The sequence below is a fragment of the Sceloporus occidentalis genome, unplaced genomic scaffold (genome assembly GCF_023333645.1).
Source record: "Sceloporus occidentalis isolate IW3139 unplaced genomic scaffold, rSceOcc1.0.p SCAF_24, whole genome shotgun sequence".
In the NCBI taxonomy this organism is placed as follows: domain Eukaryota; kingdom Metazoa; phylum Chordata; class Lepidosauria; order Squamata; family Phrynosomatidae; genus Sceloporus; species Sceloporus occidentalis.
This window is the reverse complement of record NW_028317004.1, coordinates 8,334,021-8,399,852: the sequence shown is the minus strand read 5'-3', so window position 1 is coordinate 8,399,852 and position 65,832 is coordinate 8,334,021. Positions and strand designations below refer to the sequence as shown.

Below are 65,832 nucleotides of genomic sequence, written 5' to 3'. Positions count from 1 at the left end.
ATGGTGACATCCATGGGAATAATAGCCCTCACTGGCAAAGCCCGACACACAGGCAGGGGCTGGCGGCAGCAGGCACTGGGTGTAACGTGTTTTCTTCCTTCCGAATGTCCCTTAGCAATGAGCGTGAGCTCCCCTGCAGACCCTACTGTAACGCTAACAGGCTCATCAGCTCGCACCCTTCCCCCCTCTCACACATTTTTTTCCCTCCTCTCCTCTTGATTTTCCTCAGAGATCCTTCCAAACTGCCAGCCTTCAGACCCCTTCTCTCCCTCCTTCCTTTATTTGATATTTGCAATGGCTTCGCTGTCTGCATCCAGTCGTCTTCTAGTCACAAGCTGTGTCTGCTTGCAATCATTCCCACAGCCAGCCCTTTTTTTTTCCCCCTTCTCTCTCCTTTCCTTTCAATGGCTCTGCTCCCCGGGCGTGGTAAGGAAGAATATGGCGGACGTTCTCAGAGCAGGCAGGAATAGACAGTTATATAGAGGAGTGCAAATCCCAGGGAATAAACGGCAAATGTTTCACTCGCTGTGCGTTTCCCTCATTCCCGCTAAATAAATCACAGCAGCTCGTCTCTATGTTCGGCCAGCGCTGGCTTCCATTGCATCCCCTTAGTATTGCGCCTCATAGAAACGTCTATACCCCATATACAATTTCTTTTGGTTCCCTCTCTAGTCCGTGTATGTTATTTTATTACAGCCAATTCACTATTGGATCATATGACGTCGTAAAACGGGGGGAGGAGATAGCGGCACCTCCACAAAAAAAAGGAATTACAGTAACCGCATTACAATGTATTCAATATGTATAGCTAGCAGGAGACAAACATTTAAATGCATTATACATTTTCAAAACGGTTAAAGGGATTTGGGGAAGTTTATTTCAAACAGAAATGCCAGAGTAAGAGGCTGTAATCTAAAACCAGAGGTTTAGATGTAATATAAGGAAAGTTTTTATAAGGAACGGTGGTAGATAACTGGAACAGCCTGCCAGCAGACATGGTAGAGGCTAATACAGCCAGGGAATTTAAACACGAATGCGTCTAAAACGAGGATTGATTAAGGTCCGAGTCTCAAAATGGACAGAGTAGATGAGGCGATGGGTTGATCATGATTTTGGAATATTAGTCAATTATGTTCTAATACGCAAGAATGAAGAGATTCTCATTTAAAGGACCGTTTGATTTTGTAGCTAAAATATGGAATGTTAGAGAGCGTGTTCAATATATCACCCGTCTTCCAGTTTGCCTTTTCATTTATGTCATCAAGCTGTTTGTCTTTATAGTGTATATTTTAGCTCTTTTTAATGGTGAATATTTTCTTTTGATCGGTGTGATTCACTCCGCCAAGATGTTTCGTCACATTTCAACTGCATGCAAATAGGGGAACCTCTGGCATTCCCGCCGCAACTCCAAATCTCAGAATGCCCAGCCGCTGGAATACCGCCAGTCGCTTATTATTGCACTACAGGTTAGATAAATGTAACGAGGAAATAAACACGTTTATTTGAAAGAGAGAAAAAACATCGCTGTTGGTATTTTCGTCACCTTAAACTATGCCTTTAGGGCACTTTTGACAGTAAAGGAAGGAAATCGTTTGTATCTGTCTGGATAGCAAACAGCCACCTGCGCAGGTTCTCTAGGAAGTCTAGTAAATTGAATGAAAGGTTCCATTTTAGGACAACAAATCTGCCTACTAAGCATCCCCTATGGATATTTTAAAGCTGTTGGTAAAGCAAGACTCATTAGAATCCTTGCTATAGATGATGCAGCATAAACTGACCCATCCATTTAGTTATGAGCATTTGGTAGCAGAAAGCCTTCAGTTATGGATTACCAGTATGTAGCGCTCCAGCTTGTGTGGGACTACAAGTACCAAATAGGTTGATCATTGACTAGCGTGATCATTGTGGGAGCTATAGTTCAACAAAAGCAGGATGGTTGCTTGTTAGTAAACCTTATGTCTAGATCCTAATTTATAATTATAGCCTTAAAAAGCTGAAGGAATTGTATAAGTGTTTCGGTTGGCCTATATTAGGGGAACTTTACATGTCAAAAATCAGTTAATGAAGTCTCTTGGACATTAAACCGTACATTTACGTCAGTTTATCATTAATGCCACGTAACAAATAACTAGTGATTGCCTTCTGCTAAATATTTACTGAAAGAACAGGAGACCGCTACTATAGCTTAATATGAAATAAGTGAATGATATTCAGTAGTTAAAGTAGTATGCCACATGCACCCACTATGACCCACGAGGAGAAAGAAATGTCTCACAGAAAACACATAGATAATGAGCCTATCAACAGAAGCTAGAGGACAGTTTGGGGGCCTCAGCTTTCCATTATGGATGTTGAGTTTGATCAAGCAAAAGAACAGTAAAGTATTTTTAAAAATACATTTCAGTTCCAGATTGTAAGCCTGTTTAAGCATAGCCCTCCTCAACTGTTGTTTCTGTAAGTCAAATTGTTATACTATATACTACTTGTTATGTCCTGTCTGCCCATTGTACAGCGCTACGGAATATGATGACACTATAGAAAACAATAAGTAATAATAATAATCATCTGCTTATTTGGGTTTAATGGAGATTCACCATACAAAAGTTTCCTTTCGAGAACTATCAGCATTTGTGAGCTACTTTTTTATGGCTCCATGTTTTGGTAAATTAGGTTTATGCAAATACAGTATATAATCCCTTTAAGCATTAAAATGTTTCTGTCATATCTTCCCTCTGTCTTCTTTCCTATAAGCTATACATATTGATATACCTTTGTCTTTCCTGATAATTTTTATCCTGCAAACCATCTACCATTTTTGTAGCCCTCCTCTGAACCCCCTCCCAAGGGCGTACCAAGAGTATTTGGCACCCGTGGCGGATCCTGTATGTGCTCCCCCCTCTAAAAAAAAAAAGAATGTTGGCAAGAATATTTATTTCACAAATTTTTAACTGTATGTCAACTGGAAAAAAATTGAAATCTGGAAAAAGAAATTATTAATTTAAATAAATAACATTTACTGAACAGATATGGTACAGCGTAATTCCCACCACTATACACTGAGCCAGACATTGACGGTAGTGCAGCATAACCTCTATTACTATATATACTAAGCAGACATTGACGTGGGGGGCCTCTGCGCCTAAAACAGCCTGCCTGTGCCACCGCTGCCAATTTAGCATCCTAACTGTGCCACAGCTGCCCATTTAGCAGCCTGTCTGTGCCACTGCTGCCCCTTTAGCAGCTTGCCTGTGCCACCACTGCCCCTGAAGCAGCCTGCCTGTGCCACTGCTGCCCCTTTAGCAGCTTGCCTGTGCCACCGCTACCCCTGAAGCAGCCTGCCTGTGCCACCGCTGCCCCTGAAGAAGCCTGCTTGTGCCACCGCTGCACAGAAGCAACCTGCTTGTGCCACGTCTGCCCAGAAGCAACCTGCCTCTGCCAACTCTGCCCTTGAAACAGCCTGCCTGTGCCATTTCTGCCCCTAAACACTAACTTATTAACTTAATTCAATCACCCACTAACTAACCTTCATTCACCCATTCACTCTCCTGCACTGGTCTGGGGCCCGGCTGAGCATCACCAGGGGGCTGTGCAAACGTCTATGCGGCCCGATGCCCGCCTAATGTTGGCCCGCAACTTACTGCTGTGGCGCCTGTATGAGGAAACTCTTGCCCACAATCCTGCTCCCCCTTGCGCAGATAAAGTTTTCCCATACAGTACGCGAGCGCCACAGCAGTAAGCTTCGGGCTTGTGTTAGACGGCCACCGGGCACCCCACCTGATGAGTGGCACCCCGGGTGGATGGCCCCCTTCGCCCCCTTTTAGGTACACTACTGCTCCTTCCAATATGCCAATATCCTACTGGATGTGTGGTCTTCACAACGTTACACAAATACTATAGGTGAATCCTGAACAGAGATCTGTAAAGTGGCAGAACCACCTCTCTTTTTCTACTACTTAAGCCTCTTGCTATACAACCCAGCACCCTGCCTTCTTTTTTTCAATGCTTTATTGCACTTCCTCCTTACCTTTAAGTCCTAAGAAATAATTACTCCAAAGTCTCTCTATTCTGTTGTCACTGACAGAACAGTGCCCCAATGGTTTATTCTGATTTGGGATTTACAAAATGTATTTTACACTTATCAACCTTAAACTACAGTTGCTGCACTTTTGACCATTCTTTTTTACTTAAATCACTTGCTATTTGGGTTTCTCCACCACGAATGTCTGCCCTGTTGTTGACCTTTGTTGCGACTTAAAAAATACATGCCTTACCATTAAGACCTTTTGTAATATTGCTAACAAAAATGTTAAAAAAGAGTGGATCTCAATATTGATCCCTGAGGTACCCCACTAATAACAAGTCCTTCATCTGAAACACCATTAACTACAATCATCTATCTCCTATCACTCAACCGTTGTCTTATCCATTCAACTATTTAGCATTTAAATCCAAACACTACAATTTATGTAAAAGTCTTCTATGAGGGACAAATGCCTTCCTGAAATCTAGATATACCGGTAGTATATATATATATATATATATATATATATATCTATACTGCCCCTCCTTGGTCTATTATTTTAGTTACCCAGTCAAAAAAATAAACTTAATTTGACAAGATCTGTTTCTGATCTTACCAAACATTTGCATCCATATATTTACTAATCTGATGCCTTAGCATGGTTTCCATAAATGCTACCTTTTTGTAAAGTGGTACTACAACTGTTATTGTTATTATTATTAATAATATTATATTTTATTTATATAGTTGCAACAATGAATGCAGCGCTAATCGTAATACATACATTCAAATAGTATGACAAAACTAGAACTGACAGACTAAGTCAATCCCGATACATTAGGTAACGAGGACCCAGTAATTGTAATGCAAAATGAACAAGCTTCCCGTGACGTCCTATCCCTGATCCTCCAGTCTTCTAGAACTACACCTGTCAATATCAACTGGTTAAATAATTCTGCTAACGGTTTTACCAGGACACTCTAAAGCTCTATAAATAACTTTGGCCATATCCCATTGCATTTCTAACAATTTGTGAATTAACCAAAAAAAAAATTAAAAATACACAGAACCACATTGTAATATACAAACCTAGTACTCTTTTTAGAAATACTATGTCTATATTGGCTTCTGTCTTATCTATTTGGGTTTTAATACCCCAGCCCTCCTTACATTTGTTTAACACTTTCAAACTCATTTCTTAAGTACATTGTGCTTCATATCTTACTCATCCACATCTTCAGTATGTTGGATCACTTATGGGATAAATACATTGTGTTTCAGGGTTGCCCCCTGAGTTTTGGTTGAAAGCTATTTACATGACAAGGAGACCCTCAGCACAGTGATAAGCAAATGTTTCAATTGCTGGTGGGATAGCTTCACAGCTGGTGAGATAGCTTATTCTTCTCTAAGAGCAACTGAGAAACAATCTATTATGTGATTTGAACATTTAAACACAGATGACTGTAAGTATTTCAGAATGTTTAAGTTTTAAGTATACTTGCTCCAACAAAAAAACCTTTTAAAATGTATGTTATGTATTATACTCAGTAAATATAGATTTTATAGAATGAAATTTGTGTGGTTCAGGCAGGGCTGCATACAGGGGTACATGTTATATGCCCCACAGAAGTAGGCTAGTAACAGTGCAACTGCTCCCTAACATTGTGTTAGTGTGTGTGAAAGTATATATGGTGTTAGCATCTGTGTGAACATATAGTTAAAATATGTTTGTATATGGTGTTAGCATGTGTGTGTTATTGTATGGTGTTAGAGAATGTGTTAGTATTAAGTGTTCATGATGTGTATGTAGGTAGGTGTTAGTGTATGTTGTAAGAATAATTGTGTGTGTCAGCATATGATGTTAGAGTGTGTGTAGGTGTTAGTGTATCATGTTGGCGTGAGTGTGTGTCGGCATACGGGTTTTGGGTGAGCGTGTATGGTGTTACAGTAAGTTTGCTTGTTAGTATCTGCCCGTGTTTTAGTAACAGAGGAGGGCAAAGAAATATTGCACCCTGGACTTACTCCTGGCTGTATAATAGGAAATTAGTAGTGTTTTGCAGTGTGTATGTTTTTGAACCTCTTGCGCTACTCTTGATGAGTTTACATTAATAATAAGTCTATATGTTAGTTACATTTGAATGGGCATGGATGAATATGTGGTGTTTGTTGCCTTAGGCCTGGTTTATTGTAGCATCCACTGGTGATCCTTCTGTAAAAAATAAAAATGTAACCAATAAATGCCAAAGAGGCACATATCTCTGCTCCCTTATGGGAGGAGTATACATTATATGGACAAAAGTATTGGGACAGCTAACCATTAAACCAAGGGACATTGCATTCTAAATATATTGACATTAATACGTAGTTGGTCTCCTCTTTGCAGCTATAACAGCATCCACTCTCCTGATGAAGGCTTTCCACAAGACTTTGGAATGTTTTTGAGAGCATTTGTAAGGTCAGACACTTATGTTTGATAGGAAGGTCTGGCTTTCAATCTACATAACAGTTCATCCCAAAGGTGTTGGATGGGGTTGAGGTCAGGGCTCTGCGCATGGCAGTCAAGTTGTTCCAAACCAAACTCATCCAACCATGTCTTTATGGACTTTGCTTTGTGTACTGGGGGACAACCGTGCTGGAATAGAAAAGGACCTTCTCCAAACAAAGTTGGAAGCATAACATTGTCCAAAATGTCTTGGTATGTCCCCTTCAGAATACTATGACATTTAGGACAATATCATGCTTCCAACTTTGGATGAATTGGCTAAAATTCCCACAGAAACACTGGAGTGTTTCTCCAAGACCCTTCCCAGAATAGTGGAAGCTGTTATAGCTGCAAAGGGGGGCCACTACATATGTATTTAGAATACAATGTCTTAAAAGTTCCTGTTGGTGTAATGGTCAGAAACACAGCCAAGTTGACCATAGCAAAACCCTAGCCAACTCAGTTCATCTAGACCTCTGAGGGTAACAGTAGTAAAATTGTCAATTTTTAAATAAAGAGGTTAAAATATTGCATTTTATAGACAATTTGCACAATAAGGGAATGTTTTGATGGAAAGATGGAAAAAACAAAAAAATCACAGAAATATAGAAACTAGACAAATAACGAGGCTGCTATAGAATGCACAAGAACATAAATATTAATGAGTTAAGCCTAATATTTGGAGCTTTCAATTACAATGACAATAGCAAATAATGTTATCAACTCTAAAGGAGTAAGGAAATTTAAAGCGGGAAGATAAAAGATGTGATTTGGAGAAATTCTGTAATAAACAGGAAACACTTGAGCAGGAAGTCAACTGTTTTAGGAAACAGCTAGGGGACTAATAAAGTACAGAACTCTTATCCCCAATGTGCACTGTCATTATAGATTTAACTCTCTGTGTATTCAGTTCAATATCATGTCTTTCTTATTAAATGGAAACATACTTTTCCAAATATTTTGTCATTTTATGAATAAAAAATATATGTCAACTATCAAGCAGACAGAGTAAACACCTCTAGGGTTGTAAATGGTGGCATTTGCGTGGGGACAAAATTATATTTTTAATGAGACACAAAGCTATGATATGCATATTAGTGCATACAATGGCTGGAGTGTCCCTTTAATAATAAGACATAGCAGATGGCTTCTGGCCCAGAGGACATGTAAACCATGTGGCTCTCTGCCCCCACAACTAACACACACTTATACACAGAGACGCACACTCAAACAGACAGACGTTTAATCCCCTTTCATGGAGCCTGAGCTTGTCTTCAGGGCAGCGCACACACAGTGAGAGCTATCACTCTGCTAATGTGGGGTCACATAATGCTGTGGTACTTTACCCCGTTGAACCTCTACTTCTGCGTGCGGGCTGGCATCAACCGGGCTTCAGAGCAGGCTTGTTTGGAGATGGGGGATAATAACGAGGCATAATCATGCAAATCCTGATTAAAAAGCATTTACCTATCATATGCACTTTAGGCACATTTTGTATATAAATATATTGGTTATTTTAATATGTAAACAATTATATAGGCTTGTTTGCTGAATGGGACTGTATAATTTAGGATCTTTTCAAAAAGTGACAGATCCACTTTAACTGATATTATGTAACGCAATAAAAGTTTAGAATGTCCTCTGAAAGAGAGATCCTAAACGGTGTTGCTGAAATGCCTCAACAGTGAGGCATTCAGCGACACCACAAACCCACCCCAGGACGAAGTATGACTACTCCGGAGAGCCATCACAAGTGCCATTCAACCATGCAAGTCAATGGAGTCCAGCTTTCTAATCACAATGTCCACCATCAGAGCTCTCAAACAAGGATGGAGGCCTGTAGAGGAATACATTTCTGAATTCCAAGGAGTGGCGTTTGAAACCCAATGGAATGAACCTGCTCTGGTGAACCAGTTCCGCCTGGGTCTTTCTGAAATCCTTAAAGATGAACTGGCTAGAGTTGGCGTACCAGAGGCTCTTGTAGGTCTAATCCAACTGGTAACCCAGATGGACAGACGATTTAGAGAACGGCGCCTAGAACGCTCCAGTACTTCAGGTCATCCTCCTTGCTCTATTCCTGTTAGCCACTCCACTCCAGCATCCGCTCCGGAAACAACCGAAGAACCTATGTTAATAGGTATGGCTCGTGGTCCACTGTCATCGGCTGAAAAGGAAAGAAGGAGGAACTCTAATCTCTGCTTCTACTGTGGGGGTCCGGGTCACACAGCATACAATTGCCCCACACTAGCCTCCAGAGGTAAGTGTATTCCACCTCCGTCTCCTGCGTTTTTTGGGGGTCTGGCTTCTCATTTGTCTATCCCTGTCTTCTTACAGTGGGAAGGAAAAAAGATACAGCATAATGCTGTAATTGATTCTGGAGCAAGTGAAAGCTTCATGGATCTCACACTGGCCATTCCAACCAAAACCAAGAAACTGTCGTGCCTACCCCGTCAGCCGGAGTCCCGCGTCGGCCTGCCGCTGGTGGGCGGTCCGTCCGCTGTGCCGCTCGCTGGTCCTCTCCGCGTACTGACGTGCGAGTGGCACGTTTAAGGAGGGGCGTGTGCACTGGAGGGGTACGCCCACCGCCTGGTAACAGCTCTGTTCGACACGCTCGCGGCACACGAACATTAAGTCCTCTGCCTGTGTGACAGACAGAGTTTGTTTATCGTCATCTGTCATCTGTCCTGCCATTGGCCCCTCTCCCCGCCTTTGGGCTCTATTTAAACTTCCTAGTCCCATTCTATAGTGCCCGTTCTACGAGTCTCATTAGTAGTACTCTGGGTGTTTTGTGCCTTCTGTGTTCCTGTTTCCCTTTTGCTTGATTCACGTGTACCAGACCTAGGCTTGTTTATTGACTCTGATCCTGTGCTGCCTGACCCGACCTCGGCTTTGTATCCTGACCCTGCACCTGCGCTGACTACCCCGACCTCGGCTTGTCCCTGTTAACGCTTCTCTGCCTCTGGCCCCGATCTGCCTATCTGCTGCACTACTACCTGGCGTGTACGTCACCATACCTGCTTAGTGGGTCCAAATCTGCGTTGCCTGCGTCAGCATAACAGAAACAACCACTAACCATCCGTCTAGTAGACGGAAGCTCCATACAGTCGGGTCCGGTCACCAAGGAAACCATACCCATCTCCCTCACGGTTGGGACCGTAGATCAAGAGACACTTTGTTTCAATCTAGCACAATTACCCAATGTTTTTTGGGTTACCCTGGCTTCGTTGTCACAACCCCTACATCGATTGGACTACAGGTGCATTTTCTTCTGTTTATCGTAGACGTCATTGCCTTCTCTCCACACGGCTGCCATAATTTCATACGGTTTCCTCCACTGTATCCTCGCCATCTACCGACACCCCTGGTATACCTGTTCCATACCAGCACTTCACTAAAGTCTTCGATAAGAAAGAGGCTGAACTATTACCACCCCACAGATCATATGGTTGCCCAATTGATTTATTACCAGGTGCGGCAATTCCGTTTGGTAGGATATTTCCTCTATCGGAACCAGAGCTGAAAGTCCTAAAGGACTATATAGAAGATCACCTACTGTCAGGAACTGGGTCCATACAGACGACTGTAATGACCCAGGGCGCAAGAAACATAACCAGACAAGACATACACAATACAGGGCACAACAGGGAACAAGACAAGGAATACTCAAGATCCGACATGAACAGGACAGGACACCCCTCTACCGGGGATACAGGACACCCCTGTACTGGGGATACTAGACAGGACACCCCTCTACTGGGGATACTAGACAGGACACCCCTCTACCGGGGATACAGGACACCCCTCTACCGGGGATACAGGACACCCCTCTACTGGGGATACAGGACACCCCTCTACCGGGGATACAAGACAGGACACCCCTCTACTGAGGATACTAGACAGGACACCCCTATACCGGGGATACTAGACAGGACACCCCTCTACCGGGGGTGCTGCAAGAAAGTCAGGATGTACATGTACGTCCTAAAGGTCTTTACTGAATGCCTTCTTAGGACGTACGTGTATGTCCACAAGGGACTGAAGGGGTTAAAAGGTTAAATAAAATAATAGTCATGCAGGAGCAACATCAACTTACAGACACAGATAAACTACATATACTGGTACAAGGTATAGAATCCACCACCCAAGGTGCCTGACACACCAAGCTTGTGGTTAAGAGACATTACGTGACAGCATTGCAGACAGAGTCGGATCCAGAGGCGGACATGGGGAGGGGCATTCACAGGAAAAACACACCCATCACTGACACACACAGACACCCATACTTATACACCCATGCACACTAACATACCCACAAACTCAAACACTTGAAATAACATACCCAGACAAACACACACAATAACATACCCAGACACATACAAACATGACAAGAAAAAGACATGACCACGATAACATACAGAGACACACATGCTCTCATACCAGTCACACGTTCAAACACACCTACCCTGCCTCAGCCTAGTCTTCAATGTAGCCATTTCAACTTCATTTTACACCAAGTTGCACGTCATGCAAGAATATTCTCTTGCACCCATATTCTTTTAAATAGATGGGCATATTTTAAGCCTAGCAGGATGGAGCAAAGTTTGCATGAAGCCCCTAGCAATGAGGGAGGAGATGAGTCACAAGTGAGCCAGGCACATAATTGGGTGACGGTTAGAAGTGGTTGCAGTGGGGAGGGATGAGGGAAGCCAGTCCTGGGTTTTTCCATCCTAAAAAAATTGCCCATTAAAGCGGGCAGATATGGGATTGGTGGGAAAAAACTATTTCCCCTAAAAGCCAGGAGAACAGCTCATCTAGCATAGAGGGGGTCCAAAAGCAAGGGAAGCCCAGGCAGGTTGTGGTGGTAGGGGATTCTATTATTTAGAGAACAGACAGGGTACTCTGTGGCTCTGATTGCAGCAACTGAATGGTTTGTCTGACTCCTGGCTGCCTGGGTTCAACATATCGAGTGGATAGATTGTTGGGAGAGGTTGGATCCTGTCGTGGTGCACACTGGTACAAATTGCATAGTAAAAGGAAGATGGAGAATCCTAAAAGGACATTTTAGGGATTTAGGTAGTAAGATTAGGAAAATGACCTCCAAGGTAGTTTTCTCGGAGATACTACCTGTGCCCTGCACTACACCAGAAAGGCAGCAGGATATTAGGCAGCTTAATGCATGGTTGAAGTTTTGTTGTAAGAAATAGTCCTTTGGGTTTTTAGAGCACTGAGTAGAATCTCTATAGTCGTGGTGGAAAGGATGGCTAGACGGAGGATTTTAAACTAGGTATGAGGGGGAATAATATACACTAGACAGTATAGAAAGGGAATGTGTTTTAGTTAGTACCCAGCTGGATTGATCTGGGGGCTTGGATTGTACAGATAATAGGAGAAACATATATTTTGGCCTCCAAGAAAAGGACATAAAATGCCTGCAGCATGTGTGTTAAATTACAAACTTAAGGTCATGTCTACAAATGCTTAGAGTTTAGGGAATAAGATCTATGAACTTGTGACAGTAGTGGCAACTGAGAATATTGATTTAGTGGCTGTTACTGAGACATGGTACAACGAGCAAAATGACTGGGAAAGGGGAGGGGTGGCCCTATATGTGATAACATAAATCTAACCCAACACAAGCTAGCAATGAGAACATAGTCAGTTTGGGTTACATTACAATTTGGTAAAAGTACAGTAACTTGTGTAGGTGTGATTTATAGACCGCCTGGACAAGTAGATGAGTTAGATAATCTACTAATTGAGGAAATATCTAAAATGACATTGAATGAGAAAGTTTTAATCATGGCCAATTTTAATCTTCCGAATGTGAACTGGAAAACTATAGTATTCTAAATTCCCTACTGGGATTAGCTTTAAAACAAGTAGTTGAGGAGCCAACACGTGAGGAGGTCATATTAGATTTACTGTTCACAAATGGAGATTTGGAGACATTAGGCTTGTCCGCTGTGGTGAGCTTCTGGGCATAGGCATTCCGTGGGTATGGGGGTACTGGGGGATAAGGATTGCGGATTTAGGGGATCTGTGAGGTGCTCATGGGAAAAGAGGGCTTGGTCCGGGTCATCCGCAACACTGGTCAGGTTTGTTTCCAGATCGCGTGCGGAGGAAAGGAATTTTTGGACTCCAGTGGAGCAGCTCAAGATAATCCATGAGTGGAGCAGCCTAAGCCAACACAAGCCAAATGTGCTTTATTTTTCAGATGCATCATGGGAATTGTAGTCCACAGCAGCTGAAGTGCCAAAGGCTGTGAGGTCCTGACTCAGACCTAACACTGTCACCGAATAACACAGCATACTGTAAAACATATTAATCATTTACGTTTCCTTCTAGAAACATGTGTCACAGTTAACGAAACGTAACATTGTTAGATGACATTATAGACTTTGCTCATTTTGCACTGTTAAAAAGAGACATCGCTTCACGTGTTCTGGCACTACCCGTTTACACAGGCTATGTTGGGAGTCTTGGAGCTTGAACTCAAGGACTCTATCGAGTAAAACCATTCTGTCTGACCATTCTGTACTTTTTCCAGGAACGTACACACAGGGTACCATCGCTGATGCCTGGCGCCTAATGTGCCGTGTAAAGGACACTTTATGGTGGGCCAGGAACTGCCTCTTGATGAGAAGGAAGCGTGTCTCAGTTCAAGATGGCCACGGGCTAGTCCACAGCCTAAGGGAGTACTCTATTAAGGACAGTCTAGAGGAAGAGGAGTATTCCTACTCCACTCCTGGCCCACCCGCCTCTTAAACCCTTTATTTACTTCACCTCGCCGGGTGTGGTTCCAATGTGCAAAACCATATTTGATGCACTGTATCTTAAAATGTAATTGTTCTCTGCTATTACTGTATTTCTGTGTTTAATATAAAAATGTAAGTTTATAGAGCATGTGAACTGCCCCATGCCACCTCACGGTATTTACCAATGTACACAAATATTTTGTCTTATTGATCATGGAATGTCTTTTGATATGATTCGTTTTGTTGTAATAAAAAATTACTACCAATAATTATTACCAACAATAATCCTAAAATAGTACTATGTTTTTTGTTTCATGTGGATGAATAGCAATAGATTTTTAGCAATGACATAACACTAATATTTCCGCAACCCAAACAAGCCCATCAATGTGATGATGTTATGATGATGTGATATTAGATCAGCAAAGGTATGAACGCTTGTGTGAATATGGGTTATATTCACTGGCTGTGGTTCTGGGAAGAGTTTTATAGAGCAATCACCATAGCAACCATTGAGTCAGACCCAGCAATACACATTTACACACACACACATATATATATATACACATACATATTTATATACAGATATATATCTAGATATATATATCTATATAGATATATATCTCTATATATATCTATATATATAGATATAGATATATAGCGATATATATAAGGAGGAGGAGGGGACCAGGAAGAAAGATATGAGGAGGTCAGGAGGAGGAGAAAGGCGAGAGGAAGGGAAAGGAAAGGTTGGTGGGAGGAGAGCAGGAAACAGAGGAGGGGAAGTGTCCGGAGGACAGTTAAGAAACCAAGGGAACGAGCCGACGCTTCAGGAAGCCAGAGGGAGCTGCCATCATGGAGGTGTAACGCGGGCTGTCTGGGACCCTTAGACATTTTACCGGACCGGGCATTGGACAGGACGTCTCAGGCGCAGCAGCTCCAGGTTACTGTCATGGTGGTTATACAGCTTGCCTGATTGCTTTAATCTTAATGCCCCCACTGGTGCATTAACTAATACATCACTATATAGTAATGCGCTAACTAATCGCGCAGCCCTCTGTATTCTGTATTTATCTGTGTTACGGGTACACCTGTCATATGGTTCGGCGCCCGAAAATGCGTATTAACTATTTGCAGTGTTACTAACGTCAGGCTGTAAAATGATCACTTATGCCATTGTTTTTGGAAAAGTTATATCTTAGTATTTATATATATATATAGTGGATTCACCCTTAAATAAATGGCTATATTTGTTGTTTGGTTTCAGAGACGTCTGTATAAATATTCTCTGTTCGTAGTGAGTGTTTTATTATTTGCATACAGTTCTAACTGGCGCACTAAGTTACCCCGATGGCTTTCATGAACGTAAAGTGCTACCAAAATGTTTTGCTAGGGCACTGCTTTTTGTGTTGCTGCTTGCATAATATGCTAATCAAACATAAATATCGATATAAGAGCAGGCTCCCACTTTAAACCCTAGTATCCCGATATCTACTGAGAATCGAGGGTGAGATTTACTGATTGCATCTTCCGTCCATTCACTTATTCTGATTTGATGGGTGCACTTTGATTGTTTTGCATCATTTCTTTTACTGGGTCTTTTAAAGAAGGAGATTATATGTGCTTAGCCAGGAAGAATACTCTATTTTCAAGTATGTCCTGGAACAATATATATATATATATATATATATATATATATATATATATATATATATATATATATATATATAATAGTCTTAGTATTAATATGTATTTTTTTTCCCAGTTAGGAGGAAGAAAAACAATGATCAACTCTGTTCGAGTACGTCACCAAGGGCCTATGGACTTCCAGTCCCACTATGAGTACCTGTGTGCTCTTCAAGACTCTGTCCCAGTGCCAGCCATAAGATCCAGCTTTGGACAGGACGTTCTTAGTTTTAATGCCGATCGAATCAAAGTCTCTGATTGGCCACCTATTCTAAATACACTAAAAGTTAATAAGAGTTTGACAAGCGTGTCAATAAAAAGTTGTCATCAGCCAGGATATGAAGATTCAGGTTTGTGGAAATTCAGAAATGTGATCAATCGTTGTATAATGGCATAAGCAGCCTTGATCTCCCTTTTTTTTAAAAAAAAAACCAAAAAAACCCCATTTTTTTTTATTTAGGAAACGTAATAAACGTTTTGATCCATCTGTTCCTTTAAAACGGCTGTTCCACTTACTTTGTTCAGTTTAACACTTTTGGAACTAAATGCCATATTAGACACTTCAATCCCAATACCAGAAATAATTGTTTAATCACACAAAGCATTAACCCATTCATATTTTTTCTTGGAACACTTAATTGTCACATGGCCAAAAGCAGACACTGACTGTGAGGAATAATTGCCATGCATAGAGTGCAGTTAATATTTTCTGTGAGTGGAACAACATCTTTAATTGGTGTAATTAGCGTGCAGTATTCTTTTAGGTTATATATTTTTTTTAGTTGGCATGATTTCCCTAGCTTTTGAATGTTATTGTGTTTTTGTACATATTGAAAGGTGTATCGTTTCGATGACAGGTGCCGAGAAACTTGGAATTCATTTTAAAAGACGTCTTCCACCGATCCGATCGAAGGACATGACCTTTCAGTTATGCACGTGCCTCGCAAGCTGTTTAAGTGTGTCAAAGTCTTTGAAACACTTGGAGCTCCATGGATTGCCTTTACGTGAGAGAGATTTAAAAGCTTTATCAAAGGTAAATATTCTCCATAAAACATTTTGTTTTTTTATCTTTACATGACTCTTAGCCACATACAGTTATATAAATTTAAATTCTATTATGGCATAGATACCGCATTTTAAGCGCTGCCATGCAATCGCTTGTAGAGCAGTGATTAGGGTACCACTGATGAGATTTAATGTGAATTTCCTATTTATGGGTAGCATACTTTGTAGTACCTTCTTTTTAACTTTTTTTTTTTTTTTTTAATCTCATTAACAGCATTTGGTAAATTCAACCCTATGTCTTAATCTGAATAATACCATGAAGAGCCTAGATGCATAACAGCTAAGCAAATTATATGTTACTCTTATGGATTATTTTTCTTGTTGATGTTAGTGGTTTGCTTCTAAAAGGATCCATTCTGCCCTTTTCGCCCCTTGTCAGCGTCCATCAAAGACGACAGTCATGTTAAACTACACAGTGTAAGAAGATTTTAAGCAAAGTGATGTAGGTATAGATTGTTGTAGTAACTAAGGCTAATCTAAAAATATTTATTTTAACGTTATGGTAGACAATGTAAGAGAGAGCCCTATGAAGGGATCTACGATAGTAAGACGAAATGTGTAGGTCTTCAGTAGAGTCAAGGAATTCCACTTGATGAAGCAGTGTGTACTAAAAAGATATCAAATGGAGCATTGGTACCAAATGTGGATATTGTTTGATGTATAGAGAATGATTTTAATGATTTTCTGATAAGAGCACGCATATTGCCTTATTGGTCCAAGAGAAAACCGAGTCTTTAGACAAAGCTGATACCTTCTATTGGGCCAACATTAAAAAGCTATGTAATGTTACATTATAACATAATGTTACTCGGAGGTCTTGTTAGCTGGAATGGTCAAATAAGGGTTTCAGCTTCTGAGCTGGGCAAGTGTACGGTTATGCCATGGGATTATGTTATTGATCATCTTGGAGTGTCTACTTAACCCCTTAATGACAATTGCCGGTTCTGGCACGACACGGAAAAACAAGTCGTTTACGACAAATGACGTGCCAGAACCGGCACTACGATCTACGATCGCTTTCTGCACCCGAACAGCGTTGCTGTAATGCCTCGACCATGTCTGGCCCCTCCCCGGGGTGTCAGCAACCGCCATACATTGGGGGGGGGGGAAAATAATAAAGATGAAAAAGTTCGCTAGACGGTCTCCAGACCCTCTAGAGAACTCTGGCTCCACTTGCAGGTTGAATACAGGTACTGCATTCAACCATGCAAGTCAGTGGAGCCCAGCTTTCTAATCACAGTGTGATTAGTAAAAATAAATAAAAAAATAAAATAAAATTAATAATAATTTAGAAAAAAATAGTAAAAAAAAAAACGTAAAATGTTAAAATAATTTCCTACTGATGTCACTATCAGGGGAGCCTTCAAGTTGAAATTTTTTTTTTTAATTTTTTTAAAAAAAGGCAAAAAAAATAAAATATATATATAAAAAATATATTTTTGTGAGCAAGTCCTAAAATTAGCACATTAGCTTAAAACAATTCTCGCATGGAAAGAGTTAAAATATTGGCATATTAAATGCCCATGGTTGTATGCCCATGATTTGATGGGGTAAATTGAATTGGCCGGGTTCAACAATGTCCCAATTAACACGGGGGGGGGAAGGATGGCCACACATCTAATTTCCAATTAGAAAAATGCACACGTACCAAATGTGTCCTTTTAGTTCCCCCAAAAAATGACAAACCCATGCATGTGGGGTATCACTGTACTCAGGAGATGTTGCTGAACACATATTGGGGTGTCGTGTGACAGCGGCATATACCAGGAGCTGTAAATTCATACATTACATAGGTGTGTGGGGGAAAAATACACACAAACACAAAAAATACTGCAAACTTTGAAAAAATTCTGGTCGTAAAATGTGTGCATGCAAAGAGTTAAAATACCAGTATTTAAAATACCCTGGTGTGTCTAGTTTTCAAAAAATATATGGTTTTGTTGGGCATACTGAAATGGCCCGGCTCAAAGATGTACCAAATATGGCATGGGCAGTGGATCCCCAAATGCCAAAGTTCAACATTGAAAAATGCGCATGTCCCAAATGTGGCCCTTTTGCCCCCAAACAGCCAGGCAAAATCATTCATGTGAGGTATCGCTGTACTCAGGAGATGTTGCCGAACACATATTGGGGTGTTTTGTGATAGTGGCATATACGAGAACCTTTTAATTCATACCTGAAGTAAAATGTGTGTGACAAAACAAATACAAAAAAATGACTACCACAAAGTTTGACAAAGACTGGTGGTAGATATGGTGCATGGAAAGAGTTAAAATACTAGCATTTGAAATACCCTGGGGTGTCTAGTTTTCAAAAATATATGGCTTTATTGGGCATACTGAAATGGCCCGGCTCAAAGATGTACCGAATAGGGCATGGGCAGTTGATCGCCAAACGCCAAAGTTCAACATTGAAAATGCGCATGCCCCAAATGTGGCCCTTTTGCCCCCAAACAGCCAGGCAAAATCATTCATGTGAGGTATCGCTGTACTCAGGAGATGTTGCTAAACACATATTGGGGTGTTTTTTGATAGTGACATATACCAGAACCTGTTTATTCATACCTAAAGTAAAATGTGTGTGAAAAAACAAATGCAAAAAAAATTACTACCATAAAGTTTGACAAAGGCTGATGGTAGAATTAGTGATTGGAAAGGGTTAAAATACTAGCATTTGGAATACCCTGGGCTGTCTAGTTTTCAAAAATGTATGACTTGATGGGGTAAATTGCATTGGCCGGCTTCAAAGATACCCGAAATGGCACATGGGGGGAAGAATTACCAGATTTTGAAAAAATGGCTTTGAAATAGCAAAACGCTACCTGTACTTATTGCCCCATAATGTGTAGAAAAAAGCAAAAAAACATAAAAACATTGGGTATTTCTAAACTCAGGACAAATAGTAGAATCTATTTAGCAGGTTTTTTCATTACCTTTTATAGATGAGTAAAAGATTTTTCAACTAAAAGTTAGAAACAGTCATTTTTTTCTAAATTTTTCACCATATTTTATACTTTTTTTAATAGTAAATAATATGATACAATCAAAACAATGTCATCTAAAGAAAGCCCTTCTTGTCCTGAAAAAAACAATATCTAATGTGTGTGGGTTCAGTAAACGGGAAAGAAGAAAATTACAGCTAAACACGAGCAGCGCAGATATGTTAAAACGGCCATTGTCACGAAGGGTACAAAAAGTAAAATCAGCCTTTGTCACGAAGGGGTTAAAGGTTGTTGATTTAACCCTTTAATACTACTATATTTAGTGTGCTGCATCTGCATCATGTACATAATTGCAACCATAGTCCTCATGGTCTCCGAAATCTGTTGTTTTCTGTACTCCTGCTAGGCTACATACAATGTTAGAACTGTGTGGGTTACATGATTAGCCACGTTTGATGCCTCATCTCTATGACTATGAAGTAGCCACATGTTGTGTTTCTTGTTACAGGGCTTGGCTGCCTCCTCCTCCTTGGAAAGCTTGTCCCTACCCTACTGTTCTTGTGGCGATGAAGGACTCGAAAGTAAGATCCTCACAAATTATCCAAATCTTTACTTATTTTCTTTCCTTACGTAAAAGATGGTCACAACAACATGTGACATATTTTGTTTATTTTGTAACGGAGTGTATTTTCTTACTTTTTTAGTTATAATAATCCAATTTATGTACACGCTAGTGAATTTCAGACTCTAGGTATAGTGTAGATTTGGACTGAAGTGGCTGAGCTACAAGCATAACAACACAAACACACAATACTTTTCTAGATGAAAGGTGATGGTTTGTAGGTTCTATTCACAAATGACTAGTTAGGCCCAAGAATCAAAGCTCCACTTGGTGAGAACATACAATACAACAGCCCTAAGGTCTGCCAAGGCAACATATGCAAGCTGCCTTAAGTTCCTCAGACAGTTTTTTTGTAGAAAGTAGATGACTGACAAGTCCCCTGGTATTCCGCAAGTATTATTTTGTAAAGCTTAGTGCTGTGCAAATAAATACCGTTTATATAAAGTCGTTATCTGAATATTTTCATGTATTGCTATTTTTTGATGATCAATTGAAATGAGATTGTAAACCTGTGTCGATTTATCCAAAGGCTGGAGATAGTGACTCATTTCCCAGCAGTATTTCCCCCAGTGACTTGCTGCATTTATTTTGAGTGTTCCTTTCTTCTGTTTCCCTGGTTTCCATGGCAATTAGAAGAGTATAAATTTAAAATTGTATTTTTGATTCTAAAATGCCTCCCACAGTCAGCTGTTCCATGTATTCTCCTTTTTTCAAGCTTCAGCTTGTGAATTAACTTCTGAAGGAGACATCCGACTAAAAGAGAGCCATGCGTTCGCATCTGATATATATCTATATATTTCATATAGCATTTGTCTTTATTTACTAAACTGCGAAGAATATTTACGAGACCTGTTGATTTGGTCCTGGTTCAACTCAACATTGTTTGTTATGTTATAATTATCATTTCTATTACAGTTTCATTGTTGTGGTTATTGTGTCATAATTTTATTATTATTAAGCCGGGACTATTCTGTGCTCATTTTTAGTAATTTCTAAAAGTGTGAGGAATTCACCAACGTTAAAGACACTCGACTTCACTGGATGCGGCTTGACTTGGCGTGGCGCTGAATGTATTGCTAATATTATCAAGGTATGTTTCCAGTTGTGCGAGTGGTACACATCATTCTATTTACCTTGAGTAGCGTGTACAGATTGAAATGCCTGAATTAGGTAATGCTGTCGCTTAAAATGTTTACCACTCTGGAGGAGTAATCCGAATGGCTGGAGTGTAAATTATGCCAAACGCAGACGGGTTTGGTCCATGTATATAACCATCGTCATATCCATAGGCACTAAATTACAAATGATTTACTCATTGTGGAGCAGTGTTAATCCTGAATGTAGTCCTTCTGTCACTTCTTTGCAGCTTTGCTAATATGCAGTAGCTTCAGAATCTGATCCCTCCTAGATGGCTTTTTCTACTTGTAGAGATCCTTTAGCTGGCCACTTTTGTATGGTTGCCTGGAAAGCTCTGTGTACTATGGTTTGAGTTCCATCTCGTGGACACTTGTATACCGTTAAACGGAGAGCTCCCTCCACTGGACACATATATACTTTAACTTAAGTGCAAGTGCAGTTGATATCACTACAATGTTATAGTGTGGATGAAAACGGCAACTGCAGAATTAGACATGTTAATTTGTCACATTTTGTCTCGGCTACATAGATAGCTGGCAATGCGTTCCCTCTGTGAAATAACATTTTATGTTACTTGTTACTTTGTTTATGTTACTTTGAGTGGATCAATGTTTTGGTTTTTTTTTGTTTTTTTTTATATCCCATCATATTAAGAGGCAGCTCAATTGAAAACTCATTAAACTGCTTGTTTTCAGGCAATTATACACAGATACGGCCTATTTGTGGCCCTTAATGTTACCCCTGGAGCAGACCAATACCAATACAGAATAGATGCATCCTTGGCAAGTGTGTGGGGAAAACGACTTTTATTTTATAACCAAACCAATTACTTCTTGATCAATGAGTAAACAATAAAAAGTCTATTTCTTTTTATTTTTTTTTTTTAAATAGCTAGCCACATTGTCTATGCTATTTTGCAATAAATATTCGTTCTATATAAATCTCAGTGGTAGTTTCTCACAGTCATTTGGACATAGTCTGATGGTTTTAATGCATATTTTGTGATTTTATTTTTTATTTTATTTTTTTTGTTTTTTTAAGTGTTTTTTTTTTTTTTTTAATTTCCTCAGCATCAGGCCACCAGGAGGCACAGCGAGACGTGGGCTGAGAGCCTGAGATATAGAAGACCCGATCTTGACTGTATGGCTGGACTGAGACGTATCACTCTGAACTGCAACGCGCTCCTCGGTGACCATGGGGCTATGGCTTTAGCAGAAGTGCTTGCTGAGGATCTCTGGCTGAAAGGTATGTTCAAACACCAACAGAACAATTAAAACCACAACAACAAAACACTATCTTTATTTGTTTATGGATTACTACTGTATGATAATATTGCCTGGTTGACGGCATTTAAAAATAAAATCTAAATTGATCTTAAAATATGGAAATAACACTATTCGCATTAGACAATTTTCTTTAATCAAACCATTTGTGTCGATGTGTTTATGGTATTCACAGGAGAGATACAAAAAAAACACTTTACAAGGTCCATTGCAGTTAAGGGGCAGATTTAAGTTCTGTGAATGGCATCTGGACCATAACTGGTTTATTGCCCTATTTGTACATCATCATATTGGTGTTGGAATAAATGCCATTAACCTATTAATAGATTCCATTCTTGACCTTGAGCACTCCCCACCCTACCTCTGGATTCTGTAGACTAAGCAGCAAAGATGAATGGAGGTTTTGTGTACTTAATTGAATTGAATAGATCCTAGAAACAGCTTTAGAGCTCTAATTGTGACATGTAGACAATTTATGTTTAAAATATTTGGTTGATTTAGAGGAATGTAAAGATACGCTTGAATTGCTTCTTGCATTTAGCACTCCTGGATGCCCTGTGCAGTCTAGCACGTCCATAATGGCTAATACATTTCTGAGAATTATTGTTCCATGTGCTCATCGCATAAAACACAATTTTCATTTTTGCCCTGCTTCTTATATCTGATTCGTGTTAATTACATTGGCCATTTCCTCTTTTTATAGGACATGGGAAAACAATAATCTATATTACCATGCTGGTTGTTTTGCAATAACATCACTGAAATAAATAGTTCCTATGTATGGTTTATTTACAACATTGGTGTAATTGTACATTTTGTTTCCTCTATTACTCTATTTATAGCCCTAGATCTGCGCCAATGTGGCATTTCCAGCGATGGTGCTCAATCTTTGCTTAATGCTTTCCGTACAAACACGACTCTCGTGATACTGGATGTGAGAAGGAACCCTTTCATTGGTATGGAATGTTTTCTGTGTTAACAATGCGTTTACAAGGATTCTGTCGCTATACAGTTGTGTTATATAATAAACATATATATATACATGCATTTATTTTTAGGTTTCTTATAGAATAAAAATATCCTATTTGGTTCCTAAATGCTGCTCCTTTTGTCGGTTGCTCAGATATTTCTGATGGCCAAACTGGAATGTTTTCCAGGTCTGACGATGCTTTGTAGCCTAGAGTGTAGACTATAGCGTTAAGCAAAAAAGTTTTAATAATGTCTTTGGTGATCATATTTCGTAGTCTGGGATCATGGACAGTGGAGCTGCGGCTGCAGCCTATGTATCTCCAAAGGCTTTACAAAAAATGCGGGGGCCCCATTATTACTCCATACACACACACATAAAGCATGTTTTACAGTTTTTTACTTTACTGAGTGGGTGGTAGATAAATGGAACAGCTTCCCAGCAGAAGTCCTTGAGGCTAATACAGTGCAGGAATTTAAACATGCATGGGTTAGGCATATGGCTATGCTGATTCTAAGAAAAGACCAACGAGTGATTAAGGTCTGAGTCTCTACATCAGGAAAAATGGGCAGACTAGATGTTCTGAATGGTTCTTATCTGCTGTCAAATTGTATGATTTCAGTTGGACAGCAGGATTCTTATGTCCCAAACTGGTGCAAACTGGTGGTCTTTATCAAATGTAAATAACTATATCATCCTAAAGCCCTTGGAACTGGCACAGACATCATCACACACAATATGCAGTGCAATCTGTGTTTCCTTGATTTAATTTTGCAACTCCCAGCGGTCCTGTGTTAGTTGGTAAGGTTGCCCTGGACCTGGGATAGATCCTGAGATTCATGAGGTGTCCTTGGGAATCTGCTAAAAAATCTTACTTTATGGCCCTACTTCTAATACTTATACACAGAGGTCATTCAGTTGGGTGGTCCATTTTAAACACTTTATCTGGGAAGAGGGATAGATTGGTGAGAAAGTACCTAATAATCCAAACCCAAACATTTTTTTAACAACATTCAGAAAATGAACAATTTCATGACAATGCACATTTTTACTGCCATGTTTCTACTTAATGTTAAATTAAACAGACTTTCAAGACTGGCTACCTTTTCTTGCTCCATCGCAGACATGCTTGCATTGAGTGAAATGTAGAACTGTTGGAAGTTACAGTCTATTGCTGACCTTTGGTGGGGAGACTACATCATGTCTGCATTTTTACCAAATGTAGGTTAAAACCAATGTAGACTTGTCACTCTGGGCTTTGTGCTGCTTTACTTTCCCCCCTCGGTGTATGTTTTTGTTTTGATTAACCCCTTAACGTCCATTGCCGGGTCAGGCACGTCATGCAAAACGGTCACTTAATGACCTATGACGTGCCTGATACGTCATGAGACTTAAACAAGCTTAGAAAGTGATCAACGATCACTTTCTAAGCTTAACCGGTGTTGCTGTAATGCCTCGATGTCGAGGCATTCAGCAAAACTGAGATCGGCATGATGGGCCATGTCTGGCCCCTCCCCGGGGCGTCAACATCCGCCATACATTGTATGGCGGCGGACTCCCGTTTTAAAAGCGTTTAGGAGGCGATCAACGATCACCTCCTAAACTTCAATGGTGTCGCTGGAATGCCTCGATCAGGAGGCATCCAGCGACACCAAATACTTACCCCAGGGCGGGCTGTGACCGCTCCGGAGAGCGGCCGCAGCTGCACGCAGTCTTCGCCATCCGCAAGATGGCGGCAGCCTGGGAAAAAAAATAATAAAGTTGAAAAAGTTCGCTAGACGGTCTCCAGATATTGCATTCAACCATACAAGTCAATGGAGCCCAGCTTTCTAATCACTATGTGATTAGTAAAAATATTTAAAAAAAAAAAGAAAAAGCTTAAAAAAAACATGGTAACATTTAAAAATTATTATGCTTTAGAGGAACTATCCAGTTCCAGCAAAATGTAAAAAAAAAAGTCCAAAAAGAGTAAAATAAAAAAATAAAGTTTATTATTATGAGCAAGTGCTAAATTAGCGCTGTATCTTCCCAAAAATCCTGACATGGAAAAATTTAAATAAAAGCATTTCAAATACCCAAGGGGTGTCTAATTTAAAAAAATGAATGGTTTGATGGGGTAAATTGGAGTGGCCGGGCTCAAAGATAGGGCATAGGCACAGACTGACCGAAATGGGGGAAAAAAGCGCACTTCCAAAATGTGGCATTTTAACCCCAAACACCAGACAAACCCATACATGTGGGGTATGACTGAACTCGGGAGATGTTCCTGAACACATATTAGGGTGTTGTTTGATAGTGACATATAAAAAAAGTGACATAAAAAAAAAATACCAAAAAAACCAGTGTGGCAAAGGCTGGTGGTAGAATCTCATGCATGGAAAGGGTTAAAATACTAGCATTTGAAATACCTTGGGGTGTCTTGTTTTCAAAAATATATGGTTTGATGGGGTAAATTGAATTAGCCGGCTTCAAACATGGTCCTATTAGGACATTCTTGTAAAAGTTCCAAGTTAAAAAATGTGCACTTCCTAAATGTGGCGTTTTACCTCCCAAACAACCCGACAAACCCATGCATGGGGGGTATGACTGTACTCAGGAGATGTTGCTGAACACATATTGGGGTTGTCGTTAGAAAGTGATGTATACCAGGAGCTGTAAATCCATACCTGAAGAGCAATTTTAGCGATACAAAACACAAAATAATTTACTACCACAAAGTTTGACAAAGACTAGTGGTAGAATTAGTGCATGGAAAGAGTTAAAATTCTAGCATTTGAAATACCTTGGGGTGTCTAGTTTTCAAAAATATATGATTTGATGGGGTAAATTGCATTGGTCGGCTTCAAAGATACCCGAAATGGCACATGGGGGGAAGAATTTCCAGATTTGGAAAAAATGGTTTTGAAATAGCAAAACGCTACTTGTACTTAATGCTCCATAACGTGCAGAAAAATGCAAAAAAACATAAAAACATTGGGTATTTCTAAACTCAGGACAAATAGTAGAATATATTTAGTAGGTTTTTTCATTAGCTTTTTTGGATGAGTAAAAGATTTTTGGGGTAAAAGTCAGAAAAAAGGGTTGTTTTTTTTTTGTTTTTTTTTTTATTTTTTTATTTTTACATTTTTCATAATTTTTTATTTTTTTTTTATGGGAAATTAATATGATTAAAACAATGGTATCTGAAGAAAGCCCTTCTTGTCCTGAAAAAACAACATATTTGTGTGGGTTCACTAAATGAGTGAAGAGAAAATTACATCTAAACACGAACAGCGCAAAAGTGTTAAAACAGCCTCGGTCCCAATGGTACAAAAGGTAAAACAGCCTGGTCCTTAAGGGGTTAAAGAAAAACTAATTTTTGAGTCTTTGTTTTCCTCAGATCATTCACTGCTCAAGACTATTACTGAGAGAGTGCTCATGAATTCCCATGATGTACATTCAGAGGTATGCTTTCCAGCTTCTTTATATAATAAAATGAATGGACCTGTGACACAGGTCCAGCTATTGACTGCATTAGAAAGGAAAAATAGAACATAATTGCCAATTTGAAACAATTATCTTGTTTATAACCAAGCTTTTAATACCTAAGGCAGGGGCGTCCAACCTGTGGCCCTCCAGCTGCTGCAAGACTAAATCTCCCATACTCCTTAGCCAGCCCCTTAGCTGAAAGAGCATTATGGGAGAGTTTTTGGAATCTCTACCTTTTGTCTCTATCACATCAGCCGAAACATAACTTCAGGGCCCTGGTGCCATTTCTGTTAACTGCTACTGGGTTTATTCACTAATGTACGTTCAAGGCCGACCCTCGGATAACTTCTCCTGCAGTAGAGTCGGACCCGCATAATGTTATAGTAATAAGTAATAATCTTCTTGCCTACGAACCACTGTTTAGAGAATAAATCCCAAAATGCCACGCTCAGAATTCAAATGAGCCTCTAAGCTCTAGAGCCCCCAACACAATAATCAACTTTGTTAAAACTTTTAATCGAAGACTTACAAAGTGACTATGGATATCAGATTTACGGTATTAACATGTGTATGTTTAATTCCATTATCACATGGATCACTATTTCGTCGTAAACAACTTTATCACTATTGATGGCGCTATATAAATCAACAAATAATGATAATGTTCGTCTCTCTTTTTCTCACTTTGCATTTTGATAAATAAGAATAAACTATTAGCATTTCTATATCGTTTTTTTTCACACCTGCCTAAAACTTTAGCATGGTACTTTATATAGATCTTCATATGCAGAAACAAATGCACATGCTTCTGAAGACATTCATGTATTTAATATAAAATTAGATTTTTTTTTTAATTTGTATATTATAACAAAAAAAAACGGTAAAGTAAAAGTAATTGGTGTTTAAAAACACAATGTTTCCTTAAAAGTATGTGTGCATGTATGTACCATTTTTTTTATTTTATTAAAATTAAAAAAAAATATTATGATGTTCTAAGACAGTTTGGAACACAATATTACCAAAACTGAAAAAGTATGTTTTCTTTGGATTTCATCTTGCTCTTTGATTTCTAGCTTTTTGGATCTCGGCTTCAAAAGTCAGAGCAAAATATGTTTTTTGTACTTCTTTTGAGCAAAATGATTGTTACAATTATTAGATGTTCTCATGTAACAAGGGGAAAGGGTGAACTGTGTTTTTACAGAGATTATATTCAGAAACCTGATCTGTGGGGATTAGTAAAGGTTTTGGCCAAGGTTTCGTGTTCTCGGGCATGTCGCTTTCATAATACTATAAAAGGAAGAATGCGTGCGAGCAGGAGATGGACAGGATGCTTTGGTGAACTGGTGCTTGTACGTTCCTGGCAATATACCTACAGTCATATGCAATATACAAACATAGAATTTGACGGCAGATAAGGAGTGTTCGGCCCATCTAGTACGCCGACTTGTTCCTGATATAGAGACTCAGATCTTAATCAGTCTGCGGTTTTGTCTTTGATTAAGGATAACTTTATACCTATCCCATTCGTGTTTAAATTCCCTCACTGTATTAACCTCTAAGACTTATGATGGGAGGCTGTTCCAGTGATCTACCAAGCTCTCAGTACACTTGCTTTGTGCCATTACAAGCCCTTCACACATTGGATTTTAATTTCCTCTATTTGCCATTTATATTTAGCTCCTCTACCAAGTCTGCATTCAAAAAGGTCTCAATTTGAAATTCTATTTTACCATTGTTTAGGAAGTTTTTTGAAAGGTGTTCCCCCCCCCCCCCCCATAAAACAATTTTATTATAACATGGGACTTTAAGATAGATCTGTCATATTCTCATATCATACATTTTACAGCTCTATACACTGTATGAACACATGGTTTAAACCAAACAGGATGTGGGGATTATAAACCCAATTTAGGTATTACACACATTTTAACTTCCTGATTTTGTAATCTGCGGGATTATTTTTCCCCTAATGTATTATCAAATATCCTATATAAAGTTGTTTTATCGCTGTTGATTGGTTCATGCAGCCTTTGTAAGGGTGAAGTGAGGAGAAGATGACGACTTCAGGGCAGATCCACCGATCCCAGCTTTTGTGACGTCGACTTTTAGTCTATACTAAACTAATCGCCAAAACCATTACAGTGATTTACAAAAATCTATAGCTACTGGAAGTTTTAATTAAAAAAACAAAACAGGGCTACTTTGTTTAGCAAACATTTTAATAATTTGTTTAACCCCTTGACGACAATTGCCGGTCCGGGCACGTCACGGAAATTCATGTCGATAACGACAAATGACGTGCCAGGACCGGCACGTCATTAAACGGGTGCAGAAAGCGATCTATTTTTGCTTTCTGCACCGAAACGGCGTTGCTGTAATGCCTCGACCTCGAGGCATTCAGCAACGCCATTATCGGCACAAAGGGGCCATCTCTGGCCCCTCCCCGGGGCCTCAACATCCGCCATACTTTGTAAAAGTAAAAGCGTTTGTAACGATCGCCTCCTAAACTTAAATGGTGTCGCTGGAATGCCTCGATCAGGAGGCATCCAGCGACACCAAACACTTACCTGGGGATGGACTGTGACCGCTCCGGAGAGCGGTCACAGCCGCAGCTGCCGGTGATCTTCGCCATCTGCAAGATGGCGGCGGTCCGGGAAAATTCAATAAAGAAAAACAAAGTCTAAAAAGTTCGCTAGACGGTCTCCAGACCCTCTAGAGAACTCTGGCTCCACTTGCAGGTTGAATATAGGTACTGCATTCAACCATGCAAGTCAATGGAGCTCAGCTTTCTAATCAGTGTGATTAGAAAAAATAAATTAAAAATAAAATAAAATTAATAATAATTAGAAAAAAAATAGTAAAAAACCAGTAAAATGTAAAAATAATTTCCCACTGATGTCACTATCAGGGGAACCTTCAAGTTGAAAAAAAATGTTAAAAAAATTAAAAAAAAGGCAAAAAAAATATATATATATATATATATAAAAAATATATTTTTGTGAGCAAGTCCTAAAATTAGCATATTATCTTAAAACAATTCTCGCATGGAAAGAGTTAAAATACTGGCATATTAAATGCCCATGGGGTGTCTACTTTTAAAAAATGTATGATTTGATGGGGTAAATTGAATTGGCCGGGTTCAACAAGGTCCCAATTAACACGGGGGGAAGGATGGCCACACATCTAATTTCCAATTAGAAAAATGCACACGTACCAAATGTGGCCTTTTAGTTTCCCCCAAAAATGACAAACCCATGCATGTGGGGTATCACTGTACTCAGGAGATGTTGCTGAACACATATTGGGGTGTCGTGTGACAGCGGCATATACCAGGAGCTGTAAATTCATACATAAAGTAGGTGTGTGTGGGAAAAATACACACACAAAAATACTACTGCAAACTTTGAAAAAATGCTGGTGGTAAAATGTGTGCATGCAAAGAGTTAAAATACCAGCATTTAAAATACCCTGGGGTGTCTAGTTTTCAAAAATATATGGCTTTATTGGGCACACTGAAATGGCCCGGCTCAAAGATGTACCAAATAGGGCATGGGCAGTGGATCCCCAAATGCCAAAGTTCAACATTGAAAAATGTGCATGCCCCAAATGTGGCCCTTTTGCCCCCAAACAGCCAGGCAAAATCATTCATGTGAGGTATCGCTGTACTCAGGAGATGTTGCTAAACACATATTGGGGTGTTTTTTGATAGTGACATATACCAGAACCTGTTTATTCATACCTAAAGTAAAATGTGTATGAAAAAACAAATGCAAAAAAATTACTACCATAAAGTTTGACAAAGGCTGATGGTAGAATAAGTGCTTGGAAAGGGTTAAAATACCAGCATTTGGAATACCCTGGGCTGTCTAGTTTTCAAAAATATATGATTTGATGGGGTAAATTGCATTGACCGGCTTCAAAGATACCCGAAATGGCACATGGGGGGAAGAATTACCAGATTTGGAAAAAATGGCTTTGAAATAGCAAAACGCTACCTGTACTTTTTGCCCCATAATGTGTAGAAAAAAGCAAAAAAACATAAAAACATTGGGTATTTCTAAACTCAGGACAAATAGTAGAATCTATTTAGCAGGTTTTTTTATTACCTTTTATAGATGAGTAAAAGATTTTTCAACTAAAAGTTAGAAACAGTCATTTTTTTCAAAATTTTTCACCATATTTTATACTTTTTTTAATAGTAAATAATATGATACAATCAAAACAATGTCATCTAAAGAAAGCCCTTCTTGTCCTGAAAAAAACAATATCTAATGTGTGTGGGTTCAGTAAACGGGAAAGAAGAAAATTACAGCTAAACACGAGCAGCGCAGAAATGTTAAAACGGCCATTGTCACAAAGGGTACAAAAAGTAAAATCAGCCTTTGTCACGAAGGGGTTAAAGGAGCAACTATTGCCAGTTCAAGTTTTTTGAAATGTGGAATAATTAATGCACTTTTATTTTTTTTCACCAATTGGTTAGTTTTGTAAATCACTTTTGCTAATCCCTCACCAGTATGCCTTTACGGTATACGAAGTTATATGAGCACAAACATGCCCAACTAAATGCAGTGGAAACACCCAAAAATGATTTGTTTCAAATTAGGAATTTGGTGAATGGGGGGCGGGGGTTAACCATGATCCAGACACCATCAATAACATTTAGTAAGCAGTAAAATATGGCAATGTTGCCACAATAAGTGTAAATATTTGATGCTCTCCCATCACTCTACCAGATTGGACATAGATCTTTACGTTATGCAGCTATTTGATTCCTTCTCTTGAATTGTGATTGTTGTGACACATGCTTTTTTTTTTTTTTACTTTAAAGACTTTTATTTTTTGTTTTATTCATTAGGAGTTTTTGTTTTTTTGTTTTGTTTACCAGTACAAATGGTTTTCATCCCCATCTCCAAAGGATGGATCTAACGTGAGACGTAAATGTAGGTCGGTCAGTCTGCGGCATGGACGCAAAGGAAGAAACACGCTCCGCATTGGTAGGGCAGTATTTTAACTATTTAGCATATTATTCATTCTTATTGCCAATGGGCTTTATACAATGTATTGTATATTTATGCTCTGTAATCACTATGTATGTATTAAAATAACATGCAAACTCTCTGAAAATGCCACATTGTTCCCAAAGTAGGAACCATAAACCCAACAGTTGTCATTCGTTTAGTAAGTAGCCCTTGCTGACGGGGGTATTCTTTGAAGAGCTGCTGGTTTGGGGTGACCACTGTAAATTTTTCTTTCTGCTTCTGTGTCTGTTTCCAAGGGGTAACAGACATGAATTACAAAATACTGTCCCACAGCCCCAGTATTAACATGTCTCCTTTCTTAAATATAAATACAACTAAACCCCTGGTTTGGCATTTTTTATTTTGTCTTTTTGTTAAAATATGAAATCAAAATTCATTAGTTTCTAGATTATTACACTTATGTGCTGTATGGACAAATCTGTAGAGATCTCCTACTTTTCCTGACAATGCAGTATTCTGTATTATAAGGAATATGTATGTATATCTAACAAATATATACGTAAAGTGTTATCTGACTTTGTTTCCATTGAAGTGCAGTTCTGTAAATGTTTTATTTTTTTTATTTGCAATGTTGCTACAGTAATTTGGCGATACTCGGGTAAGTGGAGTATGTTGCTTAATCCTGTTAAAACTGAATTCTAAAATGCTCCTGATTGTTTAAGGGTCTACGCATTACAATTTTATTTAGGGTATTTTGAACTTTTGATCTTAAGGTTGGGTTAGTGGTGTATAGCATAGTGCAATTTAAGTACGCAGCTAGTTGCAGCCCTCAGTGCTACTGGCCTTGACCACTCGATTCTGAGACCACCTCTCCCATCTTCTCTAGAGAGGTACCGAGAGACCTCCTGCATACATGGGATGTCTCCCTCAACTAGGTTTTGGGAAAGTGACAGATTGTCTCCAGGACAAATATAAAATGGACATGTTTTCCATTTACTTGATGTGGACATGAAATCCCACATAAGAAAAAAACAAGCCAAAGTGTTTGTGTAATTTACTGAGATTTTGATGTGGGATCTTCAGACTTTCTGTCTGTTCTCAATGTACTTTCATCCCTCAGTTTATGCTGTGTTTTGATCTTTTTAAAACAGCTGTGTAATCCCAAAATTACAAATAAGTATCAGGGGATTTTTTATTTTTTTTTTCCTTTAAAATATACAAAAACACCACTATTGTTATGTTGTAGAAACCAGGATAGAACTAGTTGTAAGGGTTTTGAGGTTAAATGATTTTACCATGCATTTGTAATCATCTTCCTATTAAGTAATAGTCACTAAATATAACCCGTTCATTATAATTTTTTTCTTTATAGCCGTGTGATATGTTGTTTGTTTTAAAATTTTAACAAACCTCTTTGCAGGGCTTCCAAATAAAAGACACTTGGTGTCTGCAGGACAAGGAGCATCCAAGGAGCTGTATGCCCCAGAACCAAAGCCTCCTGGAAGTAAAGGTTTCCTCCCATGGAGAACGGCAGAGAGGGCAAGCAGACACAGGTAGAGCATGTGGCCTCCTTACGTCAGCCACAAGAGGGTCTCTAGCCCTATATAATGTTTTGCGTTGTCCAATGATTCATTGCACTTAAATGTCAAAATTAGTAAACTAATTTTTGTTTTCCTTCCTAGGGAAAATTCTCCAGAAAAGAATCTATATTCTCCATCACAGGTAAAAATTGACATGCAGTACTGATAATATTACTTAAATCAAATTAAAAATAAGTTTTCAAGAATATTATCCTGTTTTCATTTTGCATAATATCATGTTTTCAGACGGCTGCATATTGGCCATTTGTATGTGTTCTAACATGATTGTCTATGCAAAATCTATTACACAAGCACATTGGGTCTTTATCATACTGCCTGTGCTAAACAATAGAATGGCACTGTCCTAATCACTCAGACAGACACTCTGATTAATTAAAGTTTGTTGAGGAGAAGTCTTAATTAGCATTGACAAAATGAAATATAGATTTACAGTACAGTCAAAGTGGAAAATGTTTGGACTCCCTATAAAACATCAGTAAAGATACAATTTAACTTTTAATTGTCTCGCTAAAAAGAAAGCTTACAAAAATTCATCAATGCGTAATTTACAAAATGTAATGACCACTGTAATACATTGATATCCAAAAAGATAAATTAAAACCACACTTATACAAACTGGATAAATATCCAACAATAAGGTTGCCATCGTCATCTAGTGACTTGCATACATGTACACAATAATGGGATTTCTACACTCGCTATTGCCATAAATAAGGTGGTAACCAGATCTTAAATTAATTATATGACCAATCCAGTGAACCTAAAATGTCAAAATTCCTGGGAGCATTGGAGACAGATCTTTATATTGTCATAGAGTGTTGCTTTTCTTTTTTGGGAACTATGGCAGGCACAACATCTAATAGTAGGGGGTCAGAACAAGTGGTAGATAAGTGGAACAGCCTTCCAGCACAAGTGGTAGAGTTTTTTGCACAGTAAGGGAATTGAAACATGCATGGGATAGGGATAGGGCTGTGTGGAATCTGATGAAACAAAAAAAAAATGGGCAGACTAGATGGGCTGAATAGCTATTGTCTGTTGTCAAATTCTATTTCAAAGATGCCCTAGAACAGGGGTGTCTATGGGGGATGTAGTCAGCCAGCCCCTTAGCTGAAAGAGCATTATGGGAGATGTAGTCCTGCCGCAGCTGGAGGGCCACAGGTTGGACACCCCTGCCCTAGAACAAAAATGTACTGCGGTTGAACAGTTTATGTCAAGGCAAAGGTGTCTGCCATGTTTTATTTTGATATATAACTTCTTGCATATAGAACTCTGATCGGGGTGTAATATATTAAGGCAGCATCACATTTTTAAGACTTCTGTTAGCATTCAAAAATGAATAAGAGAGGCTAGATAGCGCTAAACATACATTGGACTTGTAGTTAATATGTGGCTAGTTGACATGCACATTAGTTAATGTAATAACTTTAAAACGCTAAGGTCTAATGTATTCTTAGAAGAGAGGGCTGTGGGCCCCAGTAGGCAGGCCCGGACTGGGACAAAAAATAGGCCCGGGCATTTAAGCCTGAGCAGCCCATTTTTATTTATTTATTTATTGTTAAAGCCCACCCTTCATGTACCATCTTTGCATTTACTCACTCATTCACACAAATCATTAACACATTCATTAATGCTGTCTCACAAATCATTCAAGCAATTCATCCACACATGAATTCATTAATTGTCATACGCATTCACACAATTCATCCACACATTTATTCATTCATTCTCATACGCATTCACACTACCCCGTCTCCCCATCTTATCTGCCCCTTCTCACTATGTTCCCCCTTTTCACTATGTACCCCCTTCCCCACTTCTCAATATGTACCCCTATCTCCCTATCTATCCCCTCTCCCCATTTCTCACTATCTAACCCCCCTCTGCCCCTTCTCACTGCACCCCCCTCCCTCACCCTACTTACCTTGTTGCCGGAGCAAGCAGCAACTGCGACCGGGCCCGCGGCAGGGCCGGACTGACTTAGGGGCTGATGGAGCTGCAGCTCCGGGCCCCTACCTTTAAAATAGGCCCAGTCAGGACCGGCCCGCATAGGCCCAGTCAGTTCGGTCCTGACTGGGCCTATTTTAAGGTAGGGGCCTGGAGCTGCAGCTCCATCAGCCCCTAAGTCAATCCGGCCAGTCCGGGCCTGCCAGTAGGTGTCCACTTTATCATTTTATTTTTATATAGCCGGTGTTGTAGGAAAGAAAAATGATTAATTAAAATAGATTTGTAGTAGGAAAGGAAATATAATTTTGGCGAGGCTGAAACACCCAATCAAAAGTAACTGGCAGAAAAGCTAATGTAGGTCTGAGCGTTTCCAGTCTTTGGATTTCAGCGTCCAAGTTAAAGACTCTTTAAGAATGTATTATGAAGGGCCAACGTCTTACAGTTAAAACTCTCGGGTCTATGAAGTTTAATTGTCAATCTAATTAAGGGTTAACACAATTTACTAAACTTGACTGAGATTGCATGTCTTTACATGCTAAGCCCTGCAAAGCGACTTGTATCGTCACTAATATGCAGGTTGTTTGTGAGGGCCTGAGGCTTAATATTTGCGAGTTTCAGGCAAGGGCATGTGAGTGAAATGAAAACTTGCAGGCTTTCTCCTGAAACTTTAGTTAATGTATTTTATCTCCAGCTCGCATGAAGTTGACTTTCTTGTAGTCAGGTGTAAATGCATTGTGTGTGATTTATTTTCAACTTCAAATGTGTGTTGGCTTTAGTGAATTTTCTAGCTGGCCTTTGGAAAACTTGTGTGAATTTGCTGCAAGCTCACTGATTTAGCGAATCGATCCCTGGGTTGGATAGTCCCTCATAATACATTGTCGACGTGGCCCTTTTCACAGATAAAAGTGAATGATTGGCTCTCCTAATGTATAGCTAATGCATTGATATAATGCTTCTCACTTCATCCCCAATAAACCCTATAAAAGATGTAGTTGATGAAGGTCCTAAGTAAATGTCATAATGACAGACCAGCTGCTTTGAATTACGTGATAAACGTGTCCATATACTGAATCAGGTTTTAAAAACCAGGAGTAGAGAGGCAAAAGATAAAACTATTGTAAATATTTTTTTTCGTTTAAAAAAGATACAATTTAATACTCCAGCATTAAAGCTTTTCAAAACTAATGTCTGTGTTGTTATATTTAGAAACCATTCTAGGGAAGGGGTGTTAATTTGATTCACTGTACTCAGAACAAATCTAAACTATATTGATTATGATATCATCATACAATTGTATAAAGCTTAAAAATACTTCCCAATAGATTGCTACACGACTGATTAAATAGCCAATCATGTACTCTAGCTTTCATATAGCCCATTACCAACTAGCAATGTGACCCTAGCGAATCGCATAGTGAATCCCATACATAGCTAAATCGGATACATGTTTTGAAAGCTAATAAAAAATTCAACTTTTTTCAGGAGCGATCAGGTGACAGACATATCTTGTTTGGGGTGATATGGTAACCATACTTAATGACTATTAATGTGGTCTGCACAGCATGGACCTAGCCCTTATTGTAAAGAATTTCCAAATGATATTTCCACTGGAGGGCAGTACTGCTTGTCGAGACACACATCGGGGTGAAGGAACATTTGTTTTCATGTAGCATGCGACTTCTTTAACCCCAGTAGATAATAGTTCCTTATCGGAGCTTTTATTTCCTATCGGTGTCTGTATCTCGTGGTGTTTCCTCTCTTTTTCTTATGTTGTAGCTCCTTTTAGTCTATTCTATAGAATAAATAGTTACTTTTTAGTATTTAGCTTAAATCTTTTTTTTAAATATATATATTTTTTATTTTTTTAACCATTTCCTTCTTTTACACACCATTATATTGTAGCTATTTCCAATCCTTTAGAATAAATCCATGCCCTTGTATTCTTATATTAATGTATTAACATATAACATCTTTAATTGTTTTCATGTAATCACACTTCCAATGGAGTCTAGTGCAGGTACCATAAAAAGGGTTAAACAAATTCCCTTTTACACCTATGTACCTTGCTTTAGCTATGCATGTTTTGTCATCTAGTGTTATCAGTAGTAAATATGCTTGGGTTGTGCTTTTTAAAAGTTGCATTAATCAGGAATTATCCTGCAGACGGAGTTCTGTCACCCAGCGATACATTTCGCAGCCGGCGCACGCTTACCTTTACCCCTTACACATCAGCAGCCTTTGACTTTATTACAGTTACAGTACAAGTTCACAGGAGGCAAAGGTTTTCTTTACTTTCCCAAAAACGGACCTGAACCCATCGTGTGCAGTTCAGAAGGTTAATTAGCATTCTTGGAAAATCCGAAAATAAATAATAAATGGAAATGATTAGAGAGAGATGTGTGTAGAGATAAGCGTGTAACTGTTTGATGTTTGCACCAAGACAGGCACCTCTGTAAAGATTGTGATGGACAGTGAAACCTCGGAAAGTGAAGAAACTGATAGCTCTTTGGGTGGCTTAAATAAAGAGCTTGGTGAATCCCTTCATAAAAGCTTTCCCCAAAACTACAGACTTTTACAGGTATATAATACAGATCTAATAAAACATGATTTACAGGGAATGTGGCATTTGAGTGAATATATAATATATTATTATTCACACTGCTAATGTGATCCCATTTTGAAATCCAGCAAATATATTGAATTTTTGTTGCTATGAACTAAACAAAATATACACTATATCTGCAGTTCTTGGCACCGGATAATAGTGTTTTCCATGCATATTTGTTAACATAGTTACTAACATTTTACCTGTCAATATACATTTTAATAATATTCCAAAAGATCTGGATCAGGGCTCTCTTCAATGTATCAGTTTGTCTTAGTCTGTCAATTCTCGTCTTGTCATACCCCTTGAATATATGTATTGGATTAAGCGCTGTGTAAGTTGTTGGCGCTATATAAATAAAAGATAATAATAATGAAAGGCTTAAGGGCTTTAAAGCATTCTGAATACTGAAGTGTAGTTTGAGAATGTGAAATGCTTTATTGGAGATGCAAAATTATTGCAGATGCCTTCCTATTCTATGTTCAGTCACCCTTTGGGTGCTTTATGTGTCTGCAGCACATAGACATTATCAAGAACACACAAATTCCACTAATTCTGAGAAAAAGGAGATACTTTATTAGCCACTAGGTTAGACAAGAGTTAGTCGTTAAAAGGTGGTAATGTTAACAGTTCCATAATGACATCTAACAATGAAACCATAGCCATAGAATGATATTCTCTCCTTTATATTATTATTAACCTTGACTCCATTTAAGGGATGTTCCGTATCTTAAACTGTGTGCCCTTTAGAGGTTCTGTTGGACCTACTCCGTATGTACCAGTTTTGTAAGTAAACGCACCACTAGAAACCAAGTACTGCCAGGTGCCCAAACCCTTCCACAAATGTATTCTTTAATTGTGCAAAATTGTATCTTATTTAAAATACTTAATTGCGATAGGACACAGAGGCAGGCACTAATAGACCATTGGCATAGAACCTGAAAAAGACTCCTCGAAGGTCCTGTGTTTTTATGTGGTGATGTTTTCAGAGGAAAGAATAAAATGACAGATGGTGCAGCACTTAACTTTGCGTCTTTGCAACTTTTTATCATTATTGGTCTGGTTTCTGGCAGGTGGAATTGAAAGAATGCCAACTAAGGTTGAATGAGGAGATAAAAACAAGATTGAAAGCTGATGAGAGAATAATGGAGGTGATCTATTTTTTATTATTACTATTATTACTTTTCTTTTTATGCTTTTGGAGATAAATGATATTAGCATAATGATGTTTGTGTAGAGCAGTTGATTATTTCCTGTCTGTGTCAGACACAGAATTACTGCCAGAAGTCTTAAAATTCGATTACCAGGCAATAGAGTGAAAAAATTGATTATTACGGGAAATTTTATATGTAGTAACAAAACTACTTAAACAATATAGCTTTACATTGGAGACTATTTCATGTATGTTTTGGGTCTATAATATGAGATACAGCTTTCTTCTGCTCTAAAGTTGTCCAGAACACTATATTTACCAAATTTGAAATCTTCAAAGTGACATTTTTAAAAATTTTCATTTATTAATATGTTGTTTTAGTTGGAATTAGAAAACACTCGATTAAGGCAGATTAATCAGACTCTTTCTGATGCCCTTCAAACACGGCCGCCAACACCTACGCTCTTGGAAGATGAAGGTGTCCTGGACAGCATTGAGAAGTCCTTCAATAAGTTCCATGCTTTCCTTGACCTTTTGAGAGATGCAGGGTAAGTTGTGTTATATTTATATTAGTAAGGTTACAGCTTAGAATCTTAAGTCTAGAATGTATTTTTTTTTAAAAGAAAAGTTTCAATATTTTTTACGTAAATTAATAATCGTAACAAGAATGTAATGATAAGCATACATTACGTTGTGAAGTAGGAAACAGCGCATCATTCTAAAGGGTCATTGTCCTGTGAATTATTCTTTTATTATTATTAATTTTGAAGAAATGCCAACAGTCAATTGTTTTTCCACCTGCTAAAAGAATAGAAAGCATGTTAGTGAATTGTTGAACTTTCAGTTAATAAAGGGCCCTGTTCCAGATTACTCTTGGCTGCACTACCCACATGAGATAGAACTGTTTGATGCAGGTAACCTTCTGCTGCTTTATTGTTTTTCTCCCAGCCTAATTAAGGTATTCATTAACTCTGATAGATAACAATCCTTTCGGCCATCTTAGAGTGCAAATCAGGTCTTCTGTGTAATCCGTTTAGACTGATATTTGATCTGTGCAGTGGAAAGTGCTGTGACTACAAACTGTAATCCATTAGGTGACCTGGAAAATCTCACTCATCAGTGCGCCAGTTTTCAAATGTATTACTTCTTTAAAACCTGAAACGTATTTATTTGTCTTTGTGTTGTGTATGGTTTTATAAGCCAGTGTGAACAACAAGTTTTTTATTTTCATGTGCAGTGCATATACAAAAACAATTTTTTTTTTCTATAATACTAGCAGACAATACAGTATAATGCAGATGTATAAACCTGGTACCACCCCCCCCCCCCCCCCCAATAGCAGATGACTTATTTGTTACATGGTTTACTTCATGGCAAAGTGTTTTTGAGCCATCTTAGGTGTTCAACCAGTGCTTGTTTATGGGGCCTGATCTAGCAGGGCAAGCATTGACCCACTCTGCCCGCTAGCCAGGACTAGGTCCTCATGGCTGGCTACCCATGTATGACCCCTTTCTGGGCACTGGAGAGCATGTTGTGCATGGGGTAGGATGGTGGGAGAGGGCAAGGTAGCCCTGTCTTTAGGTTTGTACTGGGTCTAGGGTTGCCACGTTTTCCTCCAAAAAGTACCAGCCATCATTCGGATCGGTGAGGGCTGAAACACTCAATGTAGCATGACCCTACAAGATTGAGCTTCAGGCACAGTAGTATCCCAAACAGTGATTTTGAGGAAGTGCTGTGGGAGACCTGGTCAACAGAGCTGATACGAGAAAGAGCAGGTGAAGAAAGAAGACAGAAGGATAAAAAGAGGCAAGAGAAGAAGTGGAGCTACATGAATGGAGACAGGTCAGCATTATCAGTTGGCGGAGAAGTTAGGAAGACACAGACGTCGCAAAAGACTTTACCCCTCATGCTCCCCTCCTGATGCACGCCTGCTATTCAGCCAAGGCTCAATCCTTCACCACACTGAATAATCAAAGCAAATAATGTGGAATACATGATCACTGAAATATTGAAGACTTGAACCTGTATGTTGAAACAAGTGATAGAGATGCACATTTAACTATTATTCTTTCTCTTGAAAATTGGGCTATTGTCCTCTGTTAGACATGGAAGATGACCAGTTTTCATTAGGGCATTTAACTAATCGAGATCTAGATCCCTGAAACTGAATGCTTTCTTTCCCTTATTGTTGTTTAGCAAGTAGTTGTACAAATAACTTGTGCCTTTTCATATGCTATGTTTTGTGCAAGCCATGCAGTTTTGCTAATTTTGTGAGAAGCACAATTCTTTTGATCTAAGTTGTCATCTTCCTATATGCCACTACCTAAGCATGTCAAGCCCCAGTGCAAGAAATAAATGCTTTCCAAATGTTTGTGTGTGTGATGTCAAGAGGCAATCATGGTGATTAGGAACTCACCAAATGTTTACAGTAATCGATTCCAAATAAGAAAATGGTGCAGTTTTCTTCTTCTTCTTTTAAAGGTAGGAATACATTTTTAAAGCGGTGCATCTGGTGGAGCCTCCACCACAATCTAAGGTGGCCATCAACCCAGCCATTCTCATTCTGGGACTGTGTAGAGTTCTAGAATGAAACAAGAGATAGAGGTTGATGTGTGTGTATTAAGACACAATGTGGCTGTGGCCCTTTTCATGAACTGTAACAATGAAAAATGTCTCCTTATTTAGTACTTGTCTAGTTTGTCCTTTTCTTTATATTTCATGGTATCATGTACACATTTTATTGCAGCTTGGGGCAACTTGCCACCCTTGCTGGCATAAATCAGTCGGATTTTGCATTGCCAGGGGATCCTCAGATGACTTCCACTAGTAGATCTCACCAACCATATACCGAGACACGCCAAAACCTGCATGGAACCTACATGATTCCTCAGGTAGGAGACAGCATTTCAGGATTAGGACCTGAGAAATGTTTAACTTTTTGAAGACAGATCTTTTTTTAGACAGTGCAAACCGGTTAACCACGCTTAATGTTTTCTTCAATGACCAGGTGCAGGTTATACTGCCTGCGTGGAAAAAAATTAAATGGTTATTATATTAACAATACAAAAAACTTCCATAGCTTTATTTATTTATGCATTCTAACTTCAGACACGTCTATATGAAATTGTGAAACATTTTAATTTGAACATATGAAACTCATATGCTCTGCTTTAATGCTTTATTAACCCCTTCGCGACCTTTGCCGGTTCAGGACCGTCATGACATGAAGGTCACTAAATGACCTTTGACAGTCCTGAACCGTCAAAAAGTAAAATAAGCTTAGAAAGTGATCAACGATCACTTTCTTCGCTTAAACGGCGTTGCTGTAATGTCGAGGCATTCAGTAACGCCGAGATCGGCATCGGGGGCCATGTCTGGCCCCTCCCCGAGGCGTCAACAACCGCCATACATTGTATGGCGGCGGACGCCCGTTTTAAAAGCGTTTAGGAGGCGATCAACGATCGCCTCCTAAACTTAAATGGTGTCGCTGGAATGCCTCGATCAGGAGGCATCCAGCGACACCAAACACTTACCTCTGGGTGGGCTGTGACCGCTCCGGAGAGCGGTCACAGCCGCAGCTGCCGGTGTTCTTCGCCATCAACAAGATGGCGGCCGCCCTGTAAAAGCAACAAACAAGTTTTTAAAGTTCGCTAGATGGTCTAGAGAACTCTGGCTCCACTTGAAGGTTGAATACAGGTACTGCATTCAACCATGCAAGTCAATGGAGCCCAGCTTTCTAATCACAATGTGATTAGTAAAATATTAAAAAAAAAAAAAAAATATGGAAAAAATTAAAAGTGCTAACATTTAAAAATAATTATGCAGTGATGTCACTAGATGAACCATCCAGCAAAATGTGTAAAAAAAAAAAATATAAAAAAAAAAAAGTATTAAAAAAATAAAATAAAAAAATAAAGTTTATTATTTTAAGCAAGTGCTAAAATTTCTAAAAAATCTCAACAAAGAGTTAAAATAAAAGCACTTCAAATACCCAAGGGGTGTCTAATATAAAAAAAAATGGCTGATGGGGTAAATTGGAGTGGCTGAGCTCAAAGATAGGGCACAGGTACAGACTTTCCAAAATGGACAAAAAAAGCGCACTTCCCAAATGTGGCATTTTAAATCTCAAACAACACGACAAATCCATGCATGTCGGGTATCACTGCACTCAGGAGATGTTCCTGAACACACATTGGGGTGTTGTTTGACAGTGGCATATACCAGGACCTGTATATCTATAACTAAAGTACAATTTGTGTGAAAAAAAATTACTATTAAAAAGTTTGACAAAGTGTAGTTGTATAATTGGTGCATGGAAAGGGTTAAAATAACAGCATTTGGAATACCCTGGGGTGTCTAGTTTTCAAAAATATATGGTTTGAATGGGTTAAATTGAGTTAACCGGCTTCAAAGATGTTCCAAAGAGGAGATGGAGGCAGAATGACCAGATTTGTTAAAAAAGATTTGGAAATCATAAAACGCTGCTTGTACTTATTGCCCTATAACTTACAAAAAACAGCAAAAAAACATAAAAACATTGGGTATTCCTAAACTCAGGACAATTAGTAGAATCTATTTAGCTAGTTTTTTTACTTGCTTTTTTAGGTGAGTAAAAGATTTTTCAAATAAAAGTCATAAAATGTGTTTTTTTTCAATTTTTCACCATGTTTTTTTAATTTTTTTTTATAGTAAATAAGATGATACGATCAAAATAATGGTATCTGAAGAAAGCGACCTTTGCCGGTTCAGGACCGTCATAACAAGAAGGTCACTAAATGACCTTTGACGGTCCTGAACCGTCAAAAAATTAAATAAGCTTAGAAAGTGATCAAGGATCACTTTCTTCGCTTAAATGGCCTTGCTGCAATGCCTCGATGTCGAGGCATTCAGCAAGGCCGAGATCGGCATCGGGGGCCATGCCTGGCCCCTCCCCGGGGCGTCAACAGCCGCCATACATTGTATGGCGGCGGACGCCCGTTTTAAAAGCGTTTAGGAGGCGATCAACGATCGCCTCCTAAACTTAAATGGTGTCGCTGGAATGCCTCGATCAGGAGGCATCCAGCGACACCAAACACTTACCTCTGGGTGGGCTGTGACCGCTCCGGAGAGCGGTCACAGCCGCCGCTGCCGGTGATCTTCGCCATCAAGCAAGATGGCGGCGGCCCGGGAAATAAAACAATAAAGACGAAAAAGTTCGCTAGAGGGTCTCCAGACCCTCTAGAGAACTGGCTCCACTTGCTGGTTGAATACAGGTACTGCATTCAACCATGCAAGTCAATGGAGCCCAGCTTTCTAATCACTATGTGATTAGTAAAATATTCAAAAAAAATAAAAATAAATAAAAAATGGAAAAAAAAATTTAAAAAAAATGTGCTAACATTTAAAAATAATTATGCAGTGATGTCACTAGATGAACCATCCAGTACCAGCAAAATGTGTAAAAAAAAATATAAAAAAAGTATTAAAAAAATAAAATTAAATTAAAAAATAAAGTTTATTATTTTGAGCAAGTGCTAAAATTTCTCAAAAATCTCAACAAAGAGTTAAAATAAAAGCACTTCAAATACCCACTTCCCAAATGTGGCATTTTAAATCTGAAACAACCCGACAAACCCATGCATGTCGGGTATCACTGCACTCAGGAGATGTTCCTGAACACACATTGGCGTGTTGTTTGACAGTGACATATACCAGCACCTGTATATCTATAACTAAAGTACAATTTGTGTGGAAAAAAAAATAAAAAAAATTACTATTACAAAGTTTGACAAAGTGTAGTTGTATAATTGGTGCATGGAAAGGGTTAAAATAACAGGATTTGGAATACCCTGGGGTGTCTAGTTTTCAAAAATATATGGTTTGAATGGGTTAAATTGAGTTAACCGGCTTCAAAGATGTTCCAAAGAGGAGATGGAGGCAGACTGACCAGATTTGTTAAAAAAGATTTGGAAATCATAAAACGCTGCTTGTACTTATTGCCCTATAACTTACAAAAAACAGCAAAAAAACATCAAAACATTGGGTATTTCTAAACTCAGGACAAGTAGTAGAATCTATTTAGCTAGTTTTTTTACTTGCTTTTTTAGGTGAGTAAAAGATTTTTCAAATAAAAGTCATAAAATGTGTTTTTTTTTCAATTTTGCACCATGTTTTTTTTATTTTTTTTATAGTAAATAAGATGATACGATCAAAATAATGGTATCTGAAGAAAGCCCATCTTGTCCTGAAAAAAACAATATATAACTTATGTGGGTACACTAAATGGGTGAGGAGAAAATTACAGCTGAACACAAGCACCACAAAAGTGTCAAAACATCCTCGGTCCCACAGGGTACAAAACGAAAAATGAGCCCGGTCCTTAAGGGGTTAATATAAAGTTTCTTTGCTTTATTTCTTTTTAGGTGAATAAGTTAATGTTATAATGTGTGTTTTGCCGTTTTCTGAACTGTAATACATGAATCTCTGCCTAGGACCTGATTTGCTTCAACCTTGGCGATGTAATCAGTGCCCTCTTTAGTTTGAAGACGCTTCTGTTACACTTGCTTTTTTTGATAATTTAAAAGTATTATAGTGTACTATAAACAAACAACAATTAGTTGTTTTTTTTAATGAAACCTGAACCTCATAGTCTGTATATGTATTTAGGTCTTGATAGGTACAGCTCTGTTAAACTCACTAGTTTTTGTTCAATATTAAAATATAACGGATCAATATCCCACTTTCACTGTTTCATCTTATATTTAGATTTGATCTTTTTTTTTTATATATATTTTTCTAGCAACCTGTCAGAACTCTGGAAGGTGACCCTAGAGGTCTGTCTGAATCATGTGCTTCCCCTATTCCTCTGGAGTTAGATGAATCCCATACTACCTACCAGAAGAGCAAAGAAGAAATGGGTTTTGATCTTGATATAAAGGATGGTGAGGGATACAAGAACAGCAGGGTATCATCTGTGCAGGAAAATACCAAAGATGCAGACTGTTTTAAAAAAGAAACCGATAACGAATGTTCATCTTCAGATTCCAGCAGGAGTAAAAAAAGCAGCACAAGTAAAAAGTCCACAGCATCCTCCAGTGAGACGGACAGAAAATATTCATCAAAAAGAAGCCTGTCTGCAGGGACGAATAGCGCTGATCCTCAAGTCTCTGTAGCTAGAAATCAAAATGATGTGAGAACTCCCCTCGTTTCTGATGCCAACGTATCTGAATCAGAAATCCAAGAGAATATTAATTCTTTTGGAAGCCGGAGCAGAGGCTCACAAGAGAGTATGTAGCGTGCGCCAAGTGTTTACAATTTGTTTGGTGACCGATGTAATTAGTAAGTTGCTAATACAATGGTTTTAAAAGTTACAGGAGTTGTAGTTAATGAAAACCTGACTTACTCAGGTTATTTGAAGATTTGACTTTTTATATCTTGTATGGAGCTGTTAATTTATTTTTATGTATAGATTTTTTGCCCACTTTCTTTTCAGTAGCTATTTAGTTCATGTCTAATGGTTTGTGTTTTTTTTTTTTTGTACACAATATAAGCTTTTCATATATTTTTAATAGAACCATTTTGTACATTATAAGTTTAAAATAAAAAATTGTGTTGTGATGCAGAGCTTGCTTAAAGGGAACCCATAAGATTGCAAGATAACTTAACCATTATCACTCTCCTCATCTGCACGTATTTTTCTAAAAACGAGAAACGCATGAGAATGAGACGGCTGCTGAAGTAATTAGGAAGCTGCTGCAACCACCAGCAGCATTCAGGAGACCTTCTTTTTTTTACGGTGAACTTGGCAGGTAGCTCCTGATGCGCACAGATGCCAAGTGTATTTGTTCCATTAGTCAATAACCATGATGATGATTGAAGGCACAATACAAATAACGCTTTTCACGTGTTTACGATGTTATATAAACTGGCCTCACTCACATATGTTGACATTTACAGAAGAAGATGAAAAATTGGTAGACTTGATGGGCCAAATGGATATCTGCCATCAAATTCTACGTTTCTATTTAACACGAAGACAAATTGTTATCTCTAAGTGAAATTTCTGTTTATATGAATATGCTATTCAGACACCATTTGCTTATAAAATTTCAAGACAGACATGTGAGTTGTATTTAACATTGATACACATTGAAAACCTCCACTGGTATACCCCTTATACGAATATTATTGCAGCCCTTCTAAATCCGTTGATTTTAGCTGTAAATGTATTATTGTTTTATATAGTGCCGTTATATCCCACTGCGCTGTACAATGAGTAAACGGTACATAACACAATTGCGTAACAATTCAAAACAAAGAGTAAGTAGGGCACTGCTCAAACAAGCTTACAAACTAAAAGGCGGTAGGGTGTATTACCCAAGAAGTGCCACTGTTAGGGATGGACCAACCACATTAGAATAAGTAGGAGAGGGACTAGGAAAAGTGGGCTAGGGAAGATGGGAAGGGCATCAACATGTACGTTTGTAGGTGAAGGTGAAGAAGCAGGTCTTGAGGGACTTTTTAAAGGATCAAATGTTTCTGTCCTGTCCTCTGATTTCTAGTTCTCATGCACGCTTGCAAGGTTTCTCAAAGGCTGTCCCTATTCTCTGGAATGCCCTCCCCTGCTTATCTATCTTTCCCCCTGAAAGTAAGCAAAAGCATAGTGGGAAGAAGACTGGCAGGCCTTGATGGAACTGTAGCAGTCATCGAGCATGGGACAGGCAAAACAAAAATTTCAGTGGAACACTGGAAAAACTTCTTGTTTACTGACTGTTCAAAATGTGAAATTTTTGTTTGCAATTGGTGAGTTCATACAGATGCACGCCATTTGTTCTGGCCTAAAGCTATGTGGAAGATAATTATTTTTTTCAGGAGGATAGCGTTCCTAAAGACACAATGCAACCTCTGCCAAGCATGTCTGAAGTCCAAGGCAGGACCTACCGCAATCACAAGACCTCCACCCCATTGAACATCTTTGGAAACATTTGAAAAGAAAAAAAACACACTGTAAAAATCCCTAGAGACTATCTGGGATACATTAACCCCTTGATGACAATGGCCGGTCCGGACACGTCACGGAAATTCAAGTCGATAACGACAAATGACGTGCCAGGACCGGCACGTCTTTAAACGGGTGCAGAAAGCGATCTATTTTCGCTTTCTGCACCGAAACGGCGTTGCTGTAATGCCTCGACCTCGAGGCATTCAGCAACGCCATTATCGGCACAAAGGGGCCATCTCTGGCCCCTCCCCGGGGCGTCAACATCCGCCATACTTTGTATGGCGGCGGACACCCGTTTTAAAAGCGTTTAGGAGGCGATCAACGATCGCCTCCTAAACTTAAATGATGTCGCTGGAATGCCTCGATCAGGAGGCATCCAGCGACACCAAACACTTACCTGGGTATGGACTGTGACCGCTCCGGAGCTGCCGGTGATCTTCGCCATCAGCAAGATGGCGGCGGCCCGGGAAAAAAAAACAATAAAGACTAAAAAGTTCGCTAGACGGTCTCCAGACCCTCTAGAGAACTCTGGCTCCACTTGCAGGTTGAATATAGGTACTGCATTCAACCATGCAAGTCAATGGAGCTCAGCTTTCTAATCACAGTGTGATTAGAAAAAACAAATTAAAAATAAAATAAAATTAATAATAATTAGAAAAAAAATTGTAAAAAACCAGTAAAATGTAAAAATAATTTCCCACTGATGTCACTATCAGGAGAACCTTCAAGTTGAAAAATAATGTTAAAAAATAAAAAAAAAAGGCAAAAAATAAATAAATATATATATATATATATATATATATATAAAAAATATATTTTTGTGAGCAAGTCCTAAAATTAGCATATTAGCTTAAAACAATTCTCGCATGGAAAGAGTTAAAATACTGGCATATTAAATGCCCATGGGGTGTCTACTTTAAAAAAATGTATGATTTGATGGGGTAAATTGGTCCCAATTAACACGGGGGGAAGGATGGCCACACATCTAATTTCCAATTAGAAAAATGCACACGTACCAAATGTGGCCTTTTAGTTCCCCCCAAAAATGACAAACCCATGCATGTGGGGTATCACTGTACTCAGGAGATGTTGCTGAACACATATTGGGGTGCCGTGTGACAGCGGCATATACCAGGAGCTGTAAATTCATACATAAAGTAGGTGTGTGTGGGAAAAATACACGCACAAAAATACTACTGCAAACTTTAAAAAAATGCTGGTGGTAAAATGTGTGCATGCAAAGAGTTAAAATACCAGCATTTAAAATACCCTGGGGTGTCTAGTTTTCAAAAATATATGGCTTTATTGGGCACACTGAAATGGACCGGCTCAAAGATGTACCAAATAGGGCATGGGCAGTAGATCCCCAAATGCCAAAGTTCAACATTGAAAAATGTGCATGCCCCAAATGTGGCCCTTTTGCCCCCAAACAGCCAGGCAAAATCATTCATGTGAGGTATCGCTGTACTCAGGAGATGTTGCTAAACACATATTGGGGTGTTTTATGATAGTGACATATACCAGAACCTGTTTATTCATACCTAAAGTAAAATGTGTGTGAAAAAACAAATGCAAAAAAATTACTACCATAAACTTTGACAAAGGCTGATGGTAGAATAAGTGCTTGGAAAGGGTTAAAATACCAGCATTTGGAATACCCTGGGCTGTCTAGTTTTCAAAAATATATGATTTGATGGGGTAAATTGCATTGGCCGGGTTCAAAGATACCCGAAATGGCACATGGGGGGAAGAATTACCAGATCTGGAAAAAATGGCTTTGAAATAGCAAAACGCTACCTGTACTTATTGCTCCATAACGTGCAGAAAAAAGCAAAAAAACATAAAAACATTGGGTATTTCTAAACTCAAGACAAATAATAGAATCTATTTAGCAGGTTTTTTCATTACCTTTTATAGATGAGTAAAAGATTTTTCAACTAAAAGTTAGAAACAGTCTTTTTTCTAAATTTTTCACCATATTTTATACTTTTTTAATAGTAAATAATATGATACAATCAAAACAATGTCATCTAAAGAAAGCCCTTCTTGTCCTGAAAAAAACAATATCTAATGTGTGTGGGTTCAGTAAACGGGAAAGAAGAAAATTACAGCTAAACACGAGCAGCGCAGAAATGTTAAAACGGCCATTGTCACGAAGGGTACAAAAAGTTAAATCAGCCTTTGTCACGAAGGGGTTAAAGGAGTGCTGGAATAATGTTGTTAATTTCCACTATGCTCTTTTTTTTCGTACAAATTCTGTATTTTTGTTTGAGAATTGCTGTGTATCTTGCCAAAAAATTTGTTTTTAATAAATCCTGAAATAAAAGCAAGATGTGGTAGTGGATGCAGACATTTGGATCACATTGTGCGTGATGTTTTATTATCCCAACTTTTATAACATAGTCAAGTCTTAATTTATTTCCTCAAAAAATTACAGAAAATACAGTGTCAGTTTCCTCAAGCAGTAATGTTCAACCTTTGATCGATAAACGTCATGAAGAAGTTCACTTCACTCATATGCCAACATATCCACTGTCCCTTGAAGACTCATTACTGTACTAGAAAGAAAAGTTAAGCATTATCTGTGAGATAAGTAACAACAATTTAAATACGACATATATTTATCTGGGATGAGCTAGTAATATTATAGACACAATTGCCTGGGAAGGGCAAATTATTATATGTAAGAGTTGTGCAACATCTAAAATTAGCTTGGCCTAAGGAAAGCTCTTTCTGAAATGTAAGATAAGTGGATATAACTGTATTAGCCCAAAAGAAAAAGGAGTATTTTTTTTTGGTCTGGTATAGAAAAATATGTAAAGTTACACCCCAAAGGTGTCTTCTCCAGAAGGAAATAATGTAAGCAGGAATGCAGACCATATTAATGATAGAACAAATTCATACTACGGGTTTCCCAGACAGGCTTTAGTTTTAATTTTAACAATTTCGTGCAAATGTATATATGCAGATAGATTCATGGAGAAAGATAGGTGCAGAAATGCTTCTCTTTCTCCGCATATCTGTCTATATTCTGATCCAGGGCCTGACTGGCCTACTGGGGTATACAGAGATTTCACTCTAGGCCGCCAGTCCTGGGGCAATTCTTGAAGCCAGCCACCTAATTATATGTGTGGGAGGGTGTGCCTGAAGGCTCTCCCCTTTTGCAGAAGGCCACCAGGAAGCCAGGCTTACAGAAACATGGATGAAGAAAGGAGAAGAAGAGTTCAGAGAAGAAGTGGAGCTGCGGGGCAAGGAGACGGGGACACGGAAACGGTCGGTGAAAACAAATGGACCAAAAACAAAGAATTTGTCTGAATTTTGTCTAGTTCTATTTTGAGGCCAATACCCTGTCTGCTTCACTTCAAATATGGAAGTATATATAAAACGGGAACTTTTACCTATGAGAATTTCACATTAGTCTGAAGCACAGCCATCATTGTTTCATATTCAATAACTAATTCAAAAGTCACATATTAGCAAGGTATGCACTCTCTAAAAATGCCTAGCCCCTTCCATGCAACTCCTGAGAACACCCTAAACGCAGCTCCTCTTTGCCAGCATGCACTAGGTCTGATGTGCTGCCACCTAGTGGTGGAGAAAATGCATCCTTAGCCTATAATATGTACGGAATGGTTTTTTTAGCTCAATTTTATTTCCTAGCCTGTCAGACTGGTGCTTTACATAAGAGTTATTAGACCAGAAGTAAAATAAAACTTTTCAAATTATTTCTGCCCTAATAAAATTGTTAACATCCTAGTGAATTGGCCAGGCATGCTAATCCGTATAGTTTTCAACCAAATGTCTGCTTCTGTTTTTTCACAACATGCCCACAGGCCTAGATCAAGGCACATGGAACGCAGATGCTTGCCCGGGCTGCAAATTCTGCAAAGATTTTATGCAAAGCGTGCTTTTTTCAGCAATAGAGAGATATTACAGCCAGCGCTGAATTTTGTTGGATGAGATGATAAATGTGCAGTCTGGTTACTTGTGTAAGGAATCCATATCATCTATATTTACCAAGTTCTACCTAATGTTACATGATGCTAGCCAACAAGTATTTCTCTGCATTATATGGGATGAATAATCCCGATTAATAATTTCCTTCTGGAAGTTAGCAATACATTTCAACATTTTGGTAAAATATGGTCCTTGTGTGATGGACTAGCCATACCAGACCCAAGGTAATTCTTGGAAGATACTTCTAGGCAATTGTTACTTGATTATGTATGATAGTTCTGAAACTAAGTTTCTACAGAGGCTTTAGACTTCATCCTAGGTAAGTGACCTCAGCAATGTATAAGTGAAATGGGTGAATGTTTGTAATGTTTTATGCTAAATGTTTAAGACGGATCCCTTGCTTTCTTAGCAACACTAATTATAATCTCCAGATGATACATAGCTTTCAGAAAAGCCAGATGCTTCTCACTTAAGTGCCATCATAAGCTATAAAGGGGAGATAGACAAGACAATGTACCGCCCTTGAAGTGGTATACTTTAGCACTGATGGAACATACAGATCAGTGCTATACGTGTGATCAAAAAGGTAGCCTCACAACTCATAGTCCGATGCCGCATAATCCACAAACTGCTTTACACTCAGTGATGAAATTAACTTTTCCACCCATGGCGGATGTCCTTGACTTCAAGTGCCCAACTGTCTGAAATTCACTGCACTATATGTACTATATTAACAAAACTAATAATAATGATATGAAACAGGCTGAATTGTATACTACAATATTGTAGGCCTGCTTGTTTTTGCCTTTTGTATTTTTCTTTTCACAGTTTTCACTGAAGACTGCTTTCCCATTTTGTGAATGGTACCCAGGAGATGACGTCTGATGCTGAAAGTCCCATTCTTTACTGAAATTTTTAATGCTTCTGAAGAACGACATGCTCCATGGAGCATCTGGAGTACTACGTCTTGCAATGTGGGTTTTAAATGTTTTGATGACTGTTTTGGAAAACTGGAAAAGTAATCAGCACTTTTTAAAAACTCTTTACCATCCCAAGCGAACTTCCAGGCTGCGGCCTCTTTGGTTAGACTGATAATATCGCTGGGCACGAATGATCAGTAGGTTGGGCTAACAGCATTGGTGGGTGGGGTTGACATGAAAGGGGGGGCAGATACATTACAGATGGGCCTAGCCCCAACTGCTTTGTATAGGGGAGGGGGAAATGGCCATTGACAGGAAGTAGGGAACTTCCCTAAACACCACTCTTGGGCCCCTAGAAATATTGGGCTGCCTCTAGGAGAAACCTGGGGAGACTTAAGAATACCAAGGTGCCTCTCTGCACACCAAGCTCTGAAGGACTCCCATGCCAATGGCATAGGTGGTTTCCTTCCTGCTATAATCAGTGCAAGCATTTTCTGTGTATACATACATGGGGTCTCGTTAGATCCGTAGAGGTCTTGTACAAGCCAGTGTACTGCATGCATGCTGTGGCAAGCAGATGTGCAGGGGACTGGCTGAGCAGCACCGGGCCGCGCTGATGTCTATGTGGCCCGACGGCCACCTAACACGGGCCCTCAGCTTAGTGCTGTGGCACTTGCAGACTGTACAAGGAAACTCTCCTTTCCCGCCCAGATTCCTACTGCCTCAGTTACCGTGCATTGTGTGCGAATGCCACAGCGGTATTGAGTGATCATCAGGCCACATAGACATCAACGTGCTGCTCACCCGGCACCAGGACCAGTGAAAACTGCAGGTGAGGTAAGGGATGTCCAGGAAGGTGAATGCGTAAATGAGCGAATTAATGTATAAGTGTTTGGGGAAAGAAATGGCACAGGCAGGCTGTTTCAGGGGCACTGACAGGCCCAAGGCAAAATGCCGCCTGGGGCGAATTTTAAAATGCCGCCCCCCCCTTATCTACCCTTCCTCTCCCTCCGTCCCTAACGCCCCCCCCCTTGTAGTTACCTTTCAGCAGTCCTGCGGCGAGTCTCCCTGTTCGGTCTCGGTGCCGGCTTGTAATGCTGAGCGCTGGAAATCTTCCGGCACTCAGCATTGCAAGCCGGCACCGAGACCGAACAGGGAGACTCGCCGCAGAGGAGAGAGGGGCGCCGAGCGGGTACTGACAGCTTGGTAAGCGAAAACCACTCGGCGCCCCTTTCTCTCTCTCGCTTTAAAAAAAAAAAAAAAAAGGGCCGCCCCTTTAAAAGTGCCGGTTGCCCCCACTCGGCTCCATGGGCACTGACAAGCTGTTTGGAGGCAAATATGGCACAGACAAGCTGTTTGGGGGCAAAGGTGGCACTATGGGACATGTTGCTTGTGACGTTGGGGTGCACAAATTGACCCGTGCCCTGTGGTTTCTACTTACACCCCTGGCGTGACATGTGGGCACATGAGCACAACCATACAATAAAATATACGGGGGCTGCTGTCCAACTATTTCCAGGGCTGCTTTTCATTCCCATTCCGGGGCTGGAGATGTGTCCTGTCAAAAACATCTTCTGCAAGCAAAGGCGTTGGGGCAAGGAAATGGTGCAAAGGAACAGGAGAGACTTTTACTGCATAAAACTGTTGGATTGTTGCTTCGATATTAAAATATATGTATATGTCTGATCTGAAGAGAGATCCCAGCATAGCACAGCTCCATAGCAACACGCCCCTTCCACATGTTGGTTTGTTGCTGGATGGTGCAATCTCAAATCACCCTTGCATCGCTTTTCAGTGATCACGGACCCAGCTCGTGCTCACAAGACCAATGAAATTGCCATAAATCTGAGCTCGGCCAATCAGAACACCGTAATGGAAAGCACCATGTGAAACGGGCCAATAGCGTGCGGGCCGGTTGCTGTTTATTATGGAGAGCATGAGATGGAGGGGCTGGGAAGCTGCGGCAGTCAGAATCTTGCATTCTTCCAGAATCGTAACTCCTCGCGGTGTTAGGGTTAGCCAGTATATTCCAAATACCCCTTGTTATTACAGCCATGGACATCTACAGGCAAGTTCTGAATTTCGGTGCTGGTCCAGCCAAGCTCCCACCCTCGGTAAGTGCGTTTAGACGGCTCGCTCCGTATGTTGTAATGAAGCCACATAACAGAGTAAAACTGTCGCAGTATGAATACGGTGCGGCGGCGAAGTCTGCGTGCGATGTACTGATCGGGATGCAGACATAGACTTTCTATGTAATCCAGCGGTTCTGCGCTTTAATCCGCATCGTAGGTAGCTCGCTCTTGGCTGAAAGCCATCAGTGCATAAGGCGATCTTCAGACAGGACCTCGCTTCTGTGCTGCTGATGGTGTCAGTAGGTGGCCACTGCTGTTTGTCCTCCATCCCTGGCATGTGGCTATCTATATGCGCTCTGATGACCAGTTCGGTGTAGAATGATCAGATGATCTCTGAACATACATGATAGTGAAGAATTGTGTTAACGGAATTTGCTTTATGTGCTCCTTAATTTTTTTAGCAACCCATGTCTATCATGGGCCCTTTTCCATGTCGCACAGGTTATCAGAGTTACATGACACTGAACATGATGTGTTTTGCAGCATGTTCTATAGTTGCCTTAAGGTATTTATTGCTTAAATGACTGATATTTCCCAGGCAGACTTGGTATCCATATAACATATTATTATTTATTGTTTTATATAGCGCCATCATATTCCGTAGCGCTGTACAGTGGGCAGAGCCGACGTAACAAGTAGTATATAACATAACAATTTGACTTACAGAAACAACAGCTGAGGAGGGCCCTGCTCATAGGAGCTTACAATCTAGATCGGCCCCATTGCAGCATGTCTCATTATATCCCATCACCTGTACGGCACCATTGGGCAGGCGTGCCACGGCAGGTGGCATCAGCCTAGTTGTGCAATGAGTGTGCGTTGTAATCTACCGCATGCCTTAGCGGGCTGCACACAATCACTGCGCAGCACACGGTAGGAGTGTGTCATTGGTATTGGAATGCACTTCGCAATAACTGTATTCAGATGTGCAGCCCGTAAAGCAGATTGCCGGGGCATACAATGGTGTCTTGTTCTCCTGCATAAGAGAGAATGCCGGGAGGGATTGCATCAGCTTTATACCAATGCTGTGAGAGGTGGGGGCGTGGCTTCCCTGGCAGCATCTCTCCCAGCTTCCAGTGTTTCTGCTCCGTCAGCTAGATTTCCAGGCTTCAGCAGTTGAGCTTGTTTTGGGTTCACTGGTTTCCCTGTTCAGCAAATTGGAAAAAGAAAAAAAAAAAAAACAGTTGTGTGTGATCGGATGGTAGAAGCTAAAATGGCAAATGGAAAAATTATTCTTTCTTCACCTGATTGTAGGAACGGCATATACCTTTCATCTTAGTGCAAATTAGAACAGAGCGTAATATAAGCTATTGGCTTTCATGCTGAAGCACAAGAATAATCAACCAAAGGTCCGTGATTTTGGTGCATTTTGCAAATTTGGGAAAAAAAGGAAGCTGCATCTGCAAGGCTTTAGATTTCCATTGCGTGGCATTTTGCACCACTGGTTTGCTGATTGAAACCATTGAAGTGCATGTGATGGCTGGAGTGTCCCTCTAACTGGTTTAGCCAGTGTGATGTTACTCTGATGTTTCTACCTACGTACCTAATATTGGGTTATGTAACATTCCACCTATGTTAATGGGGAAGTAAACTCTCATACCATACATGTAACACCAGGTACTGCCACTTTGTATATGTGTGGCGTATCCAAATGCAAATGCAGGCCTTTCAAAGTGCAGGGTCCATTCAAACATTTGTTTCCCTCAAGTGCTCAAACGCTCTTTCCCTGTCCATCATCTTGTTGACTGGCAGGGAATGTGTTTGGCTGAACAGATCTGCGCCCCAAGTGGTGTACTCACTGACGGTCATCTCCAGTCCTGCCCTGGCAAGATCCCTGATGGCTTCCTGCCACTGATTGGCTGCTTTAAAGAGACACTTTAATGTAATAGGCAGCCCCACCAAAGAAAAATATATATAAAATTATTTTGAGTACTTTAGTATGCGTTATTTCAAATGCAGGGACCCCTGCCAAAGTGGTCTGCAGAATCCCCCCATGCAAGGGGGTCACCAAGAACATTTAAAGGGGGCTACAAAAATATGTATATTAAGAGTTCATATGATGGCTGCAGTGTACTTTGAATGGGCCAGCTGTGCTGATTCATCCTCACTCATACATCAAAGTGTCATATTATATAAAGAAAACAGAATTGTGCATTTTGTGGATATTTAAAATGAGTCTACAAATGTGACATGTTTTATCTTTAAATCTTCAAGTAAGTAATGTTTGTAATTGAATTATATTACAGGTGTTGCTGGAAGCACAGAAAGAGCTGGTTGACTATAAAGGACTTGGGATTAGTGTCCTAGGTATGTGCTAATGGGATAAATCAAACAAGGCCAAGTTCCAGCCTCTCCAATGTGACCTATTACTGTGTTTAGCATAGACCTAATTTTATGCATTTTTTTTACAGAAATGAGCCACAGATCATCTGATTTCACAAAGATTTTGAACTCTACTGAGATCTTCCTCCGAGAGTTGCTGTAAGTATATTTTTGGGTTTAGTTGTGTTGGCATTAAAGTGGTAAAAGATGATAGGTATTTAACAAGAAACAATAAAGACCATTTCCTGCAAAATATGTGTAGCCAAATGCACGGAACAGATAAACATATACCCCAAAGCCAAAGGTGTTAACCTTTGAATACTTTAATTATCATTATACACAAAAACAGACTACGTTGAGAGCCTTTACTGTGTCAGTTTGTATTTTTGTGTAGCCTGTTAAATTTAGATTTAACGTGTGCAATAGGTTTTACAAGTAGTTTATATACAGCTTTATAATACCAAAGAAATATTCTTTTGTGCATATTGCCGCAAGGCAAGGCATATAATCATAGCTGGGAACTCCTGGGCTCCGGCTACCTGGAGCCTTCCCTTGCGGGATGCGGCCAGGACTGCCCACTGATGTCAGCGGGCTGTCCTGCTGCCGTCGTGGGCGTTTTCTCCAATGTTGTGGGCGTTTCCGCTGATGTGGAGGGCGTTTCCACTGATGTCAGTGGGAAACACCCCTCATTTAAATGGAAAATGGGCGGGGAGCAGGGCGTGTCAAGACCCCGCTCCCGCAACCTGGAGGATTTGGGATGTTGGAATGTATTAGTGTGGGTGTTTCAGCATATAGTGCATGTGTGTTATTAGTGTTTGTGAGCATATGATGTTAGCTTGTGTGTCTGAACCTGTATGGTGTCAGGGGTGTGCTTAAGGTTAGTTGTACCTGGGAGAGAGAGATAGGATGAGCCTAATTATAAGTAATATGTTCATCTCCTTTCATATCTGCAGTGATATCCCAGAGAACTACAAAGTTCTTTTCCTCCAAGGAGGTGGAAGTGGGCAGTTTAGTGCTGTTCCTCTTAATCTGATTGGCTTAAAAGAAGCTAAATGTGCAGACTATGTGGTTACTGGAGCGTGGTCAGCGAAGGCAGCCAAAGAGGCAGAGAAATATGGAAAAGTGAACATTGTTCACCCCAAGCTTGGAAGTTACACAGGTACGGCATATGCGGCAATCCGTTTGTATAGAAGAAGTGACAAGAACTATGGCTTTATGTATATATATATATATATATATACAGTATATATGCTCAAAGAGTAGTACAACACTTTGTGTGCTTGGGGAAACAGTACACATTTTATAAAATACCGTATAACAAAAAAAAATTATAACATAAAACATTCAGGCAACTAGACTGCAATTTTTAATCTGAAAATCCTGTTAATCTTAATTGATATGTCTAGTACAGTCACTGAGTATGCATTTGTTTAATGCAATTAATATGTCTGTTTTTAGAGATTCCTGATCCAAGCAGCTGGAACCTTAATCCTGAAGCCTCCTATGTATATTACTGTGCTAACGAGACTGTCCATGGTGTGGAATTTCAGTTTGTTCCTGATGTTAAAGGAGCAGTGCTTGTTTGTGATATGTCCTCGAATTTCCTGTCTAAACCAATTGATATTTCCAAGGTACAGTACATTATCACCGCCTTGTGTTGCAGTTTGTTTGGTATGGTATGCTTATATACACTACATGGACAAAAGCATTGGGACACCTGCCCATTACATCAACAGAGTCTTTCATGACATCACATTCTAAATACATAGAGATTACTATATAGTTGGACCTCCATTTCCAGCTATAACAGCTTCAACTCTTCTGAGAAGGCTTTCAGCAAGATTTTGGAGTATTTGTGGGGAATTTTTTTGCCCATTCATCCAATAGAGCATCTGTGAGGTCAGGCAATGATGTTGGATGGGAAGGTCTGGCTCGCAGTCTCTGTTCCAGTTCTTCCCAAAGGGGGTTCAGTGGGGTTGGGGTCAGGGCTCTGTGTGGGCCAGTCAAGTTCTTCCACACCATGTCTTTATGGACATTGCTTTGCCCACCGGGGACAGTTGTGCTGGAATAGATAGGGCCTTCACCAAACTGTTCCCACAAAGTTGGAAGCACAACATTGTCCAAAATGTCATGGTATGTCCCCTTCAGCATACCAATACATTTTAGGCAATGCAATGCAATAGGGGGGCAATTACATATTAATGTCTGTATATGGAATGCAACACCACAACAATAAGTTTTGTCCATATAGTGTGTATTTATGCAGAGCGAGACAGGGATCATGGAAGCAAACATATTAGGGGTGGCGAGATGTGGGCATTATCTTAATTTTCTTAAAAGAAAATTTGAATGCATGTTTGATCCAATTTGCATGCAGTGAAATACACGATGAGTGGACTCCAACACGTATTAAAAACTATTCTTCCAAGCCCAATTATCCCACTTATTAGTGGTTAATATATCAAGATATTACTTGTATCTGCAATCATTTTTTTTTCTTTTAGTTTGGCTTGATTTTTGCTGGTGCTCAGAAAAATGTTGGTTGTGCTGGTGTAACTGTTGCCATTGTACGGGAAGACTTATTAGGGTTTGCATTGAAGGAATGCCCTACAATTCTGGATTACAAAATCCAGGCAGGAAACAGTTCTCTCTACAATACTCCTCCATGTTTCAGGTAGGTGAACTCTTGTGTGACATGGACGTGGAGAACCCAGTTCTACTGAGGGCATTAGACCATTCATATTGTGGCACACCAATTGTATGCTTTAATATGCCTTTCATTATGTCTTTCAGTATTTATATCATGGGACTGGTTTTAGAATGGATTAAAAATAATGGTGGTGCTGCTGCCATGGAGAAACTGAGCATCATTAAATCGGAACTTATTTATAATATTATTGATGAATCCAATGGATTATTTGTGTAAGTTATTTTTTGTCTTCTTGTTCTTAATTTGTTTGGTGATAAGTGTGTTGAATCAGTTCTGGAGATGTTATAACTCAAAATTACAGTCCTACATACAAACAGGTTCCTGCTGCATGAGAGTAAGGTTGGACCAAGCCAGACATCTAGTACATCTAGCTATTACCACTTTGCTGTGTTGGATGAAGTCTGTTTTTTCCCATTGTAACCGACTGCATTGTTATTGCACACACAGCCATTTTTATATCTAATGCTAGAATATATATATAAAATCTTGTTTGTTTTTTTTGCTTGTGAAATACCTCTAATTACAGAATCATTTTCTCTGCAGGTGTCCAGTGGAGAAAAAGAGTAGGAGCAGAATGAATATTCCTTTCCGTATCGGAAATATTAATGGTGACAGTGCCTTGGAAAAACAATTTCTTGACAAAGCTGCAGAGCTTGGAATGATGTCGCTGAAAGGACACAGGTAAGAGAAATGCTAAACGGAGCAGGTGGTGGCCCTTGTAAGGCTTGACACTAAGTAATACCATATGCAGTTTATTTTGTAAGGCATAGGCTGCGTCTTGTTTGCAATTTGATGCATTTAAAAACAAAAAAAAAATGGATTAGATATTGGGTCTAAGATTAATGAGGCTTTAGTATGGACAATATTTGCCATCCTATGCATTTTCATGTCCCTTTTCAAATGATATGCATTCATGCCAATTTTCTCATTATATTTCTATTCTGTGTTTAGGTCTGTGGGCGGAATCCGAGCCTCTTTGTACAATGCCGTTACTACAGAAGAGGTTCAGAAATTGGCCAATTTCATGATGGACTTTAAGGAGACGCATCAGTGAGGCAGAGGTTTTGCCCAGCTTTTTTGTTCCAGCTTTTTCTTCATGTCATTACCTTTATACAAATGGCACTTACAAATAAGCTATTTTCCTATTCCATAAATCGTTGTTGAGAAAACTTGTCACTACATGTACATAGATGGAAAAGCAAAAAAATATATGAATCTTTTCTTAAGCTGCAGTCAAAATGAAAATTTCCATTTACTAAAGACATTTGCACCGCACGAATTTGTGTACATCATGTTGGCTAAGAACCATATCCACATTGTGGAAACTTCCTGTTTAGTTTTGTACTTGTCTCAAAGGACCAATCCATGTGAATGCTAATACTTTATTTTAAAGCAAAGACAAACATGTGTTTGAGTCAGATTGATATTAGCAGTTTCAAAATGGTGTGAGTGCATGTGTGTTGTTTTGTTTTTTGTGTCTGTAAATAGAGGTCAAAATGTATTTTCCAGAGGCAATAGCAAATTGTTCTATTCCTGTATATTTTTGTTTTTCAAACTGAACAAATAAACAGCCTTGTGCTACATAAGATGGTTTCATTTGTTTTCTACTTTTTTTCCTTATCTTGCCTGAGCAATACACATTTTTTTGCCACCAATATGTAGTTTAAACTTGGCATATATACCAAGATAAATGGAGTGTGTGTTAACATGAGTGGTGTGAGAGGAGGCAGTGTGTGTTAGAATTAGTGTGTACGTGAGTATGAGTAAGTATGTGTTAGCATGTGTAAATTTGTGTAAGTGTGTTTACATATGTGTGCCATAGTGTATGTTGGAGGGGAGGCAAGGGGCAAAGATGGCACAGATACACTGGGGGCACTGAAAAGCTGTAGCAAAGTTGGCAAAGGCAAGCTGTTTGGGGGCACCGATAATCTGCTTGGGGCAAAGGTGGCACTCACAAGCTGTGGGACTTTTTGTTTGGTGAAGTTGGAGAGCCCTGGAGCAATTTTCTAGTTACACCCCTGACTCCAAGGTAGGCTTCCAAATTAATTAGAGGGATTATTTTAGCCTTTGCTATATCTGTTCCTAAAGCTACAAAGTATTCGGTTGTAAATTCGGTATTCACTGAAGAACTGGCCTGGGTAACTACAGGCAGGGAAAGACTGGTGAGGGGGCAACTGCCCTTGGCTGCTCCCATTTAGCATTGGTCACTACTTGAAGTTTTGTTTTGTGTGTTCTACCTGCAATTCTACATGTATTCACAGTATTCTCAGACTTACAATAATGACGCCTAAAAGCAGTAATGTTTATTTTTTTGAACACATGTAGATTATACTTGTATTTTTATTAATTTGCCTTGTCTGATAAAGGGAAAATACAGTATATGAATACAAAGATTGGAAAACAGTTGTAATTTGTGCCCGTTATAAATATATACTATATATTTGCATATGTTACTATCACCTGTTTACGTGTAATTGTGTACCAAGGCATATCATGAATAAAGCTAGATAGTTGATCAAACTACAGGGAGTCCCCTTTGTTGATAATAAGAAGCGACCAGAAAGTGAGAAAAGCCAACATAACATAATACACTATATTATCCTAATCAGTAGAATGTATAAAATCATGTTAAAAATTAATAAAAGTATAATGAGTAACTGGAACTTAAGTACTGTAAGCTATTACACGGGGCAATTAAACAGAAAAATATTTAAAGAAGAAAGACTGTTGTATTGGATATTTTAACATATGTGAAAAACTTATCAAGGTTTAAAGAAATTATTAACTGGGTAAAGTTTTATATACATATGGACAGGTGTCACACTGCACACTAAAAACATAGGCAAAATTTTGTGTACCAACAGATTTTAATAAAACAATAATCTTCTGTATATAATACAACACAATGTTTCCCTTTTTAACCCCTACAGCTCTTAATATGAGATGTAGTTCCTCCCTCAGGTAGGACAGAAAACCAATAAAAACTTGACCTGTTCATTATGCAGGGAAGGTCTACGGGCAGGCTTTTCCTCCGGAGCCTGCTTCTTTTTATTTAATCTCTCTCATATAAGAGGTAGGCTCTTCTGGGCAGGCACATAGTGAATTTTGCACCTGCTCATTGTTTTGTTTTTAGCTGACTTCTTAGACATGTGTACAAGACAGAGGTACCATATTAAAATGGAACGATGCTGGTTGCTGGTGGTTGTATTTATTGCTACATGATGGAAACACAGGCAGAGGGACACCGGGTGGAGACTCCTAGAAAGATCTTTAAATCCAAACACCTAGAATGCTCGTCATGCAATAAGCACCTGAATGATTCTGCATCCATAGTCTGTGCCTCCTGTTGCAGATCGCTAGAGGATGGGGGCAGTAAATTACTGAAATGGTTCCACACTGAACTTCAGGGCTTGTTTCAGCTCTTCAGGACCCAGCCTCCTCAGTCTACTCTAGCGGTGACATCCTTCTTTGGCCCTTTAGTTTCTAAGTGGGAAAGAATAGACCCTAGCTCATCTTCTGAAACTGAAGGTCTGTCCTTTTAAGAATTATCTTTGAGGAAGAAGGGGAATTGAGAGAAGACACCTTCTTTTTTCCAATTCTTCCAGAAGCATTTAAACATAATTGTAGTTGAATCACCCTGAGAAAAGACTTACCACTTCTAAAAGAGTGAAATGGCCTTTTCCATTCAGAGAGGATATAAAGGCCCTCTGGCAAGTCCCAAGAGCAGATGCGGCGGTAGAAAAGGCCATAAGAAAATCTAACATTCCCCTGGAAGATGCAGCTGATTTCCACCCTAGTATTGTGGCAGCGTCTGCGGCCTGTTTGATCAAGCTATGGCTGCAACAGGCTAAGAAGGATCTGGCTCTTTGACTGGGCAAAGAAGATATGGGTCGGTCATTGTCAAACATCTCGGCTGCTGAGGACCTTTTGTGTGTCTCACCTATTGAGTCTATTTGTATGATGGCCAGAACCTCCAGAGAGCCCTCAGGCAGAACTCTTATGCAGTTGACGCTGCATCCAAGAAAAAGGTATGGAGTATTCTGTTCCTGGGAAAGGAATTATTCGTCAAAGACAGAGAAGACCTATAGGAGTGGGTTTCGGAGAGAAAGAATTCCCCCAGATTCAAGTCTTGCTTCTTTTTGGGTCCTTCCAAAGACACGGAAATGCTCAGATCTTCCAGGGACAAGCCTTATGCACACAGAAGCCTCTTACACAGGAATAAAGCAAGAGTGGATCAACCAACCCCCTCTAAGTTGTGACACCAGGCCTTCTGTAGGGGGGAGGCTTCTTCTATTCAATCCAGCATGAAGGTATCCAACATTGTTTAACAGGACTATACTAAAGTTCTATTGGCATCCTCCCCAGAGATTTGTGACTTCCTCCCCTCCTCTAGACCTGTCGGGAATTCGGGAGGAGGAACCCGGTATGCAGGATACCTCACAGCGGTGAGGGCAGTAAGTCCAGAAATAAATAGCCAAAGTCCAGGATTGGAGAAAACAGCATAAGCGGTATTTATTAGCCAAGGGTCAGGAACGGAGAAATCAGCAATAACGGTATTCAATAGCCAAAGGTCAGGAATGGAGAAATCAGCAGAAACGATATTCAATAGCCAGGGTTCAGTAACAGGAATCAGATAGATAGGCAGTAACACCATAGAGCTCTGAACAACACAATAACTGAGCACGGAATGATATTCAGAGCTAGTTTTTAAAGCTACCACCAGGGGTCGCTCCGCCTCCGTGCGTAACGTCGTTGACGCGCGTTCCCCGCCTCCTCCATTCAGGAATCCACAAAGGGAGGTGGGGACGCGTGTGCGCGCCTCTGAATGCAGACGGCGCGGCAGCCGACGGAGCAGCAGTGAGGACGGCCGCGGCGTGGGAGCTGGTGCCCGCCATTGGCGGGTACTCAGGTGAGTCGCTTCGTCGGGGTCCTTGCTGAGGACCCTGACAGTACCCCCTCCTGAGGGGAGGCCTTTCGACCCTAGCAGGTTTAGGGCGGTCAGGATGGTGATGGTGAAACGCAGAAACTAAATCAGGGGCGTGAACCTCATTGGCTGGTTGCCAAGAATCCTCCTCAGGACCGTATCCTCTCCAACGGATCAGGTATTGTAAGCGTCCATGGAAACGTCGAGAGTCCAATATCTCCTCGACCTCGTATTCTTCAACGTCATTAACTATAATTGGAGCAGGAGGATTGGGACAACGATTAGGGTATGGGTTTGCAGACCATGGTTTAAGGAGGGAGATATGAAACACGGGATGGATGGACATAGTGCTGGGTAGCTCGAGCTCCACGGCCAGAGAAGAGATAAGGCGAGAGATGCGAAAAGGTCCTATGTATCTTGGACCCAGCTTCTTTGTAGGACAGTCAAGACGAAGGTGTCTAGTCGATAACCAAACCTTATCACCCAGGTGGTATGCAGGAGCATCGGAACGACGTTGAAAAAATTTGTGTTGTAGCTGAGTCTTTTTTAGCGTCTCCCTCAGCATCTCGTACGTCTTAGTAAGCTTGATGATTTGTTCAGAAACTGAAGGAACAACACATGGTATGGGGGAACCCGGGAGCATGGAAGGATGATATCCGTAGTTGGCGTAAAAAGGAGACATGTTGATGGAGCGATGAATGTGGTTATTGTAGGCGAATTCCGCCAAAGGTAAGTACTGATCCCAGTCGTCCTGTAAATGAGTGGTGAAGCAGCGTAGGTATTGCTCTAATGTCTGATTGGTGCGCTCGGTCTGACCATTACTCTGAGGGTGGAATGCCGTGGAAAGAGACCGTTGTATATGCAGCTGTTCACAGAATGCCTTCCAGAACCGAGAGGTGAATTGGGAGCCGCGATCAGATACTATATCAGTAGGCAGACCATGTAAGCGAAATACCTCTCGAATGAACAGAGAGGCCGTCTCCGCAGCGGAGGGAAGGTGATTGATGGGGATAAAGTGAGCCATTTTGGAGAAGCGATCGACTACCACCATTATTGTAGACTGGTTGTGTGAAGGAGGCAAATCTGTGATAAAATCTACAGTGATATTGGTCCATGGTCTTGAGGGGATCGGCAGCGGTTGCAGAAGACCGGCAGGTCTCTTGTGCATCTCCTTGGAA

At 39.7% G+C, this 65,832-nt stretch overlaps 2 protein-coding genes across 2 annotated transcripts; both read left to right on the top strand.

Moving 5' to 3' along the window:
* Positions 1–15,041: 15,041 nt before the first annotated feature.
* On the top strand, positions 15,042–45,982 carry LOC149300578 (centrosomal protein of 78 kDa-like). The gene is made up of 14 exons (XM_089485051.1): positions 15,042–15,294; positions 15,802–15,977; positions 19,459–19,531; positions 20,559–20,662; positions 21,780–21,954; positions 22,835–22,948; positions 26,339–26,403; positions 31,313–31,421; positions 32,827–32,959; positions 33,089–33,128; positions 37,392–37,529; positions 39,091–39,257; positions 41,456–41,600; positions 45,488–45,982. The coding sequence occupies exons 1-14, from the start codon at positions 15,042–15,044 to the stop codon at positions 45,980–45,982; spliced, it is 2,187 nt and encodes a 728-aa protein (XP_089341177.1).
* An 8,638-nt stretch (positions 45,983–54,620) lies between these two features.
* Positions 54,621–60,784, top strand: LOC149300577 (phosphoserine aminotransferase-like). Its single transcript, XM_089485177.1, has 9 exons — positions 54,621–54,680; positions 56,945–57,005; positions 57,110–57,179; positions 57,974–58,179; positions 58,479–58,651; positions 59,525–59,694; positions 59,814–59,942; positions 60,274–60,411; positions 60,682–60,784. Exons 1-9 carry the CDS (start codon positions 54,621–54,623, stop codon positions 60,782–60,784), a joined length of 1,110 nt encoding a protein of 369 aa, XP_089341303.1.
* The last annotated feature ends 5,048 nt before the right edge of the window (positions 60,785–65,832 follow it).

What these genes read in the sequence shown, in the direction of transcription:
- LOC149300578 (XM_089485051.1), top strand. Translation starts at nt 15,042, where the DNA reads ATGATCAACTCTGTTCGAGTACGTCACCAAGGGCCTATGGACTTCCAG. An exon ending in TGAGGATCTCTGGCTGAAAG is followed by an intron (nt 21,955 to 22,834) that starts GTATGTTCAAAC and finishes CTCTATTTATAG; the next exon opens with CCCTAGATCTGCGCCAATGT. An exon ending in GAGAGGGCAAGCAGACACAG is followed by an intron (nt 32,960 to 33,088) that starts GTAGAGCATGTG and finishes TTTCCTTCCTAG; the next exon opens with GGAAAATTCTCCAGAAAAGA.
- LOC149300577 (XM_089485177.1), top strand. Translation starts at nt 54,621, where the DNA reads ATGGACATCTACAGGCAAGTTCTGAATTTCGGTGCTGGTCCAGCCAAG. An exon ending in ATCTTCCTCCGAGAGTTGCT is followed by an intron (nt 57,180 to 57,973) that starts GTAAGTATATTT and finishes TCATATCTGCAG; the next exon opens with TGATATCCCAGAGAACTACA. An exon ending in ATGTCGCTGAAAGGACACAG is followed by an intron (nt 60,412 to 60,681) that starts GTAAGAGAAATG and finishes TTCTGTGTTTAG; the next exon opens with GTCTGTGGGCGGAATCCGAG.